The following is a 60,948-nucleotide window of genomic DNA, read 5'->3' as shown; positions in this document are numbered from 1 at the left end:
TCCCATCATTTCGGATTCAGACCTGGAGGTTTTCTTCCTTTAGATTAATTGGGATGTGGTGTGAGCAGTGGGTTTCCGGCTCACTGTCCTATAATTTCAGATGCAGACTTGGAAGCTCTGTTTCTTTAGATTAATCAGAATTTGGTGTCAGCAGTGGGTTTCTGACTCACAGTCTCATCATTTCAGATGCAGACCTGGAAATTCTGTTTCTTTAGATTAATTGGGATGTGGTGTCAGGAGTGGGATTCCGGCTCACGATTCCATAGACGGCATGGGCACAGTTTTTAAATTTAGGTTTAACATTAGGGCAAACTTATTCTCTTAAAGAGTCTAGGGTACTTTCCAGCTTAATACCTTATAATTGTAGCTTGCAGTCACCTCTGGAGTGCATAGTCCTGGCAGCGCATTTCTGACCCCTGGACTATATGAGAGACAGGAGGAGGGTGACATACATTATTCTATTTATTAACCAAATCCAATCAGATCAATTGAAATACAAAGAGATAAAATGACTCCCCCCCCCCAAAAAAAACAAACCCCAAAAAACGGTCACACACAGATAGGTGGAGCAGAGCCGGGGATTATAACTGAGGCACAGGAAGACTCATCACCAGGTCACACACAGAGTCAGGGCAAAGCTAGGCATTACCGCTGAGGCACAGGGAGATAAAGTGACTCCCCCCAGGGTCACATACAGAGAGTCAGTGACAGAGCCGGGGATTAGAGCTGAGGCACAGGGAGATAAAGTGACTCCCCCAGGATCACACACAGAGAGTCAGTGACAGAGCCGGGGATTAGAGCTGAGGCACAGGGAGATAAAGTGACTCCCCCAGGATCACACACAGAGAGTCAGTGACAGAGCCGGGGATTAGAGCTGAGGCACAGGGAGATAAAGTGACTCCCCCAGGATCACACACAGAGAGTCAGTAACAGAGCCGGGGATTAGAGCTGAGGCACAGGGAGATAAAGTGACTCCCCCAGGATCACACACACAGAGAGTCAGTGACAGAGCCAGGGATTAGAGCTGAGGCACAGGGAGATAAAGTGACTCCCCCAGGGTCACACACAGAGAGTCAGTGACAGAGCCGGGGATTAGAGCTGAGGCACAGGGAGATAAAGTGACTCCCCCAGGGTCACACACAGAGAGTCAGTGACAGAGCCGGGGATTAGAGCTGAGGCACAGGGAGATAAAGTGACTCCCCCAGGATCACACACAGAGAGTCAGTGACAGAGCCGGGGATTAGAGCTGAGGCACAGGGAGATAAAGTGACTCCCCCAGGGTCACACACAGAGAGTCAGTGACAGAGCCGGGGATTAGAGCTGAGGCACAGGGAGATAAAGTGACTCCCCCAGGATCACACACAGAGAGTCAGTGACAGAGCCGGGGATTAGAGCTGAGGCACAGGGAGATAAAGTGACTCCCCCAGGGTCACACACAGAGAGTCAGTGACAGAGCCGGGGATTGGAGCTGAGGCACAGGGAGATAAAGTGACTCCCCCAGGGTCACACACAGAGAGTCAGTGACAGAGCCGGGGATTGGAGCTGAGGCACAGGGAGATAAAGTGACACCCCCAGGGTCACACACAGAGAGTCAGTGACAGAGCTGGGGATTGGAGCTGAGGCACAGGGAGATGAAGTGACTCCCCCCAGGGTCACACACAGAGAGTCAGTGACAGAGCTGGGGATTAGAGCTGAGGCACAGGGAGATAAAGTGACTCCCCCAGGGTCACACACAGAGAGTCAGTGACAGAGCCGGGGATTGGAGCTGAGGTACAGGGAGATAAAGTGACTCCCCCCAGGGTCACACACAGAGAGTCAGTGACAGGGCCGGGGATTAGAGCTGAGGCACGGGGAGATAAAGTGACTCCCCCCAGGGTCACACACAGAGAGTCAGTGACAGGGCCGGGGATTAGAGCTGAGGCACGGGGAGATAAAGTGACTCCCCCAGGGTCACACACAGAGAGTCAGTGACAGAGCCGGGGATTAGAGCTGAGGCACAGGGAGATAAAGTGACTCCCCCAGGGTCACACACAGAGAGTCAGTGACAGAGCCGGGGATTAGAGCTGAGGCACAGGGAGATAAAGGCACTTGCTCTGGGGTCAAACAGGGTATGGAAGGCAGAGCTGGGTTTGCCGTTACCCCAGTGCTTCTCCCCTGGCAGTAGGGCGTTAATGCATATTGCAGACGGCCTGCAAGCTTTTCTCTCTTTTTGCCTGCAGCTCCTTTTGGCTCTAGAGAAGGCCCCCCTCCCCCCGGCGGCACCCTGCCATGCCCCAGCAGGACACCACGCTGGCTCTTGGCATCCTCTTTCCCTCAGAGGTGGCAATGCAGGAACGGGGTCGCGACCTTTTCACCTTCGTCACAGTGGCCTCCTCCCACATCATGCGAGCCCTGCAGAGACCCCGAAAGAGCCGTCCCGGGAAAAGGAAAGTGAACCACCGGCGCTTCCTGCAGAACCAAATCAGCAGGTACCCAAGGTGCCCTTGCCCGGCTTCAGCAGCGCTGGGCGGCCTGGGCAGATCTCTTGCAGACTGCAGGGAGCTTGCAGCTGGAGGGCAGGGCAGGTCTCCTTTTGTACCCTATGCTCTGATGCCAGTCCTAGGGAAAGGCAAGTCTCCTTTACACATGGTACCCACTGGAACTGGCTGGAGGGCAGGGCCGGCCTGCTTTGATATGGACCAAGGCCACTGCTGGGGAGAAACCGAAATGATATTGGGAAGGATTATCACCGGCCATGCCCCCAAGATAAAGGAGAGAGAGGCATGGCTGCTCTGGAAAGGGTGTTGTGGGAGTGGGTGGAGGGTGCAAATGGAACTGGGGGGGCCTTTGCGTGGGAGGGAGCCACGCTCCAGAGCAGTGGTTCTCAACTTCCAGATGATGCTCGCACGCGTGTGTGTGTGACACACTGCACATTAAACCCTGCAGTCGAAGTGGAAAACTGCTAAGTATTTTATTGGGTTTTCTTTTTATTTATGAATTAAAAAAAAAAAGTATTTTAGTTTTTTATTATTTTTTATTTATGAATTTTCAAAAAAAAAGTATTTTAGTTTTTTATTATTTTTTATTTATGAATAAAAAAAAAAGTATTTTAGTTTTTTATTTTTTATTTATGAATTAAAAAAAAAAAGTATTTTATTGCTAAAAATGATGCAAGAGAGAAGATATTCTTTAGTTTAAATTAGCTTGTAAAAAAAAAATAGTTATTAAATGTGATTACTTCCACAGAAGGTTGAATCTTCACTTGCTTTTAGTAGGGAGAAATTTGGGGGTGATGGTTTGATTCAGGGGAGGGAACAGCAAACAAACTCTGGGGCATCCTACCTTGTCAACCCCACGAAGATCCGAACTCTTCTGGAGTTTAAGTAGAGCCGAGCGAGGATGCGAAGGTAAAACACAGTAACATTGTCGGCAGAAAAAGACCACATGGTCCATCCAGTCTGCCCCAGCAAGCTTCCCCTGGCAGTAACTGCCGCTCCGGGCAGGTGACCCCCCATGCCTTACATCAAGGATAGTAATACTTACAAGCAAGACCAAGCAACTGTCAAAGCCATCAGCAAATTACTGCCACACTGTTACGGGGCGAGCAGCCTTCCTGATAATTCAGGCAGTGCTGCTGCTTGAACGTGCTTTGCTTTTGGACTCGGGCCGTACGACGCGTTATCCCCAATGGCAGTGTTGTCAGCACCCCAGCCTGTAAAATGCCATGCAAAAAAAAAATAATCTATTCAAATTCTGGTATCCCCCTCCCTAAGAGCACTTCAAAATCCTTTCCCTGACCGATAGCCTGAAAACCTGCAAAAAAAAAAAGGACCCTTGAGACTCTGTATAGCGAACCTGCCCATTACAGCACTAACAGCCAGGACTCAAACAGCAACACTGCAAATATAGAACAGAGCAGGGCTTGCTGTTGGAAGAAACCACAGCAAACTGGACTGCCAAAGATCCGACGCCATGCTAGGCAGCAGAGCCCAGACTGACCCTTCCCTGTCGCCGAATAGAGGACACGGGGCTGTTTTAGGGAGCACAAGCTTGCCATGTCAGATTTTGGGAGGGCCACCCTGGCTGAGAACCACTGCTCTAGAGCGCCGACCCACCGCACGTTCAGCCGCCCGGCCAGCGGCTCCTCTTGAGGCATTGAGAGCACACGGTGGATTGATCCCTGCGCACGGTGTCCGGGGAACCTCTCACGTGCCAAGCGATATCGGCCACGCCCGTGACCTGATTGTAAAGTAAGTCCAGAGTTTCTAGGACAATCTGGTCAATACAGTAAAGTGCGGCCACGGTTACCCTGCTTCTAACCCGCCTTTTATTCACAATTTGGCCGCGTTAGTCCAACCCGCGATTCACTATCCCCTTTAACCCATTCTTACCGCCTCTTTAAATCAACGAGTAACCCCTTCCGCCCGCGGCATGTATATGAGATGTAAACGATCGGATTAGCTATTCCACCCCATTCAGTAACGCGCGCCCCGACTATCGCTTTTTTAACCTGCAGTTTAGCCGCGCGTTTAACCTGCTAATTTACCGCCTACCCCTACCCCTGCGTTAGAGGCAGGGGTAGGGGTAGGCGGCAAACTTTCCCCCAAAAGGAAACTTAAAAACCTAAAACCCCCTCCTCCCGAAGCGACTCGACATGTTACCAACTTACTTTTTGTTGCTTTTTTCATCCTTCTCTGCCGTCCTCCGGAGGGGGCAGCCAGCGGCGAAAGCGGCTTCCAGCGGTCCCCGTGCAGGTCCCGGTTCTCCTGGCTCAGCCGCTCCAGCTGCACCTCCAGCTCCTCGATGCGCCGCCGCTGCGTCTCCAGTAACTTCTGCTGGCTCTCGATGATGTTGTTCAGCTCCAGCAGGTACTCCGCGGCGCGGTTCGGGCTCTCGGCTCCGAAGCGCATGACATCACGGCGCGAGCGAAGCGAAGCGTACTTTCGTTGGCTTGAGCGCCCAAATTGACAGGCGCTCAAGCCAATGAAAGCACATGGATGGGCGTGCGTGACGTACGCTTCGCTCGCGCCGTGACGTCATGTGCTTCGGAGCCGAGAGCCCGAACCGCGCCGCGGAGTACCTGCTGGAGCTGAACAACATCATCGAGAGCCAGCAGAAGTTACTGGAGACGCAGCGGCGGCGCATCGAGGAGCTGGAGGTGCAGCTGGAGCGGCTGAGCCAGGAGAACCGGGACCTGCGCGGGGACCGCTTTCGCCGCCGGCTGCCCCCTCCGGAGGACGGCAGAGAAGGATGAAAAAAGCAACAAAAAGTAAGTTGGTAACATGTCGAGTCACTTCGGGAGGAGGGGATTTTAGGTTTTCTTGGGTTAAAGTTGGGATCCACTTCCTAGTGCCTGTCATTTGAAATGACAGGCACCAGCGCACCCAGGTTACTGTATTGGTGCTGTATAAAGCGCCAATACAGTAAAATGGGTTGCGCGGGGCCTAACACGTCACGGACGCTTCTTGGACACGGCTTGCATTTGCAAGCTATTTAAATACAGTATTGAGCGGTAGGTGAGCCGGACTGTGCGTGCAGCAAACGCGGGTGCGCCCGGCACTAACGCAGCTCTTCCTACCGCTCCTTACTGTATCGGCCCGAATGTTCTTCTTAGAACCCCCGCCCTCTCCGCCGCCATGCGGGGTTTTAGAATAAAGCTGCTAATGCCTGTGCCCATTTTGCCTCCTTTCCCTGTTGTCTTCCCCTCCCTCACAGGAAGTATGCAGACATCGAAGCCGCCACGCAGCAGCTCGCCACCTCCATCTTGTCGCAGGAAGCGGGGCACGCAGCACCTCCGGAGCCCTTCTCCTGTCCAGCTGCTGCGGGGGCGGGGCCGGGGCCTCCACCCCCGCAGAGGCCCAGAGCCTCGGCTGGGCAACCTGAGGCTGGCACCTTCCTGGGCGTGGCCGAAGCCTTTCTGGCACCAGAGGCAGACCCCGCTGCTGCTGCTGCTGCCGCCGGCCCTGCGCCCATTGACCCCTCGGCCTGCAGCTCAGACGAGGCAGGTACGGTCGAGAGCCTTTTCGACAACATCGTGGGCCCAGAGTCGATGGCTTTCCCGCCCTACGGAGACTTCTGGGCCGGGAGTCAAACCAGCCAGGAAGAGCCAGAGCAAGACCGGAGCGCGGACGGCTTCATCCTGTATGGGGAAAACCTGACCTCGTCGCTGTTTGATCCCCGTGCCATCGACCCTCCGCCCCTCCTGGACTTCCTCATGCCATCCGCTGAAAGTCAGGCCTCCGCCGACTGCCGCGCGGCCCGGATCCCCTTCCGGCAGACCCCCCCGGGCACCTCTCGTCCATCCAGCGGCCATCACCGCCACTGCCTCGCCATCCACAGCGGGAGGGGAGCGTCTCCCCGGCGCCTGAGCAGCGCCGTGTCCTGCGGCCCCGAGAACGGGGGAGAGGCCGCCGTCCTGGCGGGAAGCCAGCCCTGCGGGCAGTGCGGCCGCCAAGTCACGCGCCGCGCCGCGGCCTGCTGCCTGGCCGGCCGACCTGGTCTCTCGGAGCCCGCCGGAGGAGGAGGAGGACGACGAGGTTCCCCGTGGCGCTCCGTTCCTGGAAGCGGAACCAGGAGCCAGGCTTGGAAGCTTTCCGGAGGCCCCGGGCTCAGCCTGCACGCTGGGCGTGGACCTCTGGCCGGCAGACGAGAATGGACTCTTGATGAACTCTTGGTGAAAAACCCTGTTCCCCATGCAGATCCTGTATCCATTAAACGTTGCATGCTGGAGTCAGTCTGGTTTGTTTGTTTTTTTTAATTATTATTATTTCTCTTGGCCTATGGCTCCTCAGGCTCCCTTCTCCTTTGAGGATGGGGTCTGGGGCCAGGGTGAGGAGGCCTGCATGGGACCTCTTTCATATGCTACTACGAGGGACTTCAGGATGTTGCTTTAAAGGTTTGTAATGAGACTGCGTGTACACAGTGCTGAAGGAGAGCGAGAGGCACTTCTGTATGATAAGCTCTTTGGGGCAGGAACCTACGATCTCCATGTGTACCTATGGCAATGGGGGCTTTGTGCAGAGGTTGTGGAGAATACCAGGGGGAGCGTGGGATCTGAACCACTCGGCCCACTGCTCCTGCTCCCCTAACGAGAGAAGTGATGCTGGTGCTTTTCTCTCCAATAGAAGGTGGGAATCAGTACCCCCTGTGGGGGGAGGAGAGAGAGGGAGGAAAACTCCTGCCGCCCACCCCCCAATCCCCCTCATCGGGGCCGGTCTGAGGCTCCTGGCCCATGTCGGCCTCAGTCGCTCTACACACAAATCTCCCAGTGCCTTACTCAGATACTGCAGAGTGACAGCGTGGTGCAAAGCTCAGGATGTGTTCTGTCCACGGCCAACCCCCTCGTGCCTATCACGCTGCCCCTTGAAGGCAGCGACTGACCGTATGGTCTCAGGAGCCATCAACGGCCAGAAGACCCCGACTTGGGCTTTGAAAGCCATATCCTCTGTGCAGCAACCTCCTATGCAGAAAAATGAATTCTTGGCTGCGCGCGTGAGCTGAGAGACACCCGAGCATCCTCAGCAGGGACTGCTCACACGCACTCTTAAGTCATCCTGACAGTGCACAGTCTGAGCTCGCTCTGCAGTAAAGGAGCCAAAGAAATGCAGCACCCTGACCTCCAGACTCTTCTCAAGGTGGGGAGGGCAGGAGTGGGTGGGTTTATGCATAAGGCAGAACACAGTCAGAGCTTCCTCGGCCAGTGCCACTCTGCAGTAACTTTGCTGAAAGATAAAAGCTGCTTTTAACCGATGAAGTAAGGCAGACGTGAGCCAGGAGTCACAGAGCAGGCACACAGATGAACTTTTATCATCAAAATAACCCTGTAAAATTGTACAGAAAAGGCACTTGAGCCAGCCCTGGCTTTACGCCCTTCCACGTTTCTCAGAGAAAAGCAGGAAACTTACAAGTTCAAACAGGAGCCTATTCCCAGAGTTCATTCCACCACCAGCGCACAGGAGTCCAGTCCTGGCTCTTTCCCTCCACTCTGGGGGAAAGCCCATTCCAGTGGGGCATGGGAATCCAGTCCTGCTCTTCTCTGTGCTGGCTTAATAGTCTGCAGAAAGGGGGGGGGGGGGGTTGTGAATCCCAGCATGCACTGGGAAGGGGGTGCTAAAGCAGGGGCAAGAGCAGCTGGGCCTGCCCCTTATGGCTTGGGAACACCCCCCCCCCCCCCCTCCCATCACTTCCCCGGGCAACCACTTTTGACCCTAACACCCCCATCTCATGCAGAGATTTGCTGTCTCTTATTTTCTTGGCAGGGAGGGGGGTAGGCAATCCTAATTGCCACTCTCTGCAAGCAATGGGGGGGGGGGGGGTGGAAAATCCCAGGGCTGGATCAGCCTGTTCATGTTGACCTGGAAAAGCAGCAGGAGGGAGGAAAGCTGGTAAAAGAAACGAAACTGAACTGATGCCAGTGGCTTGGGCCATGGTTTCGTTTTGAGGTTACCACCTTGAATCAGAATCAGACAGACACAGACAGACATCCAGTCCTGGTTTTTGTGCTCCCACCCCCACTTAGGGATACCCGGAGCCATTTACCCCCTCATGCATAGAAGCGGGAGAGGGGTGGCAGATACCAGGACTGGATCGGTCTCCGGGACTTGACCCTGAGACGGGGGTCGCCCTCGCTCCAGGTCAGCAGGGGAGGGCACGGCCGGTCCTGCTTTTCCCGGGCTCTTTCTCTCCATCGGGCCGACGCATTGAAGCGCGCGCCAGAAAATGGCCGTCCAAACCAGGTGCACATTCAGCCTCTCTCGGGCGCCCGATGCGCCCGGCAAATGAGTCGCCGCGCTGAAAAGGAGGCGCTAGGGATAAGTCGGGTGTCCCTAGTGCCTCCTCGGCATCGGGCGCCCAGGAGACGTGGCTGTGCGCGGGTTAGGAAACGGAGGCTCGTAAACTGAGCGTCCATGTTCCTCACCTGACCGCCGGCAAGACTTTTTTTCTTTCTTTCATGTTGCTGCTTCCTCCTGCTAGGATTTGGGGGCGCCTTAGTGCCAGCTCCAGGGCTGGCGTTCATTTTTTAGGGTAAAATTGTGGGAGTCAGGCGCACGTTTTGTGTTTTGTTTTTTTTTCATCGGGGGTACTAGCTAATGGCCTCATGAACGTGGCTTTTACATGCGATGAGCGCTCCTAGCTAGGCGCCCGTTTGGATGCTCTGATCTCCTTCTTGCATCAGGGGCTATGGATGCGCATCCACCTGCGGGGCAACCTGTGTGCCAGCCTGAGCGCACGCTATTGCATTGGCCTGCATGTGTTTCTGGTTTCTAAAGAGGGGACAAACCTGATTCCACCACTGTGGCATGGGAATCCAGTCCCAGCTCTTCCCTTCCACCCTGGAGGGGGCTAGCCCTGAAATCCATTCCAGCGAGACACAGGAGTCCAGTCCCAGATTTTCTCTGACCCTTGGAGCCACCTCTGGATCCAATTAAGAACATCACATGCCATGCTGGGTCAGACCAAAGGGTCCATCCAGCCCAGCATCCTGTTTCCAACAGTGGCCAATCCAGGCCACAAGAACCTGGCAAGTACCCAAACCTAATTCCAGCAGCACACAAGAATCCAGCCCCTGCTCTTCTCTATCTTAGGGGGGGGGGATACCCCCCTAGTCTCCTAGATCCTATTCCAGCAAGGCTCAGGAATGCAGTTATGATTCTTCATCTCCAATGGGCTGCACCCAGAATCTGAAAAGTTCAGGCCTGGGAGTAGATCCAGTCCTGGTTTTATGCTGTCACGTACATGCATTTCTGCCCCCCTGCTCTCTCAGTGCAATTGATGGGAGGGAGGGGGGAGAGCCCCCGGGGCCGTCTACCCCGATCCCTTTCCAAAAGGTGCAGCGCCTACCGTGTGAGAAACCAAGAGAAGAGAGAGCTGTGGAGTCGGGGGAAACTGGAGCAGGCCTGGGTTACAAAGAATCCTTTCTTTATAATTGGGTTTCATAGCCCGGCAGAAGGGGAGGGGGAGGCTACAAATCCCAGAATGAACTATGAAGGGGGTGCTAAAGCTCGGCCTGTCTCTTATGGCCTGGGACCCCCATGCAATCAATAAAAAGGAGATGGGAGACAGCTGGAAGGGGGGGGCAGTAAGCTGAATTGCCCCTCTCTGTAGGCAATTGGGACCAGCATTGGTGGTATAGTGGTGAGCATGGCTGCCTTCCAAGCAATTGACCTGGGTTCGATTCCCAGCCAATGCAAAGCATCTGTTTAGACCTGAAATCATGTAGGCGATTGGGGGGGGGCGTGCAAATAAAAAAGGACTGGATCAGCTTCTTTGGAGAGTTCTTAGGAAGGAGGCAGAAACGAAACTGAACTGGTGCAGTGGCTTGGATTTCCCTTTTTCTCTGGGCCAGGGTTTGGTTTTGAGGTTGCCACCTTGGATCGGTGCCAGGCACACACAGGGCACTGCTGAGTTTCGGTTCTCTCCTCACACACTCTTTCCTGCCCTCCCTTCCTTGAATTTATTTCACTTTTGCAGGACAAACTGCTCCAGTCCTAGGTTCTGTGCCTTCTCCTCCCCCCAATGCATGCAGGGAAATGTAGTTCCCTCACACTTTTCTTAAGAGTTAATGAGAGCCACTCATCCCATCAAGCAATGGAGTGGGTGGTAACACCAGGACCGGATCGGCCTCCGGGGCTTGACCTGTCGGGGGGGGGGGGTGCCCTTGCTCCAGGGTAGGACACTGCCAACCCTGCTTTTCCCGGCCTCTGTCGGTCCATTTATTTCTTGTTTCTAAGCCAGCAGCCCGGGAGGGACTCCCAGTCTCGCACAAGTAAAGGGATATGGAGCCCGTGACCAGGACAAGGAGGCAGCTGGCACCTGCCCCTAGCCTGGCATCAGGCCACCAGTCCTGATACCCCCCTCCAAGCCAGCGATTTGTCTCTGCTGTTCCTCTGGTGCAGCAGCTGGGGATGGTTAGAAAGGGAGGGGCAGCAGCAGCCCGTGGGTCTGGATCCAGCCCTGGCTAACCGAGTCGCTCCCAGGTAGCCGCAGGAGGGGAGGAGGCGCGGCTACGGAGAAGCGCTCACGAGAGGGGAGGGGCGCGCCTTACTCGGAGCCGGGAAAGCGAAACCTAAGGAGCCGCTCGCTCATCTCACTTTCACTTTCTATTCCTGCAGGGAGGGGAGGGGAGGGGGGAGTGGGGTATATCAGGAGGCGGCCCGGGGAGGGCAGAGCCCGCATTCCCGTCCCGGCAAGGAGAAGGTACCTGGATCCCCCAGTCCTGCAGGTGAGACCCTTCCCCCCCCCCCTTCTTAATCCCTACCAGGTGGGTACTCACCCACATCGTCTGTGTTATCAGTGCCGTATGCATCCCCACCTGCATCTTCTGTCATCCCTCCCGTGAGCATCCCCTCATTGTTATCACTGGCCCTGAGCATCCGCATCTTCTGTGTTATCAGTGCTGTGAGCACCCCCACCCACTTCTCAGCGTTATCAATGCCATGTGCATCCGTAACTGTTATCTGTGCAGTGTGTGCTTTCCTTTGGTAAATCACCCTCCCCCCTCCCTGTTATCGGTGCTGTGTACACGCCTGTTATCCGAGTTGTTCGTGCTGTCTACAATCCCTTTTTCATGGTTTATTTTATTTTCTGTTCCCCTCTTCAGACTTAAATGCTAAGGAGCAATGTTCACGAGGAAACGGAGGCGGTGAGTGTTTGATCTGAGCTCTAACCTTCTTACTGCTTTTACGGCGTCTATCCCCTGACTCCGGCTCTTGCCAGGGATCCACGCCGGGACCAGCTTTTTTCTGCAGCCGGGGCAGATATGCAGAATGATGCCCCCCCCCCCCCCTTCCCAAATTATCCAGCGGCTGCTCCCGTTCAGCGCTTTCTCCTTTGGCGGCGAAGGCTCCAGCAAAGTACCTCCACCCTCAGCCCCTCCACTCCTGTCCAACAGCCCAATCTCTCCCACCCTAGCAGCTTCCTCAGCCCCAGCAGTACTTCTCCCCCGACCACCTGCTCGGAGACAGAAGCCCCCTTTCCCAGGGCTGGTGCTAGCGTTTTTGCTGACCTCCCCCCCCCCCATCAAGTAATGGAGTGAGTGGTAACACCAGGACCGGATCGGCCTCCGGGACTTGACCTGCCGTGGGGGGGTGCCCTTGCTCATTCATTCATTCATTCATTCATTCAATCTCTGTCCCGGGCTCACTAAAAAAAAAAAATAAAAAATCCTAGCTCCCTCCAGTGATACAAACTTGAAAAAACTGACACCAGGACCCTCCCCCCCCCCCTGGCAAACCCTATAGCCTTCAAAATTGCCCCCCCCCCATTCCAGACACACAATTAAGAGTTCTACATTTCTAATAACATTTGACATGAACAATATGAAAGTACCATATTCTGAGGTTTTTTTGTTGGCACCATAGCCGTGCATGTAAACATAACGGTTTTTTTTACCCCAGAAAACTGTACTTTGAATATTCTTTTCATGTAAAACCTACTATAGATGAATCCATCTTAACTGTGTGCGTGAAGGGGGGGTGGGATGCAGGAGTACAAGATCCACCCAGGGCACCGGATCAGCTGGCACTGGCCATGGGTTCCGGGGGAGGGGAGGGGGCAACAGTTTGTAAAGTTTAGGCTGCTGGAAGGAGCTGGGCCTAAAACAGAGAATAAATGAAAATGCAGGAGGGGCAGCACAATAACTGTTCAAACAGCGCAGCCAAAAGGCGAGCACTGGCCCTGCTCGCTCTCCCCAATGAAGACCGTACAGGCTGGCGGTGGAAGCAACAGAGGAGGAATGACCTATGGTCTGCATGTGTGTGTGTGTGTATATGATGGGGGGGGGGGGGGGGGGGTGAGTGTGTGAATGGGAGGCTGCCTGATTTATTGGGGGGGGGTGGTGTGTGAATGGGAGGCTGCCTGATTTATTGGGGGGGGGGGGTGAGTGTGTGAATGGGAGGCTGCCTGATTTATGATGGGGGGGGGGGAGTGTGTGAATGGGAGGCTGCCTGATTTATGATGGGGGGGGGGTGAGTGTGTGAATGGGAGGCTGCCTGATTTATGGGGGGGGGGGTGTAAATGGGAGGCTGCCTGATATGGGGGGTGAGTGTGTGAATGGGAGGCTGCCTGATTTATGATATGGGGGGGGGGGTGAGTGTGTGAATGGGAGGCTACCTGATTTATGATGGGGGGGTGAGTGTGTGAATGGGAGGCTGCCTGATTTATGATGGGGGGGGGTGAGTGTGTGAATGGGAGGCTGCCTGATTTATGATGGGGGGGTGAGTGTGTGAATGGGAGGCTGCCTGATTTATGATGGGGGGGGGTGAGTGTGTGAATGGGAGGCTGCCTGATTTATGATGGGGGAGGTGAGTGTGTGAATGGGAGGCTGCCTGATTTATGATGGGGGGGTGTGTGTGTGTATATGATGGGGGGGGGGTGAGTGTGTGAATGGGAGGCTGCCTGATTTATGATGGGGGGTGAGTGTGTGAATGGGAGGCTGCCTGATTTATGATGAGGGGGGTGAGTGTGTGAATGGGAGGCTGCCTGATTTATGATGAGGGGGTGAGTGTGTGAATGGGAGGCTGCCTGATTTATGATGGGGGGGTGAGTGTGTGAATGGGAGGCTGCCTGATTTATGGGGGGGGTGTGAGTGTGTGAATGGGAGGCTGCCTGATTTATTGGGGGGGGGGTGAGTGTGTGAATGGGAGGCTGCCTGATTTATGGGGGGGGGGAGTGTGTGAATGGGAGGCTGCCTGATTTATGATGGGGGGGGGTGAGTGTGTGAATGGGAGGCTGCCTGATTTATGGGGGGGGGGTGTAAATGGGAGGCTGCCTGATATGGGGGGGTGAGTGTGTGAATGGGAGGCTGCCTGATTTATGATATGGGGGGGGGGTGAGTGTGTGAATGGGAGGCTGCCTGATTTATGATGGGGGGGGTGAGTGTGTGTATATGATGGGGGGGGTGTGTGTGTGTATATGATGGGGGGGGGGAGTGTGTGAATGGGAGGCTGCCTGATTTAGGATGGGGGGGTGTGTGTTGTGTATAAAAAAATTGATGGGGGGGGTGATTGTGTGAATGGGAGCTGCCTGCTTATGATGGGGGGGGTGAGTGTGAATGGGAGGCTGCCTGTTTATAGGGGGGGGGTGGGTGTGTGATGGGAGCTGCCTGATGTATGATGGGGGGGGGTGGTGTGTGATGGGAGTCTGCCCTGATTTACGAGAATGGGGGGTGAGTGTGTGAATGGGAGCTGCCTGATTTATGATGGGGGGGTGAGTGTGTGAATGGGAGGCTGCCTGGATTTATGATGGGGTGGTGAGTTGTGTTGAATGGGAGGCTGCCTGATTATGATGGGGGGGGGTGAGTTGGTGAATGGGAGGCTGCCTGATTTATGATGGGGGGGTGAGTGTGTGAATGGGAGGCTGCCTGATTTATGATGGGGGGGGTGAGTGTGTGAATGGGAGGCTGCCTGATTTATGATGGGGGGGTGGTGAGTGTGTGAATGGGAGGCTGCCTGATTTATGATGGGGGGGTGAGTGTGTGGTGAATGGGAGGCTGCCTGATTTATGATGGGGGGGGGTTGAGTGTGTGTGAATGGGAGGCTGCCTGATTTATGATGGGGGGGGTGTGTGTGAATGGGGAGGCTGCCTGATTTATGATGGGGGGGGGTGAGTGTGAATGGGAGGCTGCCTGATTATGATGGGGGGGGGGTGAGTGTGTGAATGGGGAGGCTGCCTGATTTAGATGGGGGGGTGAGTGGTGTGAATGGGAGGCTGCCTGATTTATGATGGGGGGGTGAGTGTGTGAATGGGAGGCTGCCTGATTTATGATGGGGGGTGAGTGTGTGAATGGGAGGCTGCCTGATTTATGATTGGGGGGGGTGAGTGTGTGAATGGGAGGCTGCCTGATTTATGATGGGGGGGTGAGTGTGTGAATGGGAGGCTGCCTGATTTATGATGGGGGGGGTGAGTGTGTGAATGGGAGGCTGCCTGATTTATGATGGGGGGGGTGAGTGTGTGAATGGGAGGCTGCCTGATTTATGATGGGGGGGTGAGTGTGTGAATGGGAGGCTGCCTGATTTATGATGGGGGGGGTGAGTGTGTGAATGGGAGGCTGCCTGATTTATGATGGGGGGGTGAGTGTGTGAATGGGAGGCTGCCTGATTTATGATGGGGGGGTGAGTGTGTGAATGGGAGGCTGCCTGATTTATGATGGGGGGGGTGAGTGTGTGAATGGGAGGCTGCCTGATTTATGATGGGGGGTGAGTGTGTGAATGGGAGGCTGCCTGATTTATGATGGGGGGGGTGAGTGTGTGAATGGGAGGCTGCCTGATTTATGATGGGGGGGGTGAGTGTGTGAATGGGAGGCTGCCTGATTTATGATGGGGGGGTGAGTGTGTGAATGGGAGGCTGCCTGATTTATGATGGGGGGGGTGAGTGTGTGAATGGGAGGCTGCCTGATTTATGATGGGGGGGTGAGTGTGTGAATGGGAGGTGCCTGATTTATGATGGGGGGGTGAGTGTGTGAATGGGAGGCTGCCTGATAGATGGGGGGGGAGTGAGTGTGTGAATGGGAGGCTGCCTGATATGGGGGGGGGGAGTGAGTGTGTGAATGGGAGGGTGCCTGATATGGGGGGGGTGAGTGTGTGAATGGGAGGGTGCCTGATATGGGGGGGGTGAGTGTGTGAATGGGAGGGTGCCTGATATGGGGGGGGGTGAGTGTGTGAATGGGAGGCTGCCTGATATGGGGTGTGTGTGTGTGTGAATTGGGGGGGCCTGCCTGGGATGGGGGGGTGTGGGTGTGAATCGGGAGGGGGGGTGAATCGGGGGGGAGGCGGGGCTGCCTGGGATGGGGGTGTGTGTGTCAATCGGGGGCGGGGCTGCCTGATATGGGGGGGGGGGTGAGTGTGTGAATGGGAGGCTGCCTGATATGGGGGGGGGTGAGTGTGTGAATGGGAGGCTGCCTGATATGGGGTGTGTGTGAATCGGGGGGGGGGGGGGGGCGGCGCTGCCTGGGATGGGTAGGTGTGTGAATCGGGGGGGCGGCGCTGCCTGGGATGGGTAGGTGTGTGAATCGGGGGGGCGGTGCTGCCTGGGATGGGTTGGTGTGTGAATCGGGGGGGCGGTGCTGCCTGGGATGGGTGGGTGTGTGAATCGGGGGAGGGGGCTGCCTGGGATGGGTGGGTCTGTGAATCGGGGGGGGGGGGGCTGTCTGGGATGGGTGTGTGTGTGATGTCTTTCAGACAGGCTGTGTGTGTGTATGGCTCAGGCTTCTACGTATGAGAGAGGCTGTGTGTACATGAGTGGGTGTGTGTTCATCAGAGACGGGCTGTGTGTGTGTCTCTTTCAGACAGGGTCTGTGTATGTGAGGCACCCTGTGTGCTGTGGGTGTCTCTTTAGACAGGCTGTGTGTGGGTGTCCCTTTCAGACAGGGTCTGTATGCGTGAGACAGGCTGTGTGTGCGTGAGACAGGCTGGGTGTGTGTGTCCCTTTCTGACAGGGTGTGTATGTGTGTGTCCGTCCCCGTGTCCGTCCCCCGTCCCCGTGTCCCTTTCAGACAGGGTCTGTATGCGTGAGACAGGCTGGGTGTGGGTGTCTCTTTAGACAGGCTGTGTGTGCGTGAGACAGGCTGGGTGTGTGTGTGTGTGTCCTTTTCTGACAGGGTGTGTATGTGTGTGTCCATCCCCCTGTCCGTCCCCGTGTCCCTTTCAAACAGGGTCTGTATGCGTGAGACAGGCTGTGTGTGGGTGTCTCTTTAGACAGGCTGTGTGTGCGTGAGACAGGCTGGGTGTGTGTATGTGTGTCCCTTTCTGACAGGGTGTGTATGTGTGTGTCCATCCCCCTGTCCGTCCCCGTGTCCCTTTCAGACAGGGTCTGTATGCGTGAGACAGGCTGGGTGTGGGTGTCTCTTTAGACAGGCTGTGTGTGCGTGAGACAGGCTGGGTGTGTGTGTGTGTGTCCATCCCCCTGTCTGTCCCCGTGTCCCTTTCAGACAGGGTCTGTATGCGTGAGACAGGCTGGGTATGGGTGTCTCTTTAGACAGGCTGTGTGTGCGTGAGACAGGCTGGGTGTGGGTGTCCCTTTCAGACAGGGTCTGTATATGTGAGACACATTGCCACCCTTGGCCTTGCTTAAGCATGGAGGTGGCGCAGGGCCTGAGCTGCTTGTTCCTAACTTAGGACACCCAGGAATTTATTTTGTATTGGTACCCAGATTTGGGGGGGGGGGGGGGGGGGGAACAGGAGGGGTCCCCAACTCTTACGGCCACTAAAGGTCAAGGTGCCTTGATGATGCCAGCCTCGGTGGGGAGGCCGTGCTCACCTGACAGTCTCTCTCCCCAGGAATGGATTCAGCCAGCGGTCTCCCCCGTTCCTGACCTACCTGAAAAACATCCTACACAAGTACCCAGATGGCGGCCAGATCCTGAAGGTGATGGGACTGTCCCCATATCCCAGGGGGGAGGGGGGGTTGGTCTCGCATGCAGATCCTCCTCAGTCTATAAAACCTCAGATTTGGGTTCAGTGGAGCTCACAGGGCGGAGTGTATGGACCTGGCAGTCTAGAAGGCCATAGGAGGGGGATCTCTGGACCCGTGGGTAGGAAACGTGACTGATTTGCTGGAGGTTGGGAGGGTGGGATTTCAATAGGGCAAAGTCGCCTGAGACTTTTAGGGAAGAGCCAGGGAGTGGAGCTGGGCCAGTTGAACTATTGACTGGTCAGTAGATTTGTGTCTCCCCAGGGTCTCTCTTCTGAGAGCTGCCATACTTCTGGGTAGAGAGACCCCGATGGCTCCATGTCACCTGCAACAGACTGATACAGTCCAAGCATGGCCATATGTGCATCAGGGGTCAAGCTTGGGCTATCTCAACCTGTCCTACGGTCACTCTTAGACAGGTGGAGTGGCACAGGAGCACCATCTCCCTCCAATGATTTGCCACTCCCTGTCTCTGTCTAGCCCAGGGGTAGGCAGCACCAGTCCTGGAGGGCCACAGACAGGCTTGGGTTTTCAGGACATCCACAATGAATATGCATGAGGGAGATTCGCATACGGCGGAGGCAGTGCATGCAGATCTGTACCTCCTGCTTATTCATCATGGCTGTCCTGAATACCAGACTTGCTTGTGGCCCGCCAGGACGGACGGTGCCCTACCCCCTCGCCTAGCTTCTGGTCCTGCAACCTTTCGGAAGCCTTGATGTTAAATGTTCCCATTTTCTCTTTGCTGCGGGGTGGGGGGTTAGGAGCTGATCCAGAATGCGGACGATGCCGGTGCCCGGGAGATCATCTTCCTTCACGATGAGAGGGATTACGGGATGCAGAGCCTGCACTCCGAGGACCTGCAGAGCTTCCAGGGTAAGGCACCGGGGGTCCCCCCCAAGGCTCGCTTTCAGCACAGTTTCAGGTCCAGCAGCTTCATGCCCCTTCTTTTTCCCCTGCAGGCGTGTGAGGCCCTGTCTGCCCCCCCCCTTTGACCTGGCAAACTCCCTGTGCGTCGGCCGGAGGGTCTCGGTTCATTTGGGCTGGGCCGAGCTGGTTCTGGTTACTCTGCTCCATCTCTGAACTAGGGGCTCATCCCTCTCTGATGCCTTCAGCCTGGCGTCACAGCTAGAGAAGGCACTGGCAGGGATGCTGGAGGCTCATGTATGGCATTCGTAAGAAAGGTTCTGGGTCTGGGCACACTATATAGTGTTCCTTCCTGGTGCAGTGCCATGTACCCCAGCTGGTTTTGCCCTCAAGCCTTCACAACTAGGGATCCTCTTGAACGCCATTGCTGTTTCTGCCCCCATCACCTCCCCTGGGAGGCTGTTCCTCGCAGAAATATATTTTGCTGTTACTCTTCTCTCCTTGGAGCCTCATCCCATGACCTCTTGTTCTAGAGCGCTCTTTCCTCGGAAAAGGTTTACTTCTTGTGCATGAATCCTTTTGAGGAATTTGAACGTCTGTTTCTATCCTATCGCCCCTGCCTTTCCTCTCGAGGTCCGTAAGCCTCATCTCGTACGACCTTTGGTGCAGAACCAGCAACATTTTAGTCTATTTCCGTCGTTGGCTTCCATGCTTCTCTGATTTTGACGTGGCCAGCCATCTCTATGCTGTTTTTCCTCCGCCTTGCAGGTCCCGCTCTCCTGGCGTACAACAATGCCATTTTCTCCCCGGAGGACTGGGTGGGCATCCAGCACACAGGCAACAGCATCAAGTTGAAAGACCCCAACACAGTGGGGCGATTCGGACTGGGCTTCAACTCGGTCTATCACATGACAGGTAAGGCCAAAGGAGCAGCCACTAGGAATCCAGGCTTCGAGTGTTAATCCCACACCCTACCATGGAGACCCTGCTAGTCACTTTCTCCCGCTGGGCTTCGCTTTATCCAGTTGACGTTGGCAAAGGAAATATCATCGTTCCCTCACCCCTTTAGAATTACAGCCAAAGTCCAATTGACTTCTTGTCCGTTTGGGTGAAAGAATGCCATCACCCCAGCAGCAGAGCAGCTCGTGACATCACAAACTTCCTAATTTTGCTCCATGGTGGGGGGAGGGGCACTGATGCATGGAGCTTGGGTTGGGAGAGTGAGTTTGGGATTTTGATAGACTGGGGTGTGGGAGCTCAGGCTGGAGTGTGGCATTTTGGAGGACCTGAGCCTGGGAGCGTGACTCTGGGATTCTGGTGCACTGGGGTGTGAGGGACCTTGGGTTGGGAGTATGAGCCTGGGCTTCTGGTGCACTGGGGTGAGGGACCTTGGGTTGGGAGTATGAGCCTGGGCTTCTGGTGCACTGGGGTGAGGGATCTTGGGTTGGGAGTGAGAGCCTGAGCTTCTGGTACATTGGGGCATGAGAGCTCAGGTTAGGAGCGTGAGCCTGGGCTTCTGGTGCACTGGGGTGAGGGACCTTGGGTTGGGAGCGTGAGTCTGGGATTTTGATACACTGGTGCATGGGAGTTTGGGTTGGGAGCAAGAGCCTGGGCTTCTGGTGCACTGGAGTGAGGGACCTTGGGTAAGGAGTGAGAGCCTGGGCTTCTGGTACATTGGGGCATGAGAGCTCAGGTTAGGAGCGTGAGCCTGGGCTTCTGGTGCACTGGGGTGAGGGACCTTGGGTTGGGAGCGTGAGTCTGGGATTTTGATACACTGGTGCATGGGAGTTTGGGTTGGGAGCAAGAGCCTGGGCTTCTGGTGCACTGGGGTGTGGGACCTTAGGTTAGGAACATGAGCCTGAACTTCTGGTGCACTGGAGTGAGGAAGCTTGGCTTGGGAGTGGGGTTTGTGAGCATTTGTTGCTTGTTGGTAGGGGATCCTGTTCTCTGAGAGTGGGAATGGAAATCCTTAAACGTTATCCAAGTTACTGATGTGCATTTCCTCTTCCCCTCACCTTCTTTTGTCGACAGACCTACCCGGTGTCCTCAGTGGCAAAGAGGTTGGCCTGCTGGACCCTCAGAAGGCTGTATTTGATGACGGAGGCTACAAATGGAGCTTGGAGTATCCAGAGGACAAAGAGGAAATTGAAGCGTGTGCCGACCAATTTCAGCCCTTCTGGAATGCTCTGGAAGCCATCGATCGGGGCTCCTGGGCCTCTATTGCAAGAGACAACTGGTTCCCGGGGACGCTTTTCCGCTTCCCGCTCCGAAAAGCAGCCTCCGAGATCTCCGATAACCTTTACAGTGCAGAGCGGGTACAAGAGCTCTTTGATTCCTTTAGCGGAGATGCCGGTATCAGCCTGCTGTTCCTTAAGAACATCACCAAGTTGACCCTGAAGAGCATCGGGAGTGACGGAGTTGTAAAGCACCTGCTGACAGCCAGTGCAACTGCCCAGGACAATGGGACCTTGGGCATGGCCTACCCTAGTAGTGGTTCTCCCCAGCTCCTCACCTCCACGTGCCTGAAAGTGATTTCACTGCAAAGACCTGGCCAGGATGACCAGGAGGGTAGGTGGCTGGTGACGACCGGCATAGTCAAAGGAGGAAGCTTCCTGGCTCTGGAAGACCTTGCCAAGAAGCTGAGCAACAGGCCCACCGTGGCCTTGGCCTACCCTTTCACCGATGAGGGCAGGGACGTTTGCGAGGGGCGGCTGAGTTGCTTCCTGCCACTCCCGGACAAAGAAGAAAACAGGACAGGCCTCCCTGTCCACATCAATGCCAGCTTTGATCTGACCGACGACAGGAGGAGCATGAAATGGGTGGAGGCGGACCAGCAACATGATGAAGCTGCCCAGTGGAACCAGCTGCTGGTGGAGGAAGTCCTGCCCCTGGTTTACTGCCAAGCGGTCCAGGCAGCCGGGGGTCTTGTCAGGTCCTCCAGAATGCCAGGCGCGGTGGCCTATGGTATTTGGCCAGACCCACTTAAGACACAGCACAAAGAGAGGTGGCATAACCTTGTTAAGAAGGTTTCCCAGGAGCTCTTAGGCCTGGAGGTCGTATACTTGGCATCTGACATCTGCCGCTGGCTGAAACCGTCTGATGCCATCTTCCTCCCGACCATGGAAGATCAAACATTGCAGAGTACCCTGGAGGACCTCCTCCTGTCAGTGGGGGAGTCTCTAGTGAGGGTCCCAGAGCATGTGCAGAGAGCTCTCCAGTTGACTCCCAATAATCAGACAGTGTTGAAGACTGTGTCACCCTCGTTTATCCGTGGGGTCTTGCACAAAGGTGCCTGGAACCACATCCCCAGCCGGCAGAAGCTGCAGGTCCTGGAGTACGTCACCAGTGATGAACAATACCGAGACCTCCTGGGGCTCTGGCTTTTGCCCTTGTCCGACGGAACCTTTGCCAGCTTCCAGACCACGGACGGGGATGGGGTGGTCTATCTAGACAGCCCTCGCTTTCCGAGGTGGGTGAGCCAGCAAGCCTCCTGGTTAGTCGCCACCTTGCCCCACGTCCATCCAGCAGGAGAAGCCGGACTTGGTTTCATCCATGCATGGCGTTGTTCGTTTTGATTTTCTTAGAGGTGTTGATGGGGGGAAAAATCAGAACCTACAATTCCATGCATGGAATGGGTCACCATCAAGGACAGGCTCAGCCTGTTTGGGTGGCCTGGGGTGAGGTGCAGCCCTACTTGTAGTACCCTCCGTGCCTTGATAGGAAGTGCCAGAAACATCTCCTCGCCATTCCTTTGAGCATGGCACCCGACTGGTTTGAAGTGATATCATCTACGATATCACAGCCTTGCTGGCCCAACTGGGTTTGGTGGTGGGCGAGGTGGCTGGTGGCCGCTCTGTTGCCAACATGGCTGCTTGTGGGGAGGGGAGAGAAAGAAAGAGGGAGATTGTTTGGTGGGGACATTTCAAGTCTGAACAATCTGAAATGAAATTAGGACTCTTCTTGCCGGGGGGGGTGGGGAGGAAGCAGATGGATTGCTTCTCGGGGAAGCGCTGGCTGAGGTTTTTCTGACGTTCTTCATCTTTTCTCCCAGGATTCTTCTGCCTGGTCTCCTCCAAAGGTTTCCGCCTCCTGATATTAAAACGGAAGTCCTGCAGCGCCTTCGAAGGATGGCAGAAAGCAGTAAGTCCACTCAGGGCACATGGGATGAGCCAAGCCAAACTACACATCCCAGAATGCTTTGGAAGATATGGGGGGGGGGGGGGGGGTCATAGTTCTCCTGGAAATCAGTAGATGATGTAACATTTGGGTAAAAAGTCTCCAAGGGGAGTGGAGGTGAAAAAGGAGGAATGGTCAAGAGCAAGATAGCTCAGATTTACAGGTTTAATGTAGAGCAAAAAGTCATTTTGGGGCCTAGAAACTCTGGAGCGAGGTGGGGGGGGGGGGGATCGTGTATGAGAGGGAGGTGAAGAGGCCACCGCGTAGAAGAGCAATCTGGACACTGATCTTATCGGATGACGTCAAGACTCCCAAAACAATACCCAAAGGACGGTGGCCGGAGCCAGGGGGGGAGAGAGCCAGCAGGAAATACCTCTGGACAGGTCCGTTCTGGAGCCTGTATCTCTCTGAGAGGACTGAGAGAAAGTAAAGGTGGTCCAGAGAGAGGCTCCCATTATGACAAATCAGCCAGAACAGACAATTGGTTATGGGCACTCGCTCCAGTGCAGCTTCTGCCTTGCCTTGTTATACATCATCAGCTGCAGCGCCATCTTATCTGGACAAGCTGTGAGGGGTGGGGGCAACTAGGGCTTAAATGCTTCTAGGGAGGGGCACAGAGGATCCTTCGGGGTGGGGGAGTGAGGGGTAAAGCCTGGGAGGGGCGCAGAGGATCCTCGGGGGTGGGGGAGTGAGGGGTAAAGCCTGGGAGGGGCGCAGAGGATCCTCGGGGGTGGGGGAGTGAGGGGTAAAGCCTGGGAGGGGTGCAGAGGATCCTCGGGGGTGGGGGAGTGAGGGGTAAAGCCTGGGAGGGGCGCAGAGGATCCTTCGTGGTGGGGGAGTGAGGGGTAAAGCCTAGAAAGGGCACAGAGGAGACTCTGTGGTATTGTAGAAGGAAGGGCAAATGGGCAGAACGCAGATGAGATTTTAAAATCTTTGTCTATAATTGAGGAAACAATGTCAAGGCCTTGGACCTAATTTTTTTTTGTTCTTTGTAGGAATTTTCAGTAACCTCAAATGCCTGGATACAGCAGTGATCACAAATCATCTGAAGGCTGCCCTTCCAGAGACCTGGCGGCAGGGCTCTGACCCCATCACCTGGTACCCCGGAGACTCCCATCATCCTCCAAGAGACTGGCTGCATGAATTCTGGAACTTTCTCCAGCGTGAAGTTCAATACTTATCTCCCTATGAGGGCTACCCCCTTGTCCCCCTGAGGCCCGTGGGTGGTGAGGGGCAGTGCGTCTGCCTGGCAAGGCTAACCGCAAAGTCCTCTCTCCTCTGCCAAACCCAGAACTGGCAGAACCTGACAGAGGACATGGCCCAGGTGTTGGAGGAGGTTGGCTGCACTGTGATACGCCAGTGGGATGCAAAGGTGTGGCACAGGCAGCTCTCAAACTACATTTTGGAGCCTACGCCCAACAACATCCTGAGGGCGTTTGCTCATCTGGGGGTCAGCAAGGTTCTTGGGGCTCTTGCTGGGGTGCCCCCTGAACGTAGGAAACTCCTTTGCGACTTGCTTTCCCGGGCCCCCTCCTTCAGCGCCCAGGAGCTGCAGCTGCTGGCTCAGCTGCCGCTCTTCCTGAAGGCGCCTGCCTTTCGCTCTCCGGGCTCGGAGCTGGGAGCTGCCGGCGGTGCCCGAGCCGTAGAGCAGCACGCCGTCCCCGCCGTTCCCGGCGAGCTGCTGCTGCTGCCGGAGACGCTGCTGCTGTGCCGGGACGAGCAGGACCGGAGGCTCTTCCTCCAGATGAGGGTTCAGCTCCTGAGCTCCTCGGACGTGGCTCTCTTGGCGGCGACGGCCCTCGGCCAAGGGTTCTACGTGGGAAAGCGCGATCAAGGGGAGCGCCTCATGCTGTGGATTTTGAGGAATGGGGATTTGCTCTTCAGCCAAAACCCGTCGTTGAAGCAGATGTGTGGCAACCTGGCATTCCTCCCTTCCAGCGGGCGCCTCCTGCAGCCGTTTGCTCTCTTTGACCCAAACGTCAAAGCATTTCAGGACTTGTTTGGGCCCGAACGGTTCCCCCCCCAAATCTACCATGAAGATTCTGTGCTGAGGTCTCTGAGGAACCTGGGCTTGAAGGTGTCCGTAGCAAACATCACCGCGCAGGACATCTTGAAAGCTGCCGAGGAGGTGGATGCCACGCACGAAGGGGCTGGCTTTTCAGCTGCCGAAAGGAAGGCCAAGGCGCTGATCGGAGTGTGCAACGAGACCCGGGTGCTGTCTCAGTTTTGCTCGGCAGACTTACAAAGACTGCGTAGCCTGGCATGGGTGCCCGGCAGTTCGCCCACAGCCGAGGTCTCGTTCCACAAGCCCCAGGAGCTCAGAAGCATGAAGCACCGCAGCATTGTGGAGTTGGCAATGCCGCTCACCAACGCCTTTAATGAGGAGGTGAACGACCTCCTTGGCCTCAATGGCCCACCCCCTCCCGAGAAGGTAGTGGAGAATCTGAAGTCCCTCAGTAAGATCTACCAGGAGAAAGATGCTCATGCGCTGCTCTTGGATCTTCACTGCATTTACAAGCACATGCAAGACCACCTGAGGCAGTTCTCGGCTTTTCTGAAAGGCGTGATGGTCTGGAATGGGGATGGCTTCTCTGATCCTAGTGAAATTCTTTTGTCCTACCCGGAGGACTTGGATCTGAGCTGCCTGATAAATAAGGTTCCACAGGGATTCATCATCTACAAAAATCTCTACCTCAGCTGTGGGGTTTCCAAGACCTTGTCGGAGGCAGATGTGGCTCGGCTGCTGCATAAAATGGCACAGGATGTTGAGGGAAGGGAGTCCACATGTGGTACGGAGGCGGAACTGAAGCTGGCCATATCCATTCTAGACTGGATGAAGAGGAAGGGCCACCAGCGTACAGACGACCTGCCCATCCCAGTGCAGGCAGACCATGGTGGCTTTCTTCTGAGGCCGCTCTCCAGCACCTTGTTCTGTGATATGCCCAGGGAGCACCTGAGAGAGCTCAGTGGTGAAGACGCAGATTTCCCCATTGTTCACGAAGACGTCTCGCTGGCCTTGGCCACGTTTCTGGAAGTCCCCCTTCTCAGCACCAGGGTCCTGAAGCCCGAATTCTTTGAGCTCTGGGGACCCTCTGAGCCTATCACGCTGCGGATCAAAAACATCCTGCGGGAATACAGCGAGCAAGTGGACCTCTTTAAGGAGATGATCCAGAATGCAGATGATGCAGGTGCCACCATGTGCAGCTTCCTGGTGGACTGGAGGCAGAACCTTGAGTCTCGAGTCAGCCTCATAGACCCTGGCATGGCGACCTGCCAGGGAGCAGCCTTGTGGTCCTACAACAATAGAGTATTCACTGAGGAAGACTTCCGTAACATCACACGTGTTGGGGCAGCTACTAAAGAGAACCAGGTTGAGAAGATCGGAAAGTTTGGCCTGGGTTTCAATACGGTGTATCATGTGACAGATGTGCCTTCAATCCTTAGCAATGGAGAACTTATCATCTTTGACCCAAATGTCAGCCATCTCCGAAAGCATATCAAAAGCGATGCCATCCCTGGCATCAAACTGAATCTCCAGAAGCAGGCTCGAGTGCTCCAGCTTTTTGCCGACCAGTTCCGCCCTTACGATGACATCTTTGGCTGTGAGTTGAAAGAGCCCTTTGACTATAACGGCACGCTCATCCGTTTGCCTTTCAGGACTGAGGAGGAAGCCAGAGCATCCAAGATCTGCAATGAGGTCTTCAGCAAACAGCGGGTTGGCATGTTAGTGGCCAGTTTCCAGGACTCCTCCCACGACCTAATTATTTTTCTAAGAAGCGTGAAGGAGGTGAGTCTGAGCTATCTCTCCGATGATTCTTCGTCCCTGGAGGATCGAATGTCAAAGCAACTTGAGCTTTGCAGAGAGCAGGTTGAAAGACTGGCAGTGCCTCAGGGTTTCCTGCTTCAAAACAAGCAGAAGGCTGCTGCTGACCTTATAGGAAGACAGGAGGTCATCGATATTACTGGCTCTAGCATCATTAAGGTTACTGCAGTGCAAATATCGGGCAATGACACAAAGCATTATCTCCTTCACTCCAGCTTAGGCATCGGGGAATCGCTTGCAATGTTCCAGCAGAATCAGCAGGGGAAGCAAACGTTTGCCCTTCCATTGGCTGGCACTGCAATGCCACTGAAGAAGAACATTGACACAGGAAGGTGGGCGCCGGCTCTAGAGAATTTTAGCGGCCAAGCCTTCTGTTTCTTGCCTCTTCCCATTTCCACTGGCCTCCCACTTCACATAAATGCCTCCTTCTCTGTCATGTCCAACCGGAAGGGTCTATGGGACACAACAGACAAGGGCGCATGGAATCGCGCATTGCAACACGATGCAGCTCTGGTAGCCTGGACACGAGCACTGGCCCAGCTACAAATAATGGCCCAAGAAGGTGACCTGGAAGATTATCACTACTACACGTTTTGGCCTGATATCAATAAAACCAAATCTCCTTTTACAGAACTATTGACAGCTTTCTACCAAGCAGTAGCCAATGGACTTGCAGATGGTGACCTTGCCTTGTTTAGCAATGGGCAGGAATGGTGCACCATGAAGCATGCTTGTTTCTTGAACTCTGACATTGTCCAGGACAGGCAGCTAAGTGAGATAGCCACCAAAGTCTTCTCTGCTGTGCTTCAGAAGCCATATCTGGCCATCTCACTGCCAGACTGGGTGAAGGCAAGTTTCCAGGCCAGCAACTGTACCAGGATTCTTCTCCAGAACACCTACGACTGGGAGAAGTTCCACAGGGACATTGTTTTTAGTAACTTGGGCTCTCTGGAAACAGATGCCAGGAACGCCCTTGTCATTCAAGCCATGGATATGAACAGCAAGGAAGTAGACCAGCTCCTCAGGTCTGTGCCGTGCATTCCATCAACCCCCGATGGGAAGCTGCAGCTGATTGGGAAAATGATCCACCCCCAGGGGAAAGTGGCTCCACTGTTTGAGCAGGAAGTGGGGAGATTTCCCCTGGGGACACAAGGTGATTTCCTAAATCCTGAGAGGCTGGCCCGCCTAGAGTCCCTTGGTATGATTAAAGACCACATATCCATGAAAGAACTAATGGAGAGAGCCCACACCATTCCAAGGATCTGGAAGGGCAGCAAGGAGAAAGCCTGCACCCGCATCCGACACATCCTGGACCTGTTGAAAGACCTCGTTGATCAGCGCTACAGCAACAGCGAGCAATCAGAGTTCAGAAGCATCTCCTTTCTTCCCACTGTTCTTCCCAGGGACAATCTCAAGAAAGGAATTGGTGATGTTGCCCTCAGGAAGCCCACAGACATTTATCACTACAAACACCAAAGGCTGGTAGACTTGAGCGAACCAGTCTTGTGCAAGAGACTCGTTGGACAGGACTACAAAGTTGCTTCGGATGTCATCTGTTTTCTGGGTCTGCGTTGTGACCCTCCTGTTGAGACTGTGATGCAGCAGTTGGAGGACGTGTACAAAAATTCCAGATCTATAAGCAACCCAGACCTAATGCAAACTGTGAAAAAATGTTATGCCTACCTGAACAAGATGATAGAGGAAAATTCAAGTGAAAGATCAAAGATTAAAAGCAAAGCTCTCGACTTTCCTTTCATTTTGGTAGGCCAAGAGTTTGTAGGTTTAGACTCTGTTGCCCGCACCCTATCTTTTGATGCAGCTCCATACCTGCATCGGCTACCTGAAGATTACCTGGAATTCAAGAACTTATGGGACTGTGTAGAGCTGTACGAGGAGTTTAGCTTTGAGAACTATGTGGCTGCCCTTCAGAAAATGGAGAAGAAGCATAAACGAAAGCGCCTGCCAAGAAAGGAATTGGAATTGGCTCTGCATCTGATCAACATTGGACTTGATGGGACGTCTACGGACGATTCGGTCAGCCTTCATGAGGCTCAGCATATCTTCTTACTGGGTGAAGACAAGATCTTGCATCATGTGGACAAGCTTAACTACAATGATGCCCCCTGGATAACATCTGATATGGAAACGCTTTTCTGCCATGAGAAGATCCCTCGTGCCATTGCCTTGAAGTTCCACGTGCCCACCAAAATTCACCGAACGCTTCAGAGCCTGAAAGTGTGTGAGCTATCCCATTGGGTTTCAAATTTTGGGGCCAAGGAAGACCTGACGAGGCGCATCAGCAACATCATAAATGAGTACTCTGCCAAGAGAGACATTCTGAAGGAGCTGATCCAGAATGCAGATGATTCTGGTGCCACAGAGCTCCATTTAGTATGGGACAGCAGGACACATCCAAGGACTTCCGTCTTTGGAGAAGACTGGAAACCCCTGCAGGGCCCGGCTCTCTGCATCTACAACAACAGGCTGTTCACCCCTGAGGACATTGAAGGCATCCAGCAGCTGGGCAGAGGTGGAAAAGGGGACAGACTTGACAAGACAGGGAAATATGGACTTGGATTTAATGTAGTCTACCACCTAACAGACTGCCCTTCCTTTGTGACGGGGGACAGCATGCTGTGTGTCTTTGATCCCAACCTCATGTTCTTGCCTACATCTAATGAAAGCTCTCCTGGTGGCATGTTCAGTGTCAACAAGGAATTCAAGACTACTTTCCAGGATGTCTACAACACGTACCTTCCTACTCTGTTTAACCTTGAGCAGGGCACCCTCTTTCGTCTGCCACTGAGGACAGCCCAGATGGCAGCCAAGTCCAAAATTTCTCAACAAACTGTCTCAAGCGAAGAGATCCAGGAACTGAGGCAGGCGCTAGAGGACGCAGACAGCTTAGTCCTGTTTCTGAACAACCTTCAAAAAATTACTTTTTCAGAGATCTCAGAAGATGGAGGCCAGCTACAGAAAGTTTTTTCCGTGGAAACCAAGATGACTGACCAGTGTTTAGATGACAGATCGGACTTTAAAAAAAAACTCTGCCAATATGCTGAGAATGATCAACTCATGGCTGACATCGTTCCATACCAGGTGTTGTACACAATGGATGTGAAGTGCAGCAACTCCAGATCGGTCACACGTTGGATCTTGGCCAAGCAAATTGGAGTTCAAGGTGAAGACAAAGTGGCCGATCTTTGCAAAGTGAGTGAACGTTTAAAGCCGACCCTTCTGCCACATGGTGCTGTAGCAGCCTGCATTAACCACTACACCACAGGCAGAGCATTTTGCACCCTGCCACTTCCAGTGGAAACTGGTTTGCCTGTTCACATCAGTGGGAACTTCAATGTGGACTCCTCCCGCAGGGATATCTGCAAGGAAGATGGTGGAAGTGCCAAGACTGAATGGAACTCCTTGCTCCTGACTCACCTTCTTGCCCCATTGTACTGTGATCTCCTATCTCATGTGCTGGAGACGCTGGCTCCGGACTTGAGGGAGCCACTACAATTTGAATGCTTTGATAAATGCCAAAACTTTCTTCAGTCGAGCTATTTGAGATTCTTTCCTTGCATTAATGACAAGGTTCCTCCGTTGTGGCAGAAGGTGGTAAGTCAAATGTACTGGAATATCGGCGAGAAACTACTTCCACTTATTCCAGTTTACAGGGTGGAGACTATCCAAATCCACACGTACAGCAAAGAGATTTTCATGGTCCGCTGGTCAACAGTTGGTCAGAAAGAAGCAACTGCACAACCCCATTTCATCCTTCATAATTTAAATAATAAGATGAGAGCAGTTCTGCAAAACCTCAACATAAGTTTGGTCCCTCCTATAGGGTATTTCCAGAGTGTCTTTGAAGAGTTTAGGCGAGCGGGTGTGCAGGTTCTGGAACTAAACCCCAAAACAGTCTGTAACTTCCTGAAGGTCTGCAGTGTGCACCCAGAAGGCCGCAATCTTCCTGTGCCTGTCAGCCATACTCTTCTGAAAGATGAAGCCTCTTGTTCCTTGTTGTTGAGCTTCTGTCTCCAGGAATTTGAAGAAGAGAATGGTCATTGTCTAAGTGGGCTGCCTCTTATGGTGACGGAGGATGGCATCCTCAGGTCGTTCAGTCTTGATGATCCCAAGTACTACTCTCCATTCTGTGACCTTTTCCCAGCACACAGTCATCGCTTTGCTAGTCAGACAGTTATTGAGGCTAAACATGCCAAATTACTTCAGAGGATGGGTTTTCTGAAAGGCTTCAGCATCCAGGAGTCGGTCCCTTACATCAAAGAGCAGCTGGAGCAGGTCAGCAGTTGTCTGAAGCTGTCTGAACAGGATACGGCATGGCTAGGCAGATTATGGAAATTCTTTGCAAGTAATATCAAAGTTAAAGACAAAGATACCAGTGGAATATTCAAGGCTTTCCTCACTCTATTTTCTGACTGTTCTCTTTTGCCAGTGCAATATAGCAGTCCTGCTGATGGCCTCTTTTTAGTGCCCCTTAGTTCTCTGAAGACCACCATCTTTGAAGTAAAAGATGACATTACTAAAATGCTTGCCACATTAGGATTTGTCAAATTAAAGGAGGGAATTATACCATTTACCTTAGCCTTTCACGTCATCAAGGACCAAATGCTGCAGACAAATGATTGCTCTGCAGTCTTGGAGCAACTGTGTGCCAGGACTGACCTCCAGTGGTGTAAGCTTAAGGAGTGGAAGATGGACCATATGCTGAGGTTTTTCTTGGCCAGTATCTGTAACTTAAATGACAAGAGCTTGGCCAACCTCAAGTCCCTGCCCTTGTTTCAGGTGATGCAGGGACGTCGCACGTCTTTGAACGCGTATAGCAAGATGTACATCCTGGATACCAAGCTCTCAGAGAATGTAATGAACTTTAGGGAAATGTACATGCTTGATGGCCAGACGGTTTTCCTTCTAAATACTGGCATCAACAGGGAGCTGAGCGAGAGCTTAAACATCAACGTGATCCGGGATGTAGAGTTTTTCGTTGTCTTTATCATTCCACGTCTGTTGCACCTTCATGAAGCACAGCTTCTGAAAGTCCTGCAGCTCCTGCAAAGCATAATGCACTATTGTTGGAAGGACTATCTGAGTCAAAAAGACGCCATCATCTCCTCTCTCAAGCCCATCAAATTCATCCGGGATAGGACAGGAGTACTTCAACAAGCTTCTTACTATTATGACAGCAGTGTAGAGAATTTTAAGATCTTAGAGCTGCAGGCAAGGTTCATCCCTGACAAGTTCTTTGAAAGTCTTGGACGTGATAGTTTACGTGAGCTACTCAGAGATCTTGGCATGAAATGTGAGATATTGGAGGATGACTTTGTTCTGTTTGCAACCCAGATTGGACAAGAGGCAAGACAGGGCATTACAGTGGCCAAGCTGGCTCCCAAGATAAAAGTGCTATTCTCTTGTTTGCTTTCCTGGAGGAAGAAAAAGCTCCAGGACCGCTTTCTGTCCACTGTACGTACCATTAAATTCCTAGCCCCACTGCAGGTTGACCGTAAGCTTCAATCTTTCCATCTGCCCCATGTTAAGCATGATAAGCTGATTGCTCTCAAAGGTTCATTGATCCCACAGCAGGATGATGATATCAAGTTGGTTTGGACATCCATGGACATCCTTCCAAAACAGTCTATACTCTCAACGAACAAAGAGATACTGGAAAAATGTGGAGTTCTCTGTGTTCCACCCCCCCCCATGGTTCTGGAGAACATTAAGAATGTGTGCAGAGCACCATGCCGGAGCAAAGACCTGGTGGAAATTCGGAGTCAGGTACTCAAGGCCACCTATAACTTTCTGCAGAAAGACCTGAGTTTTGATGCTAGCTCCCTGGCAAGCATACCGTTTATTCTGGTAAAGAACAATGACCTTGCAAAACCGAGCCAGGTTGTATTTTCCCTGATAGAAGATCATGTGTTTTGCCCGTACCTGTACAAGGTGCCTTCACTATTGGCTTGTTATAGTGGGCTTTTGCAGAAACTTGGTGTAGAGGCTGAGCCCACTATATTTCACTATGCCAGGGTACTCTCTGCTATCTATGAGGAGACCAAGGAGAAGGAAACCCTACATGGCAACATTAAAAAGACTGTTTCTGTGACCACTCAGCGACTCTTTGACCTTCTAAATGAAAAGAAGAAAAATGACCTCAAAGACCTGAAACCCCTCTACCTTCCAGCCACCGATGGGAAATTGTATGAATCTTCTGCCCTGGTTTTCAATGACCGCATATCCCCAATGGCAATGGTTAAGCTAGATGGCATTTTCAAATTCCTTTTCAATTTACATAAAAGTATGTTTATTGACCTTTACGGATGGAAGCAGCTCCTTAAACATCTGCCCGAGGACATGCGCCCTAGGCTTCTCACGGAGATTACAGAGGAGAGCATTGCAGATCAGTCACTGCAGCCATGTATTGATGGGGTCGGCTGTGAGCTCCGGTCTCAGCTGCAGGATCTCTTGGGTTCTTGGAGCTTTCAGGAAGGACTTGTATGTCTCCTGAGAAGACAAGCAAAAGGAGAAATAAGCGAGGAGCAGGCTGTTGAGAAATGCAGCACTGTCTTTGACCAACTAGAGATCATTTGTTCTCCAAAAGTGCAGACTGTCCTTCTCTATGAATCCCAGCCTCTGCCTGGCACTAGCCTTTCCAGGGTTGTCTTCATCAAGAAAGGAGGCGACGGTCCATGTCAAGTTTATCTCACGCATAAGGACAAAATGTCAATGGCAGAAACTATTAGAGTAATCGATGCTCTGGCTGAAGAGATGAATGAAATAATGAAGGGTTTCCTTACCTCGGACTCCATGAAGGTCCTTCGGCAAATGCTGGCCTGCAAGAGCCCAGAGGAGATTGAAAACATTCTGCAAACAAACGAGATATTCATTGAAAGCTTTACGGGCCTCAATGCCTACGCCTTGCCCAAAGCAGGTGAGGAGATCCCCAAGGAGTGGCACGACTGCTTGGACATGAGCATCCTTAATGCTTTCCAAGAGGGCGACTTCGTCGGTTACTTGGACCCATCTGAAAAGGAGCTGTACCTCTATGCAATCGTTATGGAGCAATTGGAGCTCAAAGTCAGCGGGCGTGGAGAAATACAGATGTATCGCATCACTCTGGGACCAGACTGTCTTATGGACGTCAGCGTCCTCGATTTGTACCAGTTCAAGAGCAGCACAAACTCTCAGAGCAAGGACCGAGCCTTGGTGCTGGTGGAGAATCTGAACGACCAGAGGGAAATCCAGGATAGGTGGTTTGAGAAGTCTCTGGGAGACATCCAGGCAGAGATTGATCGTCATCTCCAGGAGATCTGGAAGCTGTCCCAGGACGAAAGGAAGAAAGCCATCAGGCGGCTGTACCTCTGCTATCACCCGGACAAGAACATAGGGCAAGAGAAACTGGCGGATGAAATCTGCAAGTACCTCCAGCAGAGGATCAGGGATCTAGAGGGAAGGGGAGATGGCAACCAGCCAAGCCATGCTGGGAAGCAGTACAACTCCTCTTCTGGCTTTTCACATTGTTGGAGTGAGTGGAACAGTGAAGCATCTAGGCACAGAGACAGCCGCAACAGATTCTCTTCCAGTCACAACTGCCAGTATGATTTCTGGAGTTACCATAGCAAGCGTCAAAGGCGGTTTGATTTCCGGAGCTCCCACGGGAGCTATCCGAGAGGGAAGGAGAACCTGAATCCAACAGAAGCCCGGCGCTGGGTGAAGCAAGCACGGTGTGACCTCCGAGCCGCGGCTCATGACACTGCCAGTGGTAGCACAGAGTGGGTGTTCCACAAGGCCCATCAAGCGGTGGAGAAAGCTCTGATTGCCGCTCTCCTTTTCAAGCAGGGGTCGTTTGCAGAAGGCTCCTCCATCATCTGCTTGGCGAGAAATGTGTCTGCTTTCGGTGCCGGCCTGCAGAACATAACAGGGCAAGTCACGAGACTGCAAGGGCACGGGGTGGACAACAAGAAGACCCAATACCCCACCTACCACACACCACCCAATATCCCCAATGACAGCTTCCCAGCAGACAAAGAGGCAGAGGTGCTGCAAGTGGCTGGGGATATCCTTGAAGCCATTGAGAGATTCATCCAACCATAAGCCAACGTGTTAGCAAGAGCTAATGAACTGAGGCCTGCGTCATAAAGGCAGCTTCAGGGGAGGATATGACCTCCACCCAACCCTGCAGGGCCAGATCTTTCACCATCATTCCCATCTCCCTATCTTCTGCCACAAGGCCAGTTCTTGGAGGAGAGAGGCATGATTGTGTTAGGGCTTTTCAACTCTAGGCTGCAAAGCCCTAATACAGTAGTTAAATCTGTCTGTCCAGACGCACTATAACTCCCCTGCTAGTGATCTGATCAGGGTGAAATTTGGTGGGCCTGGCACCTATCCCTGTTCAGGATGACCTCAGTCTTGATAAGGGTGAGGTCATTTTTAGTTGGGCAAATCTGTGTGACCACTGCCATTCCAGCCATTATTAGCATGGGTTCTTACCCTTGTAGGCAATATTTTTTAATAACGATTTGTTTTAACAAGGTGCCTCCTTCCGTACCAGACCAACTTCAATCCTGCCCTGAAGCAGTGTTAGTGGGCTGGTCCAGGGATAATGAGTTGCTCCCCCCCTTGTACCCGTATCCACAAAATAGAGCTGTACTGGGCACCTGTGTGTTTGTTTATAAATTCTTAGCCCCCGTATCTACAATACTAGGTGGATTACAATAATACATACATATTCAGTTACCAAAACCTAACAATCTAAAACAACGTAAAACTTAAAGAGCTAAGACATAAAACATACTCAAACTCATTAAAACAAAATATATGCATGTGCTCAGATAAACGCCTTAATACTCATAATTTGTAACACAGCAATTGCCAGACTCATTGAAAATCACAAGATCTTACTCCATTAACCTCACTGTCACAGACCCAACATATTGAAATGTTACTATGCGCACACATCATGATGTGAGTTTAAAACAAAGTTTTGAAAGGCCTGCTGAAACGAATGGGTTTTTAACATTTTACGAAAAGTTATTAATGATGATGCACTTTTCAGTGGTTCAGATAAGGCATTCCACATCCTGGGCCTTGCCAGGTAAAAAGTCCTCTTTCTGCATTCCTTAAGATGCACCTGTTGGAAAGATGGCATTGATGACCAATTTTGTGACCAGGTCATGAGGTATGGGGCAGACACATTTTTAACAAGGCATTGAAACAAGGAGAAGCCAAATTGTTTAAAGCTTTGTACTCCAATAAAATCGATATATACTTTATCTGCCAACATCTAGGGAGCCAATGCAACTGAGCCAGAATGGGAGTAATATGCTCATGAGGCCTTGGTGGAGAACGGCCTAGGGCACTCCTGCTAGCACTGGGCCTAGGGTTGGACAGCTGGCTGCATAGGTGCAGACCTGGTTGATCCAGTCCTGGTTTCAGGAACTACAGGTCAGAGGGAGGAAAGGAAAGACATTAAGCTAGGACTGGATCAGTCTTTTCCAGTACAATAAATACAATGGAATGCAGTTGGCAATCCGAAGCCTGTTTAGCTTCTAAGGGGTCAATATTCAGCTGTCTGCTTAAGAGATCTGAAAAACTTAGCCCGATTAAACAAGATCTTGAGCAGCAAAGACACGGCAAAGCTTAAGTTTATCTGGATCATATTAGGACAGATCTGTGGCATGATCAGATTTACCCGGACAACACTGGATATTGGCGTTATCTGGATAGGTTAAGCCCCGGCCTGAAATGTCCTTGGAACATCTCCTGCTTATCAGAGTAAACTTTTTTTTTTTTTTTTTAATCTGACTAAACACTTAACCCGGATCAAGCAGGGGAGGCCGACGCAGCGGGAAACTCAAATCCCACAAGGTATCCAAATTCCAATCTTATCGAAAATTAGCCAAGTGGCAAACCATTTGCACATGGACCTTTGCAAAAAAAAAAAAAAAAAGATAACAAAATCCCTCCATTTGGGCCATTCTGATGCCCTCGTCCGCCTTCCCCCTTCCTGCCGGGGTGGGGGACCAGACTCAAGGGCAGCTGGCGAATAAGCCACCTGGATTTCAGGACAGCAGAGACCGTTCCAGGCCGAGCGACTTCCTGTTCTGAGCTCTCTTGCTGTCCTGAAATCCAGGTGGCTGGAAGCCGCCTTGAGTTTGGCACATAAGAGAGTCCTTAATATTGCGTATCCCAAAGGTGGGGGGACCACAAGACTTTTTTTCGCTGATTTTCGGCTGTTGGATGTCCCCTTTTTGTGATAGTTTTGCGTTTTTTATTTCATTTGTATAGGTCGTCCCGCGAGCGGCGTCTCTTACTGGGTAAGAGAACCATCCCCTGCTTCTCGGGATGCTTCTCTTATTCTGGGAAGAGGCCGCGCTCACAGGAAAGGTTAATTGATCATTGCCGGGTCTTGCTGTACCCGTTCCAGGGACCCCAGCAGCGATTACTACAAACTGAGCAGCCCCTGACAGTCCAACCATTTCCAAATGGGCGTTACGTAGTCCATTTCTATGTTCATTTGTTACGCTGCTATTTACTGTGTTTGTTCCTTCTGCCGTGTCAGAAGTGAATTGAAAGTTTTTTGTTTTTTTAATGTATTGTTTGTTAACAATTTTCAAACAGTAAAACAATGTACATATATTATGCAGGGAAGGACTTCCAGGAATTATCAATGTAATGTTACACAATATTATTATGTATATTACATAGCAATGGAATAATTTTGTCTGAGAAAATTAAAGTGCTATAAAAGAAGCTGTTGTTGTGTCTTCCTTTAGGTACGGTAGAAGAAGACCAAACGGCCCATCCAGTCTGCCCAGCAAGCTTTCGCACTTTTTTTTTCTCTCATACTTATGTTACTCTTGGCTCTTAGTACCTTTTTTATTCTATTTCCCTTCCACCCCTGCCATTAATGTAGAGAGCAGTGTAGGAACTGCATCTAAGTGAAATATCTAGCTTAATTAGTTAGGGGTATTAACCACTGCAATAAGCAAGCTCCACTGATACTTATGTTTATCCAGACTATGTAATTCAGTCCTTGCTGATTGTTGCCTGAATATAGATCCACCTTTCTTCATTCCCCCCTGCTGTTGAAGCAGAGAGCTATGTTGGATATGCATTGAAAGTGAAGTATTAGCTTATTTGGTTTGGGGTAGCAACCGCCATAACAAGCAAGCTACTCCCCACTTTTTTGTGAATGCAAATCCTTTTTTCCACATTTCCTCATTGCCTATGAGGAATCTAGCAAAGACAAAGTCACTGCTGCTCTCCTAGGTGTCCACTCCTCCGTTGCGGGTGTAGAGAGTAGAGACCATATCTGATGAGATCGGGGTAGGGTGTGGTGGGTTTGGGTGGTAATCTTGTAAAGAGTGCCCAATGTGTCCAATTTTTTAATCAAGGCATTTATTTATTTAAAAGTCTTTAGAGTTTGCAGTCAAACGGATGTGTTCAGGGAGAGCGTTCCACCGAGCTGGATCTGCCACGGACAAGGCCCGTTTTCGGGTTAGTGCTAAACTTACTGTTCTGATTGAGGGACTGTCCAAAATACATTTGTCCATAGATGTCTGGATGGTCTGTATATATGTAGTAAAGAGCAAAGCCAAACAGAAGTTGTATTGTATAACAGGCATCTTTCGTAGGAACCAGTGGTTGGTTCCATGCTGCCGCTGTTATAGATCGGGCACCTATGCATAATTGGTTTAGCAACAAGTTTTCACATTTTGGAGCCATCAATGGGTAACATTCAAGAGCCCTTGTGATGGCGTCAACTCCATGTGTCTTAAAGTACACTTTATTATATCATTCACATCGTTCCACAATCTTCTTACGGCGGGGACACTACCACCACATATGCATAAAGGTCCCCATTTGTCCACAACCTCTCCAGTATCAAGCCCTGTGTAACCTATACGGTGTGAGGTCCCAGTGAAAAAGAACCTTATATCCATTTTCCGTAATGGAAAAGTAGAAATAGAACATCTCTTTAGTGCAAGAAAATATCTGATCCCCCCCCCCCCCATTCCTCATCAGGTAAGGATTGGCCTAGTTCTCTCTCCCACGCCTGAACAAACTTAAGGCATCCCACCAGCGAACTCTGTAACATATTATAGATTTTAGAAAGACCGCCGATAATGCGGTCAGCCATGGTGCACCACCCATCAACTTGGGATTTCCCTTTTCCAAGTTTTATATCTTCCCTCTTTCCAAATGGACTGATCTGTAGGTAGGCGTAAACCGCCTGGGGGTGACAATGGGTAGCGTTCCCGGAGATAATCAAAGGGCTTCAGTGTGACCCAATGCGAGCACAGGCCTTATTGTCCCAATTCTTGCAAAAGAGAAGAGTCCCAACCCGGCGGAAATGTAACATTGTGAAAGAAATATGTATTGAGGAAATACTTCCTTGTTCCTATAAGTAGGCGTTTCCATTTAAACCAATTATGTAGCATGGTTTGTAGGGGTAGAGACATTTCACCCCCAAGCCTCCACGTCTCTATGGGCTGCCAGATTAAGGCCCTGAGTGGTAATGCCCCTAGCAAGGCTTGTTCAGTGTCTTACCCACCTTGGAGTTTCCCCTCGCTTATGCCACGATAGGATAGCAGTAAGTTGGGCTGCCGCGTAGTACCATTGACGTTTGGGGACTTCCATTCCACCTCTCCATTTATGCCTATACAGTACAGCCCGTGCCACCCTGGGAGGTCTCCGCTTCCACAGAAATGGCGAAGAGTCGTTTCTGCCATGTTTTTAGCATTGCTGTAGGGATAGGTATAGGTAGTGACTGGTATAGATAGTTGAATTTCGGGAAGACCATCATCTTTAAGATCGCTATTCTCCCAGTCCAAGTGATGGGTAGGTTTGTCCATTCTTCCAGCTCCCTAAACGCTTTGGCCGTCAGGGGAATAAAGTTTAATTTAAATAGGTCCTCCAGTTTAGTACCCATCATTACCCCCAAACATTTTATTGTATTCCCCGCCCATTTTAATGGATATTGCTGTTACAATTGAGCAACTTGCTCTGTGGGTAGAAAAACATTTTAATACTTCCGATTTATCAAGATTTAATCGAAAGCCAGACCCCGAACTAAATTCCCCTAACTTATCTATTACTCCTGTCAGTGATTGTGCTGGGTCCGTTTGGGTAAACAGCACATTGTCCGCAAAGAGCGACAGCTTGTAATCTACTCCTCCCACCGTAATACCAGAGATGGACTGTTCTTTTCTGATTTTTGTGGTGAAAGGCTCCAAAAACAGCGCAGATAATAATGGAGATAATGGGCACCCCCTGTTTTGGGTCGGAATGAACCCCATTCACCTTAACTCTAGCCCTTGGGTTGTCGTATAATTTTAGTATCCAATTTAAAACATTTGGGGTCCACGTTCAGCTTTTTCCAGGGTTTTGAACAGGAACGGCCAGTGGGACCATGTCGAATGCTTTCTCGGCATCGACCACTAATAATACGGCCAGTGTCTGAGTCATTTTGGCTCGCCTCCCTGGGATAAAACCCACCTGGTCTGGATGTGTCAATCTGGCCATTACTCTCTTGAGGCGATTAGCTAGAATCTTAGCCAAAATCTTCAAATCTATGTTAATTAATGATATGGGTGTTGTGCTTTAGGCATGGAGTGGTGGGCCCCTGGTCACTGCAAGCGGTGGGTCCTCCCACAAGGCGGAGCTTGTGGGGCCTTGCAGTGATAGGCTAGTTCGCAGAGTAAAGAGCACAGCGGAGTGCAATTCTTTATTGTACAGCAATGACAGGCAACCCGGGGCACGGGTCGTGATCCAGGCCAGAGGAGAGACTCTGATGGTGTAGTCCAGTCTGTACTCTGCAGAGTAGATAAAGAGTCTCACCAGGTCCAGTAAGAGAGAGGGGTCTGGTAGGGATCCACAGAGCGGGGTAGGCCGAGAACCCGGGCCCTGGAGAAGTGCCGGTGAAGATAGATCCGGTAGTGGTCCGTGATGCGAGGTAGGCCAAGAATCCACTTCAGATGAGACTAGGCACAGACAGACCAAGAGCTGTAGTACTCACTAGAGATGCGAATCGGAACCGGAATCGGATCTGATTCCGGTTCTGATTCACATTGTGGGTTTTTTTTTTCTTCATCCGGCCCGATCGCGGTTTTGTTTATCGGCTGCGCCCAAGCCAATTAAACAAACCCCCCCCCCCAAAAAAACTTTTTACAGGTACCTGGTGGTCCAGTGGGGGTCCCAGGAGCGATCTCCCGCTCTTGGGCCGTCGGCTGCCACTAATAAAAATGGCACCGATGGCCTTTGCCCTTACCATGTGACAGGGTATCCGTGCCATTGGCCAGCCCCTGTCACATGGTAGGAGCACTGGATGGCCCGTGCCATTTTTAAAGATGGCACGGGCCATCCACTTGTAGAGAAGGGTCCCTGAGGGCGGCGGTCTGGGGCGGCAAGGTCCCCAAGGAGCGCGTACCTAGGTGTCCTGGCTGGAAGCTGGTACCCTGAAGGGTAGGCAGGAGCGAGGCAAGGCCCCCGAGGAGCGGGTACCTAAGTCGTTCCGGAACGAGAGTACACAGAGCGGAGGCGTCTGGTAGCAGGCAGAGATCAGCAAGGAGATTCCATGCTAACTCGTAGCTGGAATGGAGAGCGGAGCTTACATACCCGGAGGTAGTGATGTCATGCGGTGGGGACGCCCCCAAGGTTCCCGCCATGACGTAGGACCACAATCCAAAGGGTCCTGCCCTGGTTTAGCTAAGAGGGCGATCCCAGCTACATTAGCCTCCGATGGTAGGGATCCTTCCTCTTGAAGAGCATTATAGGCTTCCAGTAAATAGGGGGTTAATTGTTCTTTAAATGTTTTGTAGAATAGACCAGCATACCCGTCTAACCCGTCTTGTTTCGCGATAAGTAATTTATGGGCAATATCACTTGCCTGCAATGCTTTCAAGGCATTGCGAGTACTTTGAAGTTGTGCATATATACTCTGGTAGAAGGGAATACCTTGTGTTGCTTTTCTAATAGGGAACTCTCAGATAGCAACCCAGCGGCTTTTGCCTGCTTCGCCTTCTTCTGATAGGAGGCTTGGGATATAAAGCACCCTCGGAGAACTACTTTTAAGCATTCCCAGAGACCTGGCTTGGATTGTGTGGCTGCCTCAGTAAATGGGTGATACTCTTCAATCGCCAAACGCACCTTCTGGCAAAATGTTATAATCATCTACTAGGGACTCACTTTGCTTCCAGTGTCTTCGCCCTTGTGTCACCTTTGTCAGTTTTATTGCTAGTCAGATCGGAGCATGATCCGACCATGTGAGTGGGCCTAGTTCAGGCTCCCTAGCCTGGAAATGAAGCAGTGCACCTACTAAAAAGTAATTGATGCGGGAATAGGAATTATGGGTGTGTGAAAAGAATGTGTAGGCTCGAGTCACGCTATATCTATGGCGCCATATATGTAGTAAGTCCCCTGTCCCTAAAAAATTTCTTGAGTCGTTTGCGTGCCACTGAAGACCCTATTCCTGTCCCCGTCGAATTATCAATATGTGGATGAATGGTAAGATTAAAATCTCCTGCGACAATCAAATGGCCCCCATCGACAGTATCTAATAAGGGGGCCCAAGATATCTATAAGGCTTTGTTGGTCATGATTGGGAGTGTAGACATTAAGGAAATGAGATTTCTCCTTAGCTATTTCCATTTGTAATAATAAACAGCGTCCCAAAGGATCCGCAGTAGTTTTATGGACGATGCACTGTAGATCCTTCTGCAAGAATAGTGCTCGCTCCCGAATATCTCGCCACTGGAGCAATCGTTCGTACCGCTGTTTTAAATGAGTTTCCTGGAGGGATAGGATATCCGCCCTCTCGCCTCAATATTTGCCGTTTTGGCGGGCTGTTCAGCCCCTTCACCGTAAGGCACCGTAATTTGAGAGACATCACAGTGTTGATAACAGTGGCCGCTAAGTATCGTGCCTGTCCACGATTCCATGGCACCCGCTCCAAGCCATGTGCCAAATTTCACCGTCCCTACCGTGCAACATCTATGGCACCGCTCTCCCCCCTCTGCTATTTTGTGCAATAATCTGACTTGCCCTAGTGTCCTGCATAACCGTCTGTTGCATTAAAGCAACATTCGTGTCCCATGTGCCCCGCCGCACTGTGCCCACAGCATACCTGCGCGGGCTATGGAGGGCGTGATCGATCACGAGTCGGCCGACTTACATACAAAGAGTATAACCTGGAAACTGGGAATAAAGCTCTGAGTTAGCTTTCAAAGGTGATCCCGGTGGAATCACTTGAGCCGGGACGCTCTCCAGCCCAGATGTGAAAATCACCTGGGAGGAGATCATCTCCGGCGGTTTCAAGCCTTTTCCTTTACCCCAGAGTTCCTGCGAAGCCCTTTTGCCTCCGCGGCGGATCCTCTGCCATCCAGGGATGTCTGTCCGGTGCAGAGGATGGCGCTGGTCTTCCAGAAGTCGCTATTTGCACTGTGGGGCCCGCGTCCTTTTAAAATGGCCGCTGCCTCTTCTATCTTCTTTGCCTTTGTGGTTGTTCCTGCTATGGTGACTGCGATGCCAAAGGGGGAAAGCCGTCTGGACCAGGGGTTTTCTCTCCTTAGTACTGTGGGTGACGTCTTTGAATTCCATCCTCTGAGATCGGCGTAGATCTGAATAGTATGAGGCTCCCAGTCCCAGGTGGGCTGCTTCCAGGCTCTTTGATATATTTTTTCTTGCATGGAGTATCTGGCGACGCACCCAATGCTATCTCTTGTTTGTCCATTACTCCTGGGAACCCGGTGACCGGTGGGGCTGGCTCCAGCTCTATATCAGAGGCTTGTGCAGATTCTGTGTTGGTGGTGTTTTGTTGTAGAAGAAAAGCGCGCAGTCTCTGTATCGTAACCCCGCAGTCTATGTATGCCTCTGTTTCCGGTATACTGCTGAAGTGCAAGGTTGCTGCGCCTGCTGCGGTTTAACAGGTCTTCCAGTTTCGCTGTATTATCCTCTGAATTGCTAGGCCCTTGGGTTACAGATTGCTGCAAGTTTTCAATCTTCAGAGCCTGCGCGTCTAAGCGCATATCACATTCACCCCCCCCTCCCCCCTCCTCCCTAACGCAGCCATTTCCTCTTTTATCTCCTCCATGGATGGCAGGAGCTCCGGTTTATTATCCTTCATCTCTTTTCGGAGGTCCCCGAACCAATGCCGAAAGCCATCCCTCATGGGGATATCGGGGATTTGCGCCGCAGCTCCCCCCATCTCACGCTCCCCCCTCGGGTACCTGATCACTTGAGGTCGAGGCTTCAAGAGTGCTGACAGGCCCATCTTCCCTCTGGAAAAAGCAGCTCGAAACTCTAAGTCCTCCAATCCTGGAGTCATTTTGATAAGAGCCCAATGGTTGCGCCTGCTGTTAGTTATTTTGTGAGACATCGCAGAGTATCTGGTAACACAAGTAACTCTTGTAGTGTCTTCTTGTTCAGGATGTGGGGTCAATAATGCGCCTCTGTTGTAATATGAAGCTCTTTGAAAGCCAGGATTGATACATTTTTTGGGGTAACCCCTTTGCTTCAGATCTTGGATTAATTGTTCCGATTGTTGTCTATAGATGTCTATATCATATCTTATTCCCAGTTTGAGTACCCCTGTTTTATTGTAACTCTCACTTCTTCTTAGTTATGTTAATGTTATTGTCCTATGTTCCATGTAAACCGATTTGATATGATCTGTATCATGAATGTCGGTATAAAAAAAAAGCACTAAATAAATAAATAGATGTCAGTATCAGAGCAATTTCTCTTATACCTTAAAAAGTGAGAGAAGGGTAAACTGTTCTTTAAAGGCAACGGATGTGCGCTGTTGTAATGTAACATGGTGTTTCTGTCGGTCCTTTTTTAAAACACACTGGTTGTTATTTCTCCCAAATCTGTTTTCTTCAGTGATACATCTAAAAAAGAAATTTCTCCACAATTGTAAGTCATGGTAAATTGGATTCTTTCATCACATGCATTGCCCCATTTTTCGAATGAGAACAACTCAGCTTCATTGGCACGCCAAAGAATAAAAATATCACATCTCTTGTGTAGATGAATTCTCGAAAAGACCGGTGAATGGTCTCTCCACTCCGTTTCAAATTCTGCCATAAACAAGTTTGCAATCCTGGGGGCCATCGTTGCCCCCATTGCCGTCCCGGAAATTTGCTGATTAATATTTATGCTGAAATGTGAAAAACGGTTTTGTTAATGCTAGCGTGGCAAGTTGTAATAGGAAATCGCTTGGTACTCCGTGTGGTCTAATTCTTTTCTCTAAATACAACCCTATAATTCTCAACGCTTCATCGTGAGGTATGGAGGTGCACAGCGATTTGATATCAAGCGGGAGTAGCCCTTTGTCCTTAGCACTTTCTTTCATCTCCTCGATGATTTTCCAAAAATGACTTGTATCTCGAATGTAGGAAGAAGTCAACGGCACGAATTCTTTCAAAAAGCAATCTACAAACGTGGATAACGGTTCTAATATGGCTTCATTTGAGGAAATGATGGGCCGTCCTGGTGGATTCAGGAGACTTTTATGTACCTTAGGTAAAATGGATATGGTTGGAACTTTAGGATGTTTTGGATTCACAAAATTGTATTCCTTAAGCGTCAGAAAACCTTTTTCTTTTGCCAAATCAGTGCATCGTTTGATGGTTTTCTGTACATCATCTGATGGATTCTTAGACAGTTTAAGGTACGTGGTGTTATCTTCAATTTGTCATGTAATTTCTTTAATATAATCTGTTTTATCCATTAGGACAACGGATCCTCTTTTTTCTGCAGGTTTTAGGATTGGCCATGGAGTAAAGAATGGAACGTGATTTTTTTTAATCCAAATTATTTTTGAATTTCTCATCTTTCTGTTCTAATGTCTGTACATCCTTTAGAACTAACCGGTGAAAAGTGTCAATCAAGGGATGAATTGGACCCGAAGGCATCCATGTTGAAGGATTTTGGATTATGCTGCTATCCTTTGAAAATTCCTCATTTTGAAAAAAATCTTTTAGAATTAGTTTTCTAATAAAACGTTGAAAATCTATGCAAAACTGAAACGCATTGGGGCAGATTTGAAAAAAGTACGCGTGTTGACGGACGCTGGGAGGTGAGGAAGGTTGAGCTTGAATTCTGCGTTGTTTGCTGATAATAGGGATAGTGAAAGGGTGCATCTTTGTGGAGGAGATGCAGCTGAGGCGTAGGGAAGGGGCTGTTGCTGAGCGAGTGGTGGAAACAGCCGTGGCCTGGAGGCGGTGTCTGACTGTGGTGAGGGAGCTGTGCCCGGTGGGGCAGTGAGCTGCAGATGGTCACGTGGTCGGTGCGGGGGCCCTCGGAGGTAGGTGCGAGAATTTAAGGGGCCTTACCCCGATGGGCTCAAGCGCCAACCGCACGGCCCTTTCTCCCAGCTCCTAAAGTTCCAACCATATCCATTTTACCTGAGGTACATAAAAGTCTCCTGAATCCACCAGGACGGCCCATCATTTCCTCAAATGAAGCCATATTAGAACCGTTATCCACGTTTGTAGATTGCTTTTTGAAAGAATTCGTGCCGTTGACTTCTTCCTACGTTCGAGATACAAGTCATTTTTGGAAAATCATCGAGGAGATGAAAGAAAGTGCTAAGGACAAAGGGCTACTCCCGCTTGATATCAAATCGCTGTGCACCTCCATACCTCACGATGAAGCGTTGAGAATTATAGGGTTGTATTTAGAGAAAAGAATTAGACCACACGGAGTACCAAGCGATTTCCTATTACAACTTGCCACGCTAGCATTAACAAAACCGTTTTTCACATTTCAGCATAAATATTAATCAGCAAATTTCCGGGACGGCAATGGGGGCAACGATGGCCCCCAGGATTGCAAACTTGTTTATGGCAGAATTTGAAACGGAGTGGAGAGACCATTCACCGGTCTTTTCGAGAATTCATCTACACAAGAGATGTGATATTTTTATTCTTTGGCGTGCCAATGAAGCTGAGTTGTTCTCATTCGAAAAATGGGGCAACGCATGTGATGAAAGAATCCAATTTACCATGACTTACAATTGTGGAGAAATTTCTTTCTTAGATGTATCCCTGAAGAAAACAGATTTGGGAGAAATAACAACCAGTGGGGTAGATTTTAAAAGCTCTGCGCGCCGGCGCACCTATTTTGCATAGGCCGTCGGCGTGCGTAAAGCCTCTGGACGCGCATAAGTCCCGGGGGCTTCGTAAAAGGGGCGGTCCGGGGACGTGCCTGCGCTCCGGGGCGGTTCGGGGGCGTGGCCGAGTGCCCCGACACAGCGGCCTGTGTCGGGGCCTGGCCAGCCGGCACGCGCAAGTTACGCCTGCCAGAGGCGTAACTGCCAGAGGCAGGCGTAACTCCACAAAACAAGGTGAGGGGGGGATTTAGGTAGGGCCGGGGGGGGGGGGGGGGGTTAGATAGGGGAAGGGAGGGAAAGGTGGGGGGGGGGACAAAAAAAAAAGTTCCCTCCGAAATCGGAGCAGCCTCGAAGGGAATGGCGGCAGGCTGCGCAGCTCGGTGAGCGCAGGCTGCCGATTTTGCGCAGCCTTGCGAGCGCTGACCCCGGATTTGAAAAGATACTCGCGGCTACGCGCGTATCTTTTAAAATCCGGCGTACTTTTGTTCGCGCGCGCGTATTTTATTTAAATCAGCCCCAGTGTGTTTACATGTTACATTACAACAGCGCACATCCGTTGCCTTTAAAGAACAGTTTACCCTTCTCTCACTTTTTAAGGTATAAGAGAAATTGCTCTGATACTGACATCTATAGACAACAATCGGAACAATTAATCCAAGAGCTGAAGCAAAGGGGTTACCCCAAAAAATGTATCAATCCTGGCTTTCAAAGAGCTTCATATTACAACAGAGGCGCATTATTGACCCCACATCCTGAACAAGAAGACACTACAAGAGTTACTTGTGTTACCAGATACTCTGCGATGTCTCACAAAATAACTAACAGCAGGCGCAACCATTGGGCTCTTATCAAAACGACTCCAAGATTGGAGGACTTAGAGTTTCGAGCTGCTTTTTCCAGAGGGAAGAATTTGAAAGAAATCCTTTGTCCATCCACATCATATGATAAAACTGACGGTACGAGAACTCTTGATGGAAAAACATTCCAGGGTCACTATAAGTGTGGCCACTGTAAAAGTTGCGATCAAACCATGGAGTTAAAGGACTATACATGTTCCCGCACGGGCTATACATATAAATTGAAATATTTCACCACACGGCAGACGAACTTTGTAATTTATAGCATCATTGTCCGTGCAAACAAATTTATGTAGGTCAAACCACAAGATCATTGAAATCCCGCATTAGTGAATATAACAGTTGTTTGAGAAACAAAAGGGCATCAGCTCCTATGGTCGAGCATTGTATTAAAGAAAATCAGAAAACACAAGAATTACGTTGGCTTGCACTGGATCGCATTCAAATGGATTTCAGAGGAGGTAACCGGGAGAAACAACTCCATCGAAGAGAACAAGAATGGATTTTGAAATTGTTCTCTGAAGAGCCTAATGGTCTCAATAGCAAAATAGAATGGAGCAGTTTGAGCCAGTAGATACCACTTTGAGAGATGTTTGGGGGTTTCTATGATATAGCAATGGACATTTACAATCCGACGTCATTACCTTGGCAAGCGTGTATGCTTTTTGGTTTCTCTGGCTAAGCAGTAATAATAGCCATTTAAACCTCCGCATCCGAATGCTATTATCCGTCAGTACGTGTCTTGTGATTGGCCACATTTCAAGAGAGGGAGTCATTTAAAAAGAAGTAGCCATGTTGAATGTTTTAATTGAGCCCGAACATCAAGATATAAGGTCAGGAGAGCATTGTGAGTAAAAACAGACAGAAATTTGTGAAATGTTCAAATGCACGATGTATAAGAAGATAAATGATGCAGACTGCGTTATATTGCAGAATCCGCCCTGATGCAGCGTCTTGCGAAACGTTAACGGCGACTGACAAAGATCAAGCAGGTCTACGTCGGCACACACTTGTTTTGAAAAAGTGAAAACCTGAAACAAGTTGTCAGATAAGAGCCAGTTTTCATTAAGATGTCATGAATGTTTCAGAATTTTCTAATATGTGAGATTTCCTTGTTCTGAAACTCGAATGCATGAAGTACTCTCTACTTTAAAGAATCAGTTGGGCTTCTAGGTTAAATATAAGCTGCTGCGATTCATATCAAGTTGTCTATATTGAACTGTTGGACCTGCTCTCCAGGTGACGTATTGTCCTCTCGCACTGAGGACAAGTCTCCAAAGGCTACTGCCCAGGAGGGAAGGGTTAGGTCAGCCATCATAGTTGGTGATTCGATTATTAGGAATGTAGATAGCTGGGTGGCTGGTGGGCATGAGGATCGCCTGGTAACATGCCTACCTGGTGCGAAGGTGGCAGACCTCACGCATCACCTAGATAGGATTATTGACAGTGCTGGGGAGGAGCTGGCTGTTGTGGTTCATGTTGGCACCAACAACATAGGAAAATGTGGGAGAGAGGTTCTGGAAGCCAAATTTAGGCTCTTAGGTAGGAAGCTGAAAGCCAGACCCTCCAGGATGGCATTCTCTGAAATGCTCCCTGTTCCACGCGCAGGTCCCCAGAGGCAGGCAGAGCTCCGGAGTCTCAATGCGTGGATGAGACGATGGTGCAGGGAAGAGGGATTCAGCTTTGTAAGGAACTGGGGAAACTTTTGGGGAAAGGGGAGACTTTTCCGAAAGGATGGGCTCCACCTTAACCAGGGTGGAACCAGGCTGCTGGCACTAACTTTCAAAAAGGAGATAGAGCAGCTTTTAAACTAGAACAAAGGGGAAAGCCGACAGTCACTCAGCAGCGCATGGTTCGGAGAGAGGTATCTTCAAAGGATACTAATGATGCATTAGAATTAGGGCATCCTGACAGTGAGGTTCCAATAAAAGCAAACATAGTCCATGTGCCTATATGTAAAAAATCACCTGAGCTAATTATTTCCAATCTATCCCAAACAACTGAAAAGAAGGCTGTTAAAACAAACAAAAACCACACTTTGAAATGTCTGTATGCCAATGCCAGAAGTCTAAGAAGTAAGATGGGAGAGTTAGAGTGTATATTATTTCCCTTCCCCCTACACCTGTTCTTTGTATTTTCTACCTGTCAGTTCAAATGTAAACCGGTATGATGATGTACACTAATGTCGGTATATAAAAGTTTTAAATAAATAAAATAAATAAATAAATATATAGCAGCAAATGATGAGATTGACATAATTGGTATCACAGAGACCTGGTGGAAGGAGGATAACCAATGGGACAGTGCTATATCAGGGTACAAATTATATTGCAATGAAAGGGAGGATCAACTTGGTGGGGGTGTGGTACTTTATGTCCGGGAGGGTATAGAGTCCAACAGGATAAAGATCATACAAGAGACTAAATGCTCAGTAGAATCTCTATGGGTTGAAATCCCATGTGTGTTGGGTAAGAGTATAGTGATAGGAGTATACTACCATCCACCTGGACAAAATGGTCAGACAGATGATGAAATGCTAAGAGAAATCAGGGAAGCTAACCAATTTGGCAGTGCAATAATAATGGGAGACTTCAATTGCCAAAATGAAGAAGAAGCATGATCCTTGCACATCCGCAAGTACTAGAAACACTGGTGCAGGAACAAATCTTACACCCACCAACAGTTTCAGTAAATATTATTTTATTCCAAACGTATTCAGTGTATCAGAATTTTTATATTGGCAACTCTGTAGTTCATAGCAATGGGTTATAGCAGTCCCCCGACACGGTCCCGTGTTTCGCTATGGCTGCATCGGGAGGGACCAAAATACAGTTATAGTCTGCAATACAAGGCAAATATCAATAAATACATTAATGGTGGAACAATGATTGTTCCACTGTTGTCCACTGTTGGTGGGTGTAAGATTTGTCCTGCACCAGATTTCAATTACCCCAATATTGACTGGGTAAATGTAACATCAGGACTTGCTAGAGACATAAAGTTCCTGGATGGAATAAATGACTGCTTCATGGAGCAATTGGTTCAGGAACCAACAAGAGAGGGAGCTATTTTAGATTTAATTCTTAGTGGAACGCAGGATTTGGTGAGAGAGGTAACGGTGGTGGGGCCACTTGGCAACAGTGATCATAACATGATCAAATTTAAACTAATAACTGGAAGGGGGACAATAAGTAAATCTGCAGCTCTAACACTAAATTTTCAAAAGGGAAACTTTCATAAAATGAGGAAAATAGAAAAAAAACTGAAAGGTGCAGCTGCAAAGGTTAAAAGTGTTCAACAGGCATGGACATTGTTTAAAAATACAATCCTATAGGCGCAGTCCATATGTAGTCCACACATTAAGAAAGGTGGAAGGAAGGCAAAATGATTACCGTCATGGTTTAAAGGTGAGGTGAAAGAGGCTATTTTAGCCAAAAAATCATCCTTCAAAAATTGGAAGAAGGATGCATCTGAAGAAAATAGGATAAAACATAAGCATTGTCAAGTTAAGTGTAAAACATTGATAAGAGAGGTGAAGAGAGAATTTGAAATGAAGTTGGCCATAAAGGCAAAAACTCATAATAAAAACTTTTTAAAATATATTCGAAGCAAGAAACCTGTGAGGGAGTCGGTTGGACCATTAGATGACCGAGGGGGTTAAAGGGGCTCTTGGGGAAGATAAGGCCATTGCAGAAAGACTAAATGAATTCTTTGCTTCCGTGTTTACTAATGAGGATGTTGAGGAGATACCAGTTCTGGAGATGGTTTTCAAGGGTGATGAGTCAGATGAACTGAACGAAATCACTGTGAATCTGGAAGATGTAGTAGGCCAGATTGACAAACTAAAGAGTAGCAAATCACCTGGACAGGATGGTATGCATCCTAGGGTACTGAAGGAACTAAAAAATGTGCCTCAGGTATCTGTATTGGGACCCTTACTTTTCAATATATTTATAAATGAACTGGAAAGAAATACGACGAGTGAGATAATCAGATTTGCAGATGATACAAAATTGTTCAGAGTAGTTAAACCACAAGCAGATTGTGATAAATTGCAGGAAGGCCTTGTGTAACTGGAAAATTGGGCATCAAAATGGCAGATGAAATTTAATGTGGATAAGTGCAAGGTGATGCATATAGGGAAAAATAACCCTTGCTATAGTAACACAATGTTAGGTTCCATATTAGGTGCTACAACCCAATAAAGAGATCTAGTCATCATAGTGGATAACACATTGAATTCGTCGGCTCAGTGTGCTGCGGCAGTCAAAAAAGCAAACAGAATGTTGGGAATTATTAGAAAGGGAATGGTGAATAAAACGGAAAATGTCATAATGCCTCTGTATCGCTCCATGGTAAGACCGCACCTTGAATACTGTGTACAATTCTGGTCGCCGCATCTCAAAAAAGATATAATTGCGATGGAGAAGGTACAGAGAAGGGCAACCAAAATGATAAGGGGAATGGAACAGCTCCCCTATGAGGAAAGACTAAAGAGGTTAGGACTTTTCAGCTTGGAGAAGAGACGGCTGAGGGGGGATATGATAGAGGTGTTTAAAATCATGAGAGGTCTGGAACGAGTAGATGTGAATCGGTTATTTACTCTTTCAGATGATAGAAAGACTAGGGGGCACTCCATGAAGTTAGCATGGAGCACATTTAAAACTAATCGGAGAAAATTCTTTTTCACTCAATGCACAATAAAGCTCTGGAATTTGTTGCCAGAGGATGTGGTTAGTGCAGTTAGTGTAGCTGGGTTCAAAAAAAGGTTTGGATAAGTTCTTGGAGGAGAAGTCCATTAACGGCTATTAATCAAGTTTACATAGGGAATAGCCACTGCTATTAATTGCATCAGTAGCATGGGATCTTCTTAGTGTTTGGGTACTTGCCAGGTTCTTGTGGCCTGGTTTGGCCTCTGTTGGAAACAGGATGCTGGGCTTGATGGACCCTTGGTCTGACCCAGCATGGCAATTTCTTATGTTCTTAAAGACAGAGTTGGTCTGCAACATGCAAAAATAATTTTTCAACATAAATAAAAACAACAGTGTTTTAAAAAAAATAGAAAAGGAGATGAAAAAGACCAGTGACTGAAGTTACTGGCTTATGAGTATCTGTTGCGGCCCCGGGCCGTGCCCCGGGTCCCCCACCTACCTCGAGGCCGCCAGGGTCCCGATACGGTCTGTCCAGGTCTCTGCCGCGGCTCTCCCTCCTTGAGGGAGACGCCGGCGTTCCGTCGCGGCTGGCCCCGCCCCCTAGGCGCGCGCAGAGGCCGGGGATTTAAAGGGGCCAGCGCAGGAATCTTCAGGACTGCCCCCGGATGACGTCAGACGCTCTGTCCTATTTAAACCCTGCACCCAGGCCCCTTCCTTGCAACGAGGTTGCCTCTGTTCCAGAGCGTCTAGTGGCTGCGTAGAATCATCTCCACTGTCTTCTGGCTTGACCCGGCTTGCTTCCTGTCTCGTCTTCAGCTTCCGCCCCTTGGTTTTGGTATCGACGTCTGACTTCTGGCTTTCGACCCGGCTCCGTCCCCGACTCCGTCTTCTGCTTCGTCCCTGGCTTTGGTTGGACCTCTGACTCCTGGCTTTCGACCCGGCTTCGCTCCTGGACTCCGACTCTGGCTTCTTCCTCACCTCAGGTATCCGGTACTTGCTGGCCCAGAGGACTCTCCCAAGTCCCAGCGGCTCGGGCTCCCCCGGGCTCCTCCCGGGGGAGCCGCGAGCTTCCGAGGGTGAAGACTCTTCAGCCACCTGGGCCCAGCCTTCGTCCATCTCTTCGGCCGCTGCCTGGATGCTTGGTCACATAGGGTCCCACCTAAGTCCAAGAGGTTCGGGTCCCTACAGGCTCCTCCCGGGGGGCACCTTGGACTTCCAGTGGTGAAGCCTCTTCTGAGTCTCTTCCGGGCCGCCTCCTGGCTGGGACGCTCGCTGTGGTCTTCCATAGCGTAGCATCCTCTGTCCCAACCGGCCCACGACCGTAACAATTATCTGTGTTTACCAGACCCTTTGCCAGCTCTGAGGTCTTTCTTCTCATTATAAAAAATTTACAAAATCTTTAAAATTAGAAAACATTTTATACAGTTGATAATATAATAAAGATTAACATATTTTTAGCTGTGGAACATTTATGAGAAAATATGGGCAACATTATAATTAACTTTAACGGCGAGTCATGTGGTTGTGCTGTAATGGGAAACTAGCTGCTCCCTTTTTTTTGGTCTGTTTACAATCTCCGAGGCATTACCACGTCATGGTAGATGTGAATCGTCATGGCAAGGATCAGCGCATCGCTGACGTGGGCAGGCCGGAGGAGCTTCAACCTCTACCAAGAGGTTCAACCAAGGTTCTACCAAGAGGTTCAACTCTAACAAGACTGAGCTTTTAATCATATTGAATAGACAACCAGTCCCTGACATCCCTCTTGCTTACTCAGCTACCAACTTCCCTTCGCACACTCGCAACTTAGGAGCTATTATTGATTATCACCTCTCATTCAAACCATTCATCAAATCCATAATAAAGGATTGCTATTTTAAACTTCAAACAATAAAGAAACTCAGATCCCTACTACACTTCAACGATTTCCGCACAGTCCTCCAGGCTATTATTTTATCGAAGCTCGACTACTGTAATGCACTCTTACTCGGCATTCCTGCATCACACACCAAGCCCCTTCAACTCCTACAAAATGCCTCCGCTCGGATATTGTCAAACACAAAAAAAAGAGACCACATCACCCCCACACTTATTCAACTACACTGGCTCCCTATACAGTCACGAATTCTTTACAAAACACTCTCGATCATTCATAAGAGTCTAGTAAATTCTAACCTTAACTGGATTAACCCCCCCATCTCACCCCGTTCCTCCAATAGACCCACCCGCCCAGCACTCCAAGGAACACTCCATGCCCATTCTATCAAATCTTTTAAACTCTCCTCTACTATTAACAGAGCCTTCTCTCTTGCCGCACCCACCTTATGGAACTCACTGCCCCATGATATTCGAATAGAGACTTATACCCCCATTTTCAAAAAGAAACTTAAAACCTGGCTCTTTCGGCAAGCCTACTCCATTTCACCCCCTATTACATAAACCCCCATGTGAATTGTTAGATTGATATCCTGGTATGAACGCCTTTATGTCTGCTGATTCTGTACTGTGCACTTTCATGTATATAGTTCTAGTTATAATTATTATAATCAGCATCTCCCCATTGATGCTTGTTATATCTAAGGGCTCCTCCCGAAGATTATCTATATGTTACTGAGTTCACCATCTTTATTTGTTATATGTAAGGGCAATGCCCAAAGTTTTATGTTCACTGTGAACCGATACGATGTGCGAACGGATATCGGTATATAAGAAATGTTAAATAAATAAATAACCTAATCAGCCCTGGGCATGGTTTCGCAGTACTGAGGGCCACTCCAATTCAAACGGATGGGTGGCTTTCTTAATGCCCCTGGGTCATGCCCTTCAGTATCTTACGCCAGCCCTCTGAGGGGATCTGGGGTCTGCGACACGCCACACTCTACTCCCACACCAAGTCAGCAGGACTGTAGGTGCAGGCCCAATCATATTTATTATATGTGCTCGTGATAGAAAATAATGCCAGGAGAAAGGGCGCAGGAATTACAATGCAATGCATTCCTTAGGTGGTGCAGTCCCTTCTGTAGAAGACTCCGGGATGCAGAATGCCTCGCTATCCGAAATGACAGCAGAAAAGGACCAAATGGTGCATCCAGTCTGCCCAGCAAGCTTCTTAACAGACGGCCGATACAGTAAACCGCGCGGGAGAGCAGGCGAGAGTGGCCTGGGCGCGCGATTCAGGAAGCCAAGGCATGCAAATGAGGGCCCGCGGTACTAAGGAGGCGCTAGGGACACTAGCGCGTCCCTAGCGCCTCCTTATTGACAGGAGCGGCAGCTGTCAGCGGGTTTGACAGCCGACGCTTAATTTTACCGGCGTCGGTTGTTGAACCCGCTGACAGCCACGGGTTCGGAAAACGGACGCCGGCAAAATTGAGCGTCCGTCTTCCAACTCACGGGCCGCGGGCAGATTTTTAATTTTGTTTTTATTTTGGGGGCCTCCGACTTAATATCGCTAGGATATTAAGTCGGAGGGTTTACAGAAAAGCAGTTTTTTCTGCTTTTTTTGTACACTTTTCTGGTGCTGAGAGAAATTAACGCCTTCCTTTGGGCAGGCGTTAATTTCTGAGAGTAAAATGTGCGGCTTGGCTGCACATTTTGCTTTCTGGATCACGCGGGAATAACTAATAGGGCCATCAACATGCATTTGCATGTTGCGGGCGCTATTAGTTTCAGAGGGGGTTGGCTGCGCGTTTTCCACGCGCTATTACCCCTTACTGTATAAGGGGTAAAAATCGCGCGTCAAAAACGTGCGGCCAAACAGGGGCTAACGGTGCGCTCGGCCGGAGCGCACCATACTGAATTGGCCCGATAGTAAGTGCAGGCTACTCCCAGGATTCTCTTAAGGGTAGTAACTGACCACAGAGAGTACATCATTCCCTCGCGCCTCCCACTCTCACGTCAAACGCCTCCCGCTGCTTTGGCAAGCTGTCTAGTTTTTCCTACCGCTGGTGAGCGCCTGTGTCTTCGCTTCTTTAACCGCCACACTGAGCATGGCTCTTGTCTCCTTCAGTGCCTCTATAAGATGGCGAGGTTGCGAGGCCTTGGCCAGAGTGGCAGCAGACATAAGAACATAAGAACATAAGAACATGCCATACTGGGTCAGACCAAGGGTCCATCAAGCCCAGCATCCTGTGTCCAACAGTGGCCAAGCCAGGCCATAAGAACCTGGCAAGTACCCAGACACTAAGTCTATTCCATGTAACCGTTGCCAGTAATAGGGGTGGTTATTATCTAAGTCAACTTAATTAATAGCAGGTAATGGACTTCTCCTCCAAGAACTTATCCAATCCTTTTTTAAACACAGCTACACTAACTGCACTAACCACATCCTCTGGCAACAGATTCCAGAGTTTAATTGTGCGTTGAGTGAAAAAGAACTTTCTCCGATTAGTTTTAAATGTGCCCCATGCTAACTTCATGGAGTGTCCCCCTAGTCCTTCTACTTATCCGAAAGAGTAAATAACCAATTCACATCTACCCGTTCTAGACCTCTCATGATTTTAAACACCTCTCTCATATCCCCTCCTCAGTCGTCTCTTCTCCAAGCTTGAAAAGTCCTAACCTCTTCAGTCCTTTCCTCATAGGGAAGCTTGTTCCATTCCCCTTATCATTTTGGTTGCCCTTCTCTGTACCTTCTCATCGCAACTATATCGTTTTTGAGATGCGGCGACCAGAATTGTACACAGTATTCAAGGTGCGGTCTCACCATGGAGCGATACAGAGGCATTATGACATTTTCCGTTTTATTCATCATTCCCTTCCTAATAATTCCCAACATTCTGTTTGCTTTTTTGACTGCCGCAGCACACTGAGCCGACGATTTCAATGTGTTATCCACTATGACACCTAGATCTCTTTCTTGGGTTGTAGCACCTAATATGGAACCCAACATTGTGTAACTATAGCATGGGTTATTTTTCCCTATATGCATCACCTTGCACTTATCCACATTAAATTTCATCTGCCATTTGGATGCCCAATTTTCCAGTCTCACAAGGTCTTCCTGCAACTTATCACAATCTGCTTGTGATTTAACTACTCTGAACAATTTTGTGTCATCTGCAAATTTGATTATCTCACTCGTCGTATTTCTTTCCAGACTCAACAGGTGAGGGGATATCTTCTTTAGTCAGCTTCGGCGCTGTCCCAGCTGTCCAGTTTTTCCTTCTAAGCCCTCCGCGCTGTCGCTCCCAACAATATCGAACGGAGCTAATCCCTGAGGCACTCCACTGATTACCCTCTCTCTCTCCTCGGTGGTCCCTATTCCAAGACCCTGCTGAGCCCTACTTCGACATTGAGCAGCACCAAACCGGGTCAGAGTGCCACTGAATCTACCCAGAAAAGGGCGACTTGGCTGATTAGAGCGACCCGAGGAACTTCACGTGGCAAGCACAGAAAATCATGTCCTGGGAGTACCCGTCCTCCCCCGCCACAGCTTCTTTGTACCCCGGGAAACTGGGTGCGAGCAGTGATTGGTCCGGACAAAATGCAGCCGGGGCACAGGGGCAACATTTCAAAGCGGGGGGGTGGGGGTGGGGGGGTTGTCCTGCTTAACTCCAAAATGTTGCTGGACAAGCCCTTTGGAATAATCGACCGTGTCACAGACCTGACGAAGGGACCCTGACTCTGGCAAGCTCGTCACAGATGCGTTAGGGTAGTCCAGTAACAAGGCCTCCCCTCCAACCTTTAGTACAGTGCATGATCTGAGCTGCTCCCTTCAGCTCCTTTTCCTGAGATGGAAAGATGTGGGCTCATCTTCCATCTACGGCCCCAGTGCACCGCCCCCCCCCCCCCCCCCCCCAATCTCATCCTTCTTCCCACCAGCGTTTGAGCCACAGACTGAAGTCGCCTTGCCCTGACCCTGGACAGGCTGTACCGCTGCAGCTGTCACTTTCCCCTTACTTTCCTACGATTGCTTTAGTCCTGCCTTCTGGATTTCCACCGTCGCTAGATCTGATTCGCAGATAAAGCAGTGCTGGTGCGAGTCCCGAGTTTGGCCACAGGAGGGCACCATTGCTTTCCTATCAGTGTCTTTAAAAGCAGACGTGCTCAGTGCTGCTCTCCTGTGACTCTTCACAGTACTGCGTGCAGCGTGGACTTGTCTTTCCCCAAGTGCCAATTCCTCCCGCAGGAGTCAAAGCCTAGGGTCCAGCATGAGATGCACCCCCCCCCCCCGATGTAGTAATAATTTTCCCTCATTGTAACTTTAGACCGAACAGCTCCTCCTAAAGTTATTAGGGGTGGGAAAGATTTTACAGACCCCGGGCGTGGAGGCTGCTTGAATCGCAGCTGTTTGCCAAGGGAAAGGTCTTCGCTCAGCAGAGGGGATGCAGGGGAGCAGGACGGAAGGAAAGTCCCCGGCCCCTGGGGACCCGTGATGCTGCTGCATTGGCAGGTGACAATGCGCAGTGCCGAGCAGAGCCACGAGGTGGCAGCACCGCCCCACGGATCCCCCCTCCACTGCTGCTGCTCAGTGCTGACCCCAGGTGGCAGTGGCTGGGACTGAGCGCAGGATTCAAAGGCTTTTCTCATGGGCGCCGAGGGGAACCTTTGTGTGCAGTTCACATTAGATCCAGCTCATGCATCCATGCTTATCATGTTGTCATTTTTCCTTCCAAGCTTTTCCTTTAATTAGTCTGTATATTATTTTGGCAACCAATGTAAAAGTGTCCTCCTAATAAAGCGATCTGAATCTGCAGCCGACAGGAGCTGCCATGTAGTCTCTGCCCTGCAATCCTTTTCTCGGTGTCGCCCTAGAGTCGATGCACGGGGGCTTTTCTCCGGTTTGGCCACGGGGTGGGGGCAGCACTGAACTGGTGCTGGGAGACTTCAGCAGTGCTGTCCCCACGTGGCCATCAGCGGGAAGATGCAGCAGAAATGCAGAGTCAGGCTTTGTGAATGGGAACATTCCTTATTGAATAGAGCGGCAGTTCGATGTCAGAGGCTGAAAAATGTTCAGGTCACTGACCCTCTGCAGGCCAGTGTGGCTTTCCACCTTAGGAGCAGTGGGGAACGTCCTTTCTCTGGACTGAGATCCCTGCTTGTGCCTGCAGGAGGGAGACAGCTGGACAGAGGATCCCTATCAGGGGCTGCCGGTGGCTCAGGGCTGAAATCCCCTCACTGTGCATGCATATGTCTCCTGCTGCTTTCACGTTATCTGTCCATTGGTCTATTACTCAGTAAGAGCAGATCAGAGTTCTTCTCCCCTGCAGAGCTACAGCTGAGTAGCAGCAGGATTATATCACATCTGCCAGATTTGGACCAGATCCTTTCCTGGGCAAGGCTCACAGGAGAGCAGGGCCAAGACGTCTATGAAACGCGTCTCCTTTGTGTTACAGCCTACAAACCTGCCGCCTGAAATTCTCAGGCCAGAATCCCAATACCACCCTGCTGAGGTTCAAGCTTTCCTTGGACTTGGGTCGTGAACCCTAAATCTAGGATCACTAACGAGAGAGCAGGCTTAGAGTTCTGTACCCTGAGAACAATCCAGGGGAGAAATAAAGGGCTTGCAGTCATCTGCTCTGAGACTCCATCGTAACCTATCTCAAGCCTCACGGAGCAAGGGGTTTTGAGTAGCATCAGATGGGAAACAAATGTTGTTGCTGCATTTGACGATGGAGATTTTAGAGCTGTGAATGAGACAGAGAGCTCGTTTAATTACAAATCTTGCCGTTTTCACAGCTCTAACATTTCCATCGGGCTTCCTAATAACGGAGCACATCTAGAAATACAAAAGAGTGAATCCTCCGCTGGCTAGAGCGGAACAAGCAAGTACAAGAGAGAGAGATCTCCGCTGGCTAGAGCGGGACAGGCAAGTACAAGAGAGCGAGATCTCCGCTGGCTAGAGCGGGACAGGCAAGTACAAGAGAGCGAGATCTCCGCTGGCTAGAGCGGGACAGGCAAGTACAAGAGAGCGAGATCTCCGCTGGCTAGAGCGGGACAGGCAAGTACAAGAGAGCGAGACCTCCGTTGGCTAGAGCGGGACAGGCAAGTACAAGAGAGCGAGACCTCCGTTGGCTAGAGCGGGGCAGGCAAGTACAAGAGAGCGAGACCTCCGTTGGCTAGAGCGGGACAGGCAAGTACAAGAGAGCGAGACCTCCGTTGGCTAGAGCGGGACAGGCAAGTACAAGAGAGCGAGTCCTCCGTTGGCTAGAGCGGGACAGGAACGTACATGAGAGCGAGTCCTCAGCTGGCTAGAGAGGGACAGGAACGTACATGAGAGCGAGTCCTCTGCTGGCTAGAGCGGGACAGGAACGTACATGAGAACGAGACCTCCGCTGGCGAGAGCGAGAGTTCCTCTGGCGCGGTCTTTCCCTTTCTCCCCTCCCTCCTCAGAACTTTCGGGGGACGGGGGGAAGATAGAGATGGCAGCAAGGGAGGATGGGGCATCCTGTGACTGGTTCTGCATAACTTGTCTTGTGGGTAATGTTAAGATATGTCGAGGGTGGAAGGAGAGAGTGAAAGGGGGAAGAACTGTGCTGGTGCTGTTGTCCCATATGCAAATATACGACACTTTGCTGAGACAGATCTTGTACCTTCTATTTCAAATTGAGATTAACACTATAAATAGTGATAGGGGGACAGAACGAAAGCAGACTTCTCATGACTGTATGCTTCACTTTTACCTGTGTAATACTATACATGATAGAGGTCTATAAAATAATGAGTGGAATGGAGCGAGTAAACGTTAATCAGTTGTTTACTCTTTTGAAAATTACAAAGATCAGGGGGACACACAATGAAGTTACTGGGTAATACATTTAAAACTAATAAGAGAAAATATTTTACTTAGTGCATTATGAAGCTTTAGAATTCATTGCCAGAGGATGTGGTGAAAAATATTGGTGTAGCTGTGTTTAAAAAAGGTTTGGACAAGTTCTTGGAGGAAAAGTCTGTAAGATATTATTAAGGTAGAGTTGCTGAAATCCACTGCTTATTCTTGGGATAAGGAGCTTGGAATCTCTCTACCCCTGGGGATCGTGCCAGGTACTTGTGATCTGGATTGGCCATTGTTGAAACAGGATACTGGGCTTGATGGACCTTTGGTCTGATCAATATGGTAAGCCTTATGCA

General features: G+C 50.4%; 2 protein-coding genes and 1 non-coding gene across 3 annotated transcripts; all 3 read left to right on the top strand.

Moving 5' to 3' along the window:
- The first annotated feature begins 2,230 nt into the window (after positions 1-2,230).
- Positions 2,231-7,358, top strand: LOC115080282 (translation initiation factor IF-2-like). Its single transcript, XM_029584433.1, has 3 exons — positions 2,231-2,468; positions 5,695-6,682; positions 7,260-7,358. The coding sequence occupies exons 1-3, from the start codon at positions 2,269-2,271 to the stop codon at positions 7,356-7,358; spliced, it is 1,287 nt and encodes a 428-aa protein (XP_029440293.1). The 5' UTR covers positions 2,231-2,268.
- Positions 7,359-10,096: 2,738 nt separating this feature from the next.
- TRNAG-UCC lies at positions 10,097-10,168 on the top strand. The gene has a single exon. It is a non-coding gene; the product is annotated as a tRNA-Gly (tRNA).
- Positions 10,169-11,112: 944 nt separating this feature from the next.
- LOC115080844 (sacsin-like) lies at positions 11,113-36,243 on the top strand. The gene is made up of 8 exons (XM_029585287.1): positions 11,113-11,200; positions 11,579-11,620; positions 17,253-17,340; positions 18,150-18,261; positions 19,021-19,167; positions 20,284-21,721; positions 22,304-22,392; positions 23,424-36,243. Exons 2-8 carry the CDS (start codon positions 11,598-11,600, stop codon positions 34,346-34,348), a joined length of 12,822 nt encoding a protein of 4,273 aa, XP_029441147.1. The 5' UTR covers positions 11,113-11,200; positions 11,579-11,597; the 3' UTR covers positions 34,349-36,243.
- The last annotated feature ends 24,705 nt before the right edge of the window (positions 36,244-60,948 follow it).

Source organism: Rhinatrema bivittatum, chromosome 19 (assembly GCF_901001135.1).
Source record: "Rhinatrema bivittatum chromosome 19, aRhiBiv1.1, whole genome shotgun sequence".
NCBI lineage: Eukaryota > Metazoa > Chordata > Amphibia > Gymnophiona > Rhinatrematidae > Rhinatrema > Rhinatrema bivittatum.
Note: the sequence above shows the minus strand (reverse complement) of the source record. Positions and strands in the feature narration are given on the sequence as shown.

Excerpts from the sequence above, each read along its gene's own strand:
- LOC115080282 (XM_029584433.1), top strand. The coding sequence starts at position 2,269 with ATGCCCCAGCAGGACACCACGCTGGCTCTTGGCATCCTCTTTCCCTCA. Across the intron at positions 2,469-5,694 it reads CTGCAGAACCAAATCAGCAG|GAAGTATGCAGACATCGAAG; the intron begins GTACCCAAGGTG and ends CCTCCCTCACAG. Across the intron at positions 6,683-7,259 it reads CTGTTCCCCATGCAGATCCT|ATACTGCAGAGTGACAGCGT; the intron begins GTATCCATTAAA and ends TGCCTTACTCAG.
- LOC115080844 (XM_029585287.1), top strand. The coding sequence starts at position 11,598 with ATGTTCACGAGGAAACGGAGGCG. Across the intron at positions 17,341-18,149 it reads ATGGCGGCCAGATCCTGAAG|GAGCTGATCCAGAATGCGGA; the intron begins GTGATGGGACTG and ends GTGGGGGGTTAG. Across the intron at positions 21,722-22,303 it reads GACAGCCCTCGCTTTCCGAG|GATTCTTCTGCCTGGTCTCC; the intron begins GTGGGTGAGCCA and ends CTTTTCTCCCAG.